This window comes from Dermacentor silvarum, chromosome 8, assembly GCF_013339745.2.
Source record: "Dermacentor silvarum isolate Dsil-2018 chromosome 8, BIME_Dsil_1.4, whole genome shotgun sequence".
NCBI classification, from domain to species: Eukaryota; Metazoa; Arthropoda; class Arachnida; order Ixodida; family Ixodidae; genus Dermacentor; species Dermacentor silvarum.
The window spans coordinates 160,609,812-160,681,900 of NC_051161.1; the positions used below are offsets into that span (position 1 = coordinate 160,609,812).

General features: G+C 50.1%; 1 protein-coding gene across 1 annotated transcript; it reads right to left on the reverse strand.

Annotated features, from left to right (window-relative positions):
• Nucleotides 1-13,748: 13,748 nt before the first annotated feature.
• On the reverse strand, nt 13,749-43,353 carry LOC125947757 (uncharacterized). The gene is made up of 3 exons (XM_049673032.1): nt 43,129-43,353; nt 40,876-40,954; nt 13,749-13,855 (listed from the first exon to the last, which is right to left on the reverse strand). The coding sequence occupies exons 1-3, from the start codon at nt 43,351-43,353 to the stop codon at nt 13,749-13,751; spliced, it is 411 nt and encodes a 136-aa protein (XP_049528989.1).
• Between the last annotated feature and the right edge of the window lie 28,736 nt (nt 43,354-72,089).

Sequence of the window (72,089 nt, forward strand, 5' to 3'; positions counted from 1 at the left end):
TGAGGCATTGCGTATAAAGGGCCGCAAGCTTTTCAAGCATGATATCTCCTCCATCCTTGAATAAATCGACTGTTATTCCATCTTCTCCAGCAGCTTCCCTGGTCATGTCTTTCAAGGCCCTTGTAACTTCATTGCTATTTAAAGAAGGGGCTTCTGTATCCTGTTCATCACTACTTCGAATGAAAGTTGCTTGGCTGCTCTGGGTACTGTACAGGTCAGTATAGAATTCGTCCGCTGCTTTTACTATGTCATTGAAATTGCTGATGATATTACCCTGCTTATCTTTCAGTGCATACATTTTGCCTTGACCTATGCTAGTTTTCTTCTCACTGATTTCATGCTGCGTCCATATTTTACGGCTTCCTCAATCTTTTCCACGTTATAATTTCGGATATCCATTACTTTCTTCTTGTTGATCAGTTTCGACAGTTCAGCGAATTCTATCTGATCTCTCGAGTTTGAGATTTTCATGTTTTGCCGTTTCTTTATTACGTCCTTTGTTACTTGTGAGAGCTTACCTACTGGTTGCCTTGGTACCTTACCTCCCACTACGATTGCTGCTTCTGAGATCATTCTAGTTACGGTTTCATTCATTACCTCTATGTTGTCTTCGTGTTCCTGTTCTAAAGCTGCATATTTGTTTGCGAGCACCAGCCTGAATTGGTTGCTTTTACCCTTACTGGCTCTAGGTTGGCCTGCTTCTTCATGACTAACTTTATTCCTTCTCTCTTCCAATTTAGAGAAATCCCAGACCTCACTAAGCTATGGTCACTGCACTTTATTCTACCTAACACTTCTACATCCTGCACTATGCTGGGATCGGCAGAGAGTATGAAATCTATTTGATGATGATGAAATAAACTTTAATTTTCGAGACGGTGTTCCCGAGCGTTTGAGCTGTGGATCACTCTAGGTGGGAGGGTCCCTCATTCCAGCAATCCTCTGGCCGTGATAGCATCCCGGGCTCTGGCGACAAGACGTCGTTGTTCGTCCAGGGCCGGGGTGGAGATCTTGGCCTCCCACGTCTCGGCGAGGAGGTTCACGACTTCGGACGTTGTATGTTGGTAACGGCATCTTCGGGGCGCCACGGGCCCTCGAGTAACAAATGAGCCAGAGTGTCTGGCACGGCGCAGATCGGGCAGTTGTAGGTGTGTAGTGTCGGGTGGATGCGATGCATGAGGATCCCATGGGTGTGCGTATTGCTCTGCAGTCTTCGGAATGCGGTACTTTCCTTTCGTCAGTTTTGGATGAGGTGGCGGGTACACCCTGCGTCCCAGTCGGTAGTGTTGGAGGATGGCGTTATACGTGGGGGGTATTGTCTCCGCTTCCGCTGCGTCACCAGGTGGTCGGGGGTCTCGCGAGGCGGCGAGAGAGGCCCGGTTGACGTGATCGCGGGCCGCGGCGTGTGCCGCTTCGTTTCCCTCGAGCCCCTCGTGCCCTGGTACCCACGTGACGCAGGTGTAAGGGAGCGAAGTGCTTCTTTTCTGCAGAATTTTGACTGCTTCCACCGATATTCGGCCTCTCGTGTAATTGCGTACTGCGGATTGGGAGTCCGTGAAGACTGCGACCGCGTTCGTGCTCGTGGTGGTGGCGAGGGCGATCGCCGCTTCTTCCGCTGTCTCCGAGTTCCGCACCCTGACTGTGGCGGATGCCAGTTCTTTGCCTCTCGAGTCAACCACACTCATGGCGTAAGCGGTTCTTCCCGGGTATTTGATTCTTCCGTGTTGGTTTAGACCTTCTCGGTCCTTTTCCCGAGTCACGATCCGTCAACAAGTGGGTCGCCATTGCTATCGATTATGCGACCAGGTATGCAATCACTCGAGCGCTCCCCACCAGCTCTGCTACTGACGTTGCCGATTTTTGCTCCACGATGTTATTCTACACCATGGCGCCCCTAGCCAATTGCTCACAGATCGAGGCCGCGCATTTTTATCCTTAGTAATCGACGATCTTTTGCGCTCCTCCTCAACGCAGCGCAAGTTAACCACTGCCTACCATCCCCAAACAAATGGCCTCACCGAGCGACTAATCGCACCCTCACGGACTTCTCTCAATGTATGTTTCATCTGACCCACCGTGACAGGGACCTGGCGCTGCTTACGTGACCTTTGCCTACAATTCATCGCGTCACGATAAGCCGCCGGTTATTCACCCTTTTAATGCTCTTTGGCCGTGAACCCGACGTTACCAATGGACACCCTACTTCCGGCTACTGCCGCACCGCCTAGCGAATTGCACGTGATTGCCATCGCTCGTGCCGATCACGCGCTTCAGATCGCCCGCTCTAGGCAGTTGGCCTCGCAAGCGACCCAGAAGCGCTTCTATGACAGCCGGCATCACGACGTTCGCTTCTCACCCCGTCCATTCCGTCGTGTTGGCTTTGTCCGAGAAGTTGTTATCTCGATACACGGTCCTTACCGAATCGTCCACCAGTCACGGACATCACCTACGAGATTGTTCCCGTCTCTCCGACTTTACGCCTGCGATCGCTCCCAGTGACATAGTTCACGTCAGCAGATTGAAAGCCTACCGCCCTCCTTCTAACGACGATGTGCGAAGTGCGCCGAGACGGCGCTTCCACCGCCGGTGGTAATGCTAAGAGAGAGAAATTCAGCCTGAGGTATAAGACGAAGAAGACGGTCTCTCTCTTGTCCTGGTGGCTGTCCACCATCTTGGCTACTGTGTCCTCTCACATACTGTAAATACAGTGTAAATCGCCCCGCCTTGTGTCGTTTTACGTAAGAATATATATTGTGAGCATCATTTTCACCCGTCATCTTTTTCATCTGTATATCTGTATCATACGCCAGCGTCACCCAGCTTTCAGCGCGCGGCCCGGCTGCATAAAGCGTCGAGGTATAACAGCTGCCTCGCAAGTGGTGGAGGTTGCTCTCGATGCCTTCAGTGCATGTGGAATGCATTCTACGACTTCGAGTGACCCTGGAGCTTCGTTCAGGTCGCCACTTGCTCCGCCTTTTCCGCCGCCATGGCCCCAAAGAGCCACCAGGCCTCCTGCGCCACCATGTCTGCCCAACCGCCGCTCCCTCATGGACCGTCAGCACTCAGACGCGCGAACCCTGGCATTTTTGTTGGCCTCCGTGGTGACGAGGTTGAAGATTGGTCTGCTAATTACGACCGATGAATGAGTTAACCCCTGGGATGATTTTCACAAGCTCGAAACGTCGCCTTAAACCTCACTGACGTTGTCAAGACCTGGTTTCTTACCATGAGAGCACCTTGACCGACTCGCCGCGTTCAAAAACCACATTCGGCAGATTTGGCGCTCAAAACGTCCCGCTCTGAGGTCACCAAGAAACAGCTAGATGGATGCTTGCAACTTCCCGGCGAAACATACACTTCTTATATTGAAGAATCTTCGCGCTTTGCCGCCGTGCTGACGCCACCACGAGAGAATCTGATCGCGTTTGTCACATCCTCAAGGGCATTGGACATGTCGCACTCAACGCACAGGCGATCAAGAATCCCATGACCGTTGTGATGTCATCGTGACGTTGCCAACAACCTCGACGCACGTCTGTCATCCCTTTGCAGCCGACGCCTGTGGACGTCCTTCCTTGGATACGGACCTGCGATCTATGCTGATTCGGGCTCTCCTACGAAGAGCTCCCAGCGCATGCCTTCTTAGTCCTCCCATTACTCAACCTCAACCTTCAGTTCCTGGCTTATGATGACATCATCAAAGAGGAACTCTCCTCTATGGCCTGCGCTGTGAGCACCTCCAACACCGTCGACCTCGTATGCTCAGGTTGCGGCCATGCAACCAGCCTTCATTCAGACAGCGCCTCCTACCCCTGGTACTACTCATGGCCACATGACGTCTCCAGCACCCCGTGTAGCTGCCCCTGCAGTTTACCCTGCCTGGCGTTATACCCGCGGTATTGCGGGTATATTGCGGTATTCGCGAGAAAATATATCGGTTTTGTCGAAAACGCCAGCAGGACGAACGCCGTGGCTACGATGTTTATAAAAGAGACGCGTCGCTGCCCTCCGAGCCAATACCAGCGCCGGCCTGCACCATGCTCTTTTTCTTCCTCGCTCCCAATCCCGAAGCGCCTCGCAACTGCCGTCCAGGTCCCGCCGCTCTCTTTCCCCTCTCCGACGCTAGACATCACCCCTGCAACAGGCCACCCGCACCCCTGAATACCCATCGGAAAACTAGATGTGCAGTTTTTGTAGAGAAAGCTGCATGGCTCGCACAGACTACATTTCCTCCAGAGTGCCTGGCTAATACTTTAATAGTGTTTGTAGAAGATGTGCCATTTAAAGCACTGATTGATACCGGAGCTGTTATTTCTATTATTCACGCTGATTTGTGATCTCGCCTGCCCCTTTCAACGGATTTGTTCTACGTGGTGCAAATAATGTGATTCAACCAACAGCTCAGTGCACCGTTCGAGTTTCCATTGACAGGATACGCCGCAAAATTCTGTTCGCAGTCCTGACTTCCTGTGATCACATGCGTATTATAGGGTGAGACGTTCTCTCTTGCGCATCTGCTTTCATCTCGTGCCGAGAACGCGTCCATTTGACAGAGACTCACAATTCAGGTGACGTACGTGTACCAATCGCGCCTTCGTTTACGAACTGCTGACAATTGTGTGGTGCCCACTTGGCCACGAGAAACTTCTTGTAGTTCACTCTGACATCACCGATGGTGACGTCATAGTTGTGCCGTCAGCTCGTTGCGTATCCAAAGTGATTGCACTAGTACCCAGCCTTGTTCGTTTCACGAACGGCATGGCTACTTTGGCTTTACTGAACGTAACTAATGAGTTCAGTGTGTACTTGAGTGTTTAGTTTGAGGTGTTTGTTTGCGTGTTATTAAAATCTGCTGTGTTGCCATGCGTCTTCCCTCTCCATCTCTATTAACACCCGCACGCCTCCGAGATCAGTGACACACACAATGGTGAACATCACAATTGGCGAGCCTGTGCCAGGATACGTCCCCGGATTCTATCCAGCCCTGTCACTGATACTCGGGAGTTGCCAAGATGGATTGGGAGGCGATATTGGTACTATTCGTGAGCAGAAGCTCAACAAAGAGCAGGGCCTCAAATTAATCGAGGATGAAAAGAAACGCGTAGAAGCCGTTCGATTAGCAGAACTTGCTGCAGCTAAGAAAGCATATGAGGAAAGAAAGCAGCCTAGAGAAAGAGATAAAAATGCTACAAGAGAAAGCTCAGGCATCGAAAATGAAAGAGCGTGAGGCTGAGTTTAAGACTGAGAGTAGCCCGCTAGTGTAGCAGATCTGCCGGACATCAGAAAGATGTCAGAAGACGTTGGCAGAATAGATAGCGCCTATGACGGCGTAGAGGAGAAGATCACCACTGAGGAGCCTTTGACGCATAGTGGCCAAGATAAGAGGATGGCTGATATTATATAAAATGTTGTTGGGCTAGTTGGTACATTCTTCATACAACGATAGGACGCAACACATCAAGGAAAAAAATACAGGTGAAAGGAAAGAGCGTCACTCGCAACTAACTTTATTCCGAGAAAGCATCGCAATATATAGCTGAGCTAACACATGCACGGCAAGGTTCCACGTATCACCCCACCCAGATGAGTCAATAAGAATCATGTGCTTGTTTAAAAAGCAGCTAAAAAATTCAAACTCGGCGCCGTGCAACACCACTGACGTATCGCTAATGCAGATATCTTTTTTTCTTTTATGCCTCGAGCATTTCTCGTGCCAGCACCTCGTTGCTTCTACCCAGAATGCTGATCTCCTTAAATTTACATTTACATGCTTTGCAGTGCGCAGGTAAATGTGTCGAAAGGTTATTCTTAATGGAAAGTGCGTGCTCTCGCTCGGTCGTTAACACATCGACCGTTTGGCCGATGTAAACCCTGCACAGCTGAGCGGAATTTCGTAAACCACACCCACCGCACAGGTGACGTCGGGATTTACATGCCTCTTGCCACATATAAGCGGTTTGGGTGCTTTGGAAATCCGCGGGCACAGGCCTGACAGCTTCCTTGGTGCAGAGAGGGCCACTGGGACATTGTACCTATTCGCTACCTTCTTAAGGTTGTGCGCAACCTTATGCACGTAGGGTACAACTATTGGCCTTGTTTCCATCGGTTGTCGTTCCTTCTTTTTTCTTTTAATTTTTGAACGAGTGTTTCAGCTACAGCACCAACGACGGAGCGAGGATACCCAGCTGAGTAGAGCCGGTTGACCTGACTGTCAAAGCTCTCCGCCATCCTGTGAGGGCACGATTTCGCCAGCGCACCTTCCAAGCACATAGAAGCAATGCCTCTCTAATTACTTTTGAGTGGGCCGCATCATAGGGCATCAACTCTTTGCATGATCGGGGACGGTAGGCCCAGCAAATGTGTTCCTCTGATAGCGTGAGGCTCAGATCTAAAAATTGTATTTGTTGTTAGTAGGGAGCTCATGCGTGAAGGCCAGCCCTTCGTATGTTGTCTGAATTCCATCAAGATTTCGTCCACCAAGTTAGTGGTAGTCATACATAGTTTAGTATTTAAAACTACTAAAAAGTCGTCGACATATCTAAAAACCCTATGCACCTTTGCATTGTCAAGGCCCTGAGCTAGCATTCCGTCAAAAGGGGCTAAGAACATGTTGCACAGCACTGGGGCTACGCACGATCCAATACATATCCCGTTCCGTTGAATGTAAACCTGCTCTTCGTTCGTCACAAATGTCGAACACAGATAAAATTCTAGTAAGGTCAGGAAATTATCAACGGAAATTCCTGCAGTCCTCTCAAAGGCAAGAACGCCATTCTCTTCAATACAGGTTCTCACAACGGTAAATAATTCTGTATGCGGCACCGAATAAAATAAATCTACTATATCAACTGAGAACGCACAGCCACCCTGTTGGAAACCTTGCAAGAACTGCGTAACGTCATCCGAATTTCTTGCGATAATTGGATCTTCCACCACAAGCGATTTTAGTTGTTTTAAAAGAAACCGGCTTACAAGTTGTTGCCACGAATCTCGTTCACTAACAATACAGCGGAAAGGCTTCTCTGGCTAGTGTGTTTTTACGCTAAAAAACACCGATAGCATGCCTAGTTTCGGAGCATTAACAGCTTTAGTCAATCTTAAAAGTTCAAGATCCTTACACAGCACCGTGGCCTTGGCTTTTACCTTGTTCTCCTGAATCTTCACTGGCCTGAAGTTCATTCCTATGCAAGTGCAGCTTGTTTACTGTAGGCTCCAGAAGACTAACAACAAATCCTCCCTCCTTATCGGCTTGCAGGAGCTGGAGATTGTTTTGCTTAAAATAGGAAACCACTTCTCTAGTTGGATCCTACAACACACATGTTCACGCGGTACACTTTTTGCAAGGCACTCCACTCCTTCCAAAAGGCATTTCATTGTCTTCACCTTTCACCGCGTTAGACACACGCCAATTCAGTGCCAGCAGTCCGTGAACTTGAAGTCCCGGGGGCATGAAAACTTTGGTCCTTTCTTCAGCGTGTTGGCTATCCTTTCAGGCAGGTGCAAAAATTAAAAGGAAAAAAGAAGGAACGACAACCGATGGAAACAAGGCCAATAGATGTACCCTACGTGCATAAGGTTGCGCACAACTTAAGAAGGTAGCGAATAGGTACAATGTCCCAGTGGCCCTCTGCACCAAGGAAGCTGTCAGGCCTGTGCCCGCGGATTTCCAAAGCACCCAAACCGCTTATATGTGGCAAGAGGCATGTAAATCCCGACGTCACCTGTGCGGTGGGTGTGTTTACGAAATTCCGCTCAGCTGTGGCAGGGTTTACATCGGCCAAACGGGTCGATGTGTTAACGACCGAGCGAGAGAGCACGCACTTTCCACTAAGAACGACCTTTCGACACATTACCTGCGCACTGCAAAGCATGTAAATGTAAATTTAAGGAGATCAGCATTCTGGGTAGAAGAAACGAGGTGCTGGCACGAGAAATGCTCGAGGCATAAAAAGAAAAAAAGATATCTCCATTAGCGATACGTCAGTGGTGTTGCGCGGCGCCGAGTTTGAATTTTTTAGTGCTTTTAAACAAGCACATGATTCTTATTGACTCATCTGGGTGGGGTGATACGTGGAACCTTGCCGCGCATGTGTTAGCTCAGCATATATTGCGATGCTTTCTCGGAATAAAGTTAGTTGCGAGTGACGCTCTTTCCTTTCACCTGTATTTTTTTCCTTGATGTGTTGCGTCCTATCGTTGTATGAAGGATAGCTGATATACAGATTCCGGTTTACGCAAACGAGAAACAGAAGGTAGTAGAAGAGAAAGTAGCCCAACCTCGGGGCTACTTTTTCAACAGTGCTTTCAAAGGCACTGTTGTCACGTGCGTCCCTCGAAACTCAGCCCGTCTCTGTGCTTACCTCGACTACTGCTGTTCCAGAACCACCCGCAGCTATAGATGCGGTTCCTGCTTCTGTTCTCACTAGTGCAATCAGCACGATCTAACGCCACAGCAGACGCAGGAGTTACTGGCGTTGTTATCCACGCATAAAGACTCTTTCGACGTGCATTCTGCTCTTCTGGGACAGATCGCATACACACAGATGAAACTTCTATCGTGCGTCATCGACCATATCGCGTCTCTTCCGCCGAACGCCAGATCATTGACACCCACGTTGCTGACATGTTGAAACGAAGCATAATCCGCCCCTCCTCAAGCCCTTAATTGGTTGTCACCTGCTGTTTTGGTGCGTAAGAAAGACGGGTCGGTGCGATTTTACGTCGACTACCTATATATATATATATATATATATATATATATATATATATATATATATATAGAGAGAGAGAGAGAGAGAGAGAGAGAAGGAAGGGAACCGAGGGGGCCCGATATTTAGTAATCATATCATAAGAAGCCAACAAGCGCAGACACCAAGGGCAACATAGGGGGCATTGCTTGTGCTGACTAAATGAATTAAAGATATGATAAAAAATGAATGGAAATGAAAGTGATGAAAAAACAACTTGCCGCAGGTGGGAACGCCTTACGCGTTCGCATTTCGCGCACAATTGTTACCCTGTTTTTCATTCACTTTTATTTCCATTTAGTTTTAATCATTTCTCATTCATTTAGTTAGTTAGTACCAGTAATTTCCCTAATGTTGTCCTTGTGTGTGTGTGTTGGCCTATTATGATATGATATATATATATATATATATATATATATATACGCGTAAAAAATATATGCGTGTGTGTCATAGAAACACTTGAAATGTGTGTCATAACAATTAGTGCAGTCACCTATGTGTTTAAACTAACCTTCAGCTACCTGAGCGTCCTCGAGACAAAAGCTTGTGGCACATTTCTGGGCCACGATTTTAGAGTGATGCTTATAGCTCGATTCTATGCCCACCCTTCTAATCCACCGTTCACGGCCGGCTGTTCCCATTGATAACACGGGTAAAGCGTCGCTGTAACTATTGACTAACCGTGAAAAGCGCCACAATTAGCATCGGAAAAGACATCGCTACGAAATCGCGGCCATGATATCAGCGCAAATTACGTGCGCTGAACGAAAATCTAGTCTTTCTTTCCTTATCGGCATGGCCTGTACTTTTCAGTGATATACTATGCAGCCATTGCTGACTTGAGAATGCTTGTGATACGTTTTCATAATAGCGCTTCGTGAATGGTAGCCTAAAGGTATTAGCCATCTGCACCAAAAGGAGCTGTGAAAGACAGGCATGCAGTGTTGCACAATGGCTTGTCTTACATAATCGTAGTCCTTGATGGGTTTGTGAAGCTAAACGAAAAGGGAAAAAAAGATATGGAAAAGGAAGAAGATGATTCCGAAAAGAATAAAAAAGTAATTAAAGAAATTTGGACTACCATGTTGCGCCTTTTACATTTCGCCCCCATCGAAATGCTGCCGCATCGGCCTGGATTTGATCCCGCGACCTCGTGCTTAGTGGCGCCACGCCAAAGCCACTGAACAACCACGGCGTGTACCGAAAGGAATTGTAAAATATTGCTTTAAAAAGGCCCCGAACCACTTTCTATCGAAGTGAAGAAAGGCATTTGAAGTGAAAATAGGCTATTTCAGAAATACTTTGCCGCAAAAAGTACTTCAATGCGTTCAGCAGAAGCGGAGTCATTGGCAATCAAACACAGCTTTCGCGGTGCTTCCACTCCTTCTTCAATGCCTTGCTACGGCTACGGCGGAGTGCGACGTGGCCACAACGCTCCGCCTTCTAAATGTTACCGTGGCGCGCAGTTCAAATTTCATTTGGATGTTCACGTAGACGCCACGACTACCTATTTTAGTGCCTACAACGCGTGAAACGTTAAACCCAGAGCCCACGTACGCTTGCGGACGCGTGCAAGCTCGCGTCTACGAGCTTGCGCGCGTCCGCAAGCTATGAGCTTGCGCGCATCCACAAATACGCGCGACAGCGCGCGCTCACTGGCCTCACTCGTTGACGCCTTGCCAGACACCACTTCGTACTTCGTTGTTGACAGTGCTTCAAAATGCTTCGATATCTATAAACGTAATTGTTATATTTTTGGAGCTGAAATCAGAAAAAAAGTGAAGAAAAGGCACTTTATTGCATGGTATAAGTCTGCTTAACTGAGAGTTGAATGTACCGCGCAGTCGCTGCGTATCCAGGCGCGTAGACGCAAGGCAGCCCAGGCGCACGATAACTGAACTAAGATAGAGTGAGGTCACTCTAACTGAGAGGAGCTGATCACCGAGATCACGCCGCGTTTCGACGCGTACGAGCCGTGCCGCACCGTCTGCGCATGCGCGGGCGCGCGTTTGCAAGCGTACGTGTGGTCTAGCCAAACGCGGTTGTCCTCAGCGAGCCGCAGTGCGCTTAGCCAGTGCAGTCGTCGGCAACCCGCGGCGGCCGCGGTATCTACGCCGTATCCGTATCCAGGGGCCGTAAACGGTCCACTTCGGTGATACTATCGTCAACGGCACGCGCTGATTGGTTGTCTCTGAAAATTTTGATGAGCTGATTGGCTGGTTGAGCACGACGTCATCCAATTTGCTCAACCAGGCATCAGCGCGCACCTGTCGGCGATATTGTCGCCGAGGCGATACTATCGCCAAAGTGGATCGTTTCAGAATACGGCCCCAATAGAAGGCGCGTATGGGAATCCGCTTTATTACGGAATAAATCGTCCAGGAAGGATTGAAGGCTTCTGTTGAAAAGAGAGCGTTTGAGAGAAAGGTGACTTCGCGCTCCGCTTGCGAGCTCCACGCACCGCGTACGACAGCAATCTTGGTTGATTTGTTACAGCGGCGTAGCTATACCCGCGGACTATGTTTTTCACAGCCCGAGGGGTTTCAGAGCCACTTCAAGTGTAACGCAGTTTTCATGATTGCTACTTTTCTTTTACCTGCAGGGACGCTTTACATAATCTGTTACGCAAAATTAATTAATTATTGCAAAAATATGTATACCACACACATAAACGATACACGCTCTTCTAAGCTCTCCCGTAGCCTTTGTACCTCTACCACGTGACCGGCTTCCCACGCTTCCCACACAAACACCCTTTTACACTTTGACACACTCCTAATGCTAACGCATTAATACAGCAGGCGTTCGTATACGTACAAGTTATTCAGGGCTACTGCTTTCCTTGCTATTAGTGAAAACGAATGATCCCCAGAACAATGCATGCTGAACCATTGAGTTTTCTGCAATAATCACTAGAGGGAAATTTGCCGCTGCGATCGTTCAAGCACCATGGAATGATGGTTAGTGCGCGGATTTGCCCAGTAGTCATGCTTGTGGCTTCAGGCGTTCTTGTGGCTTCGTTTATTACTCTTTGTCTGCCTTCATTGGCCTAAATGTCTGAGCAGTCCATGGTTTCTTAATTGCGGAAGGCAATGAGATTCTGCGAACACGCATAATCGCTGCTAATTACAGTGGTTCCCTTTGTCATCGCATCCGTGGTGTAATGGTTTCGATATCGGGTTTCTGTGCTTGAAGTCCTGCGCTTCAATCGTGGCGGCGGACAATTTCAATAATGCCTAGCTAATTATTTATAACGCAGTACTTTCTTCAAAATGATCACTTTTTCGCTTCTTTGATCACTTCTTTTTCAAAAGTCACGAGGCCATTTAAAGCGCGAATGACGAAGTTTAGTACAAATCCATGCACGTACTACCCCAGCATTCCCGTGCTACCCTGCTCGGTACACACGGTGCCAAAGTTCCCTCTTGTGAAACTCTACGAGATAAACGGACACAATGCAAAGCAAATGGCTCAGGAAAGAGCTAGAACTTGTTTGTTACAAGGGGAGCGCTATACGTTTTAAGGCTACAGAGCTGGGTGGGCGAGGACTAAAGGCAGGCATAACGCACGCGGTATTCCCGGCTCGGGAATAGGCCTTCTTCACGCCAGGGCCGCTTAGAGCACTGCACGGGCTCGGGCTTACCCGAAAGCCCGGGCCCGGCCAGGCCCGTGGGCCAGGCCGGGTAGAGCAGTTTTTGTAGCGTTAGCTACACTGGCCTAGCCAAGCCCGTTTCGCGCGGCACATCAAGAGCCGTGCTGCGCATGCGCAAGGATCAGTGATGTCACACGGCTTGCGCACCGGAGCCACCGGAGCCGGCACCTCTCGCGCACTCCGCCGCCGCCGCGCGACTCACCGCCGCCGGTGCGCATTCCAGAGGAGTGACGTCGTAGCCGTGGTAGACGCACTGGCGCCGGCGCGCGCTCGCTGTGCAGTCGCCGTCTGACACTGCGCTGGAGATGCTGCGCTTCTGACTGGCGTTTTCCAGTGTGGTATAGTCATGGAGAAGGAGAGCGCAAATGCTGCTCAACAGCGCAGAAGAACGGAGAAGCTTGACTCATAAGAATAATCTTATCTTCAGAATAATCTTAAGAATAAGCTAAGAATAATCAGCTGAACCTTTGCTACGCTAACGCTACGTATATCCTGGCATAGCCGAGCTAAGCCACTGAAACTTTTTTCACGGGCTCGGGCCGTGCTCGGGCACGGCATGTGCTTTTGACCCGGGCCCGGGCCGGGCTCAGGTTATTTGACGCGGGCCCGGGCCGGGCTCGGGCTTTCGGTGGTGCGCATGTAACGTGCAGCGAGCTATTCTCGGGCGTCTCAACTCTGAAAAACATGTATTTTTCGGTCTCGGGTCGGGTACGGGCCGTTTCGAGCCGGGCTCGGGCCGGGCCCGGGCCTAAGGTAAAGGGGTGGCGGGTCGGGCCGGGCGGGTAACGTAGATTATTTCCGGGCCCGGGCCGGGCCGGGTCTCACCATAAAAGTTTTGATCGGGCTCGGGCGGGCCGCCCAATGTAAAAACGAGCCCGGGCCGGGCCCGGGCCGCAAAAATCGGCCCGTGCAGTGCTCTAGGGCCGCGTGACCAGAATACGCAACTCAGGAGCTTTGCTTGCCGCCAGTAGCAGCGGCGAGAACATTGCAAATTGCGGCGCGCAGTCCGGGGCAGCACTGAGTTACCGCCAGTACTAGGCGAAAAAAATTTTTTTTTCGCTCGCCACGCATTTGTGCTCATGCGCGCGTGCAAGTACACATTCGGCAGCAAACACAACACTTTTGCTAGCGTATAACGTATAGCGTAGCGCTTACGGATGCCTTAGCTCCCCCAGCTCTTTCCTCACGTAGTACACCGAAAAGGGTCTTTTAAGGGTTAATAAATGGTAATGATCTTGCTCTCCGCAGTTGCATCACTTCGGTATGCTTTAATGATCAGCACGAATATATGGCTGCTAGGACGGTGGCCTAAGCCTAATTGGGATTGTAAACACTTCAAGTAGGACAACTCATGTAACTGAGATACTCACGCAGTATAGCCCCACCATTAGAATGACGTCACTCAGTGCGTTCGAGCCGTGGGCGAAGCCCAGGATCGCTTTCATCGTCCATTGCTCTAGAAGGAGTGGCAATATTTTTGTATGCTAATTAATAGTCTCACAGTGTCAGGTGAGGACCGACATTCGCTGTATACGAGCGCACCGACGTGCGTGGTTTGATTCGACGTTGCAAAACACTTTCGCAGCAATTCTAGTTCTAGGGTCAATTATCGCAGTTATCAAATGTACAGCAACAGCCAGTGAGCATTGTTCCATTTAAGTTATTAAAGTTGACATGATACCTGCGATAGGGCTAAAACAAATAAAGGTCATGCAAAGAAAAAAAAACTTTGTTTCACTATTGTGAGGTGAAAAACGAAGTGCGGACGTTGCGAAAAAAATTGGCGTGACGACATCAATTCTCTGGTTCTTTTCTGTATATTAAAACGCGACGAAACTGGATGAACACCGATGGAAGTTTTGTTTCTTTAGAACGTACAGTTGTTCAACTGCAGAATGCATTAAACAAACCTGAAAGATTGCTTCAAGTGAGAAGTTAGTGGTAAGTGTAGATAAAATTAAATACATTTCAATAAAGACCACTAAGAAAGCGTGCGCCATTCAGCTTGCATTTCGAGGACACGGTGTTATGGCGGAGACAGTATAAATAAGATTCTTGGGCGTGTTTGAAGACAAAGAAAATGTAAATAATTAAGTAAGCAGACTCAGCTCTGAACTAAGTAACGCAATTTGCTTACAATTAAAATGGCTAGATTTAATTGTGCAAGGTAAATGAGTTATTGGCCACATCTTTCGTTCATCCTATTGCACATTATTTCGGACATATTAACCTGAAAGCTGTAAAGGAGTACGTTTATCTAGGTCAATTACTCACAGCGGACCCTGATCATAAGAAGGAAATTTACAGAAGAATAAAATTGAGTTGGAGTGCATACGGCAGGCATTTCCAAATCCTGACTTGGAGCTTACCACTGTCGTTGAAAAGAAAAGTGTACAATCATTGCATTTACCGGTGCTAACATATGGGGTAGAAACTTGAAAGTTAACAAAGCAGCTCGAGAATAAGTTTAGGATCGGACAAAATTAAAGCGATAGAACGGAAAATGTTAGGCCTAACTTTAAGAGACAGTAAGAGAGCGGTGTGGATCAGAGAACAAACTGGTATAGCCGATATTCTAATGGACATTAAGAGGAAGAAATGGAGCTGAGCAGGCCATGTGCGTAGGATGGATAACCGGTGGACCATTATAGAGTTACAGAATGGGTACCAAAAGAAGGGAAACGCAGTCGAAGACGGCAGAAAACTAGGTGGTGTGAAGTGAGAAAATTTGAAGGCGCAAGTTGGAATCAGCTAGCGCAAGACAGGGGCAAGGGACAATTGGAGATCGCAGGGAGAGGCCTTCGTCCCACAGTGGACATAAAATAGGCTGATGATGATGATGAACCTGAATTTGCTGCAAAAAGGTATTAAAAATATATTGTGGCGACTAAACACAAGAAGAAGACCGAAAGCGGATGCGTTTCACGTCGGCTCCGTAAACTTCGAATGATTGCCGGTGGTTTTTCGACTATAACGAGGAAATTCACATCTCAGGAGAGGCAGGAAGATCCAAGCATCACCTGGACACCTAATCAACCAGGTGGGCCATTTCCAGCAATCATTGCAAACAGTTTGCCACGCCGACTGGGAAGCCTAAGCCTAGCGATAGCATCCCCGTCGCGATGTATCACCAGCTACGATGGCTGACGTGCTCAGCCTAACGCCTCTAAACATGCCAAACATGGACGTTGTACGTGTATAAGGCGAAGATATTCAACCAGAAGAGTTGGACCAAGGCCATTGGTTCGAAATTAAAAGAAATCATCGAAGACTCACTGTTGACGTGGACCGGCCACGTAGTGAAAAACACCACTTCAGCGAGCTAACGAAACCTCATGGAACAAGAAAAGGGGCAATCGGCAGATCCGACAATTAATCGTCGCAAGCCACATGCCACATTTACCAGTGGAAGACTACAGGATCATTATTAGACCAAGAGGGGGACTCAACGTGATTGAACACGGTACAGACCGCATCTACCACAGCGTACGACGTGCTGCGAATGTTGAACGTACAGCGGATGAAGAAGATCATCTTTGCCTCAACCAGAAGCAGAACATTATAGTCCTCAGCACACCATCAAAAGAAAGAGCCAAAAAGTATGTCGCGATAACCAGTCTGAGCATTGCGAGCAAGGAATATGAAGCCTGTGTTATCGCGCAGCACCGGAGAACACCTCGAAAGGAGTCATCCGATGTATCTCTGCCAATGAAAGCCCGGAAGACATCGTTAGGAAGCTGGTCACTCCACGTAACCCCAGCGTCCTCTACGCCAAGCGTATGGGCAATACAATCAACGTAATCGTCATTTTTGATGGATATTACGTCCCTAGCTATGTGAACTACGGAGCTGCGCTTGTTCGATGCGCACTTTACAAGAAACAATTTGACATCTGCTACGAATTCGGAAGACTTGGACACCGAGCGGACGTATGCCCCAATCCTACTGACAAAATTTGCCGGAGTTGCGGCACCAATAATCCAAAGCAAGACCACGAATGCAAAGCAGAATGCCAACTATGTGGAAATGAGCACCCGACCGCGGATAAACGATGCAGTGTCGATGCCGATCACTTCTCCGCAAGACCCTCACTATCGCAAAAGGCAGAACCTTAGTGATCGGAGGGGATTTCAACGCACAACACACGGCATGGGGATACAGATTTGAAAACCCCAAAGGTAGACACCTAGGGCTAGACGCACAACAAGAGGGCCTTACCCTCCTCACAGACCCGTCGACTCCTACGAGGAGAGGGTCTAGTGTTAGTGTGGATACTACGCCAGATCTCACCTTTACAAAGAACATTAAGGATGCGAATTGGCTTAACACCCAACAGGATCTCGGCAGCGATCACAATATCCTCGAAATCACTGTTAAAGCAGGGCCTAGCAAATCCAAGGGCAAACAACTGAAAATTGTAGACTGGAACAAACTCAGACAAATTCGCGAGAAAAAGGATAATGCTATCACCGACATCGCGGACTGGAGCACGCAGCTGAAGCAGGATGTTAACTCAGCCACACAAGTAATCCCCCAGGACGCGCAAATGGAACAGGTAGACAGTAAACTGCTAAATATGTGGGAAGCTAAAGAAGGTCTCCTGAGGAGATGGAAAACTCAGAGACACAACAGGACGCTCCGGCGCAGGCTAGCCCGACTTAACAGAGATATAGAAGCATACGCACAACCGCTCTGTAACCAACAATGGGAAGCAACATGCACCAATATGGATAATCAGTTAGGATTATCCAGAACGTGGAACTTCCTCAGGCACCTTTTGAATCCTGAGGAAAGTAAAGCCACGTGCAGACAAAACAAACAAAATCTTGCATGCCTATGACAAAACTGAAGAAGCTTTTATCGATAAGATAGCCACAAGGTATTTATCTCGGGCTAAGCCAACAACTCACCCAGATTACACAGGCACCAAAAACAGACAATTAGACGAAGAGATTAGCGAAGCGGAATTGAGAGCAGCTATACAAAAGCTAAATACTACATCCGCGCCAGGACTAGACGGAATAACTAACAAGATCCGAAATCTCGATGATGCCTCTCTAGAACAACTTACCAAGTATATAAACGCATGCTGGCTATCCGGTACAATACCACAGCAATGGAAAACGGCCCAGATTATTCTAATACCTAAACCAGGCAAGAGGCTGCAGTTGGAGAACCTGAGACCCATTTCACTCCCGTCCTGTGTGAGCAAACTCACGGAGCACGTTGTCCTAGCGAGACTGACCAACTATCTCGAGGACAACGACGTTTTCCCGCCTACAATGTTGGGCTTCCGGAGAAATTTGTCTACACAGGATGCAATGCTCCAACTTAAGCATCAAATTATAGATAACATCAGTCGGAACACCAAAGCTATCTTAGGATTGGACCTAAAGAAGGCGTTTGACAGTGTTAGCCACGAAACAATATTAAACAGAATAAATGAGCTAGGCCTAGGCCAGCGAGTATACAATTATATACAAGACTTCCTTACTAACAGAAAAGCACACATTAAGATAAGAGACCTTAACTCCAAAGAACTACAGATTGGAAGCGCAGGTACGCCCCAAGGTTCAGTAATATCACCGATGCTGTTTAGCCTGGCTTTAATTGGATTACCAACAAAATTACAGGAAATCGATGGCCTCAATCATACCATTTACGCTGACGACATTACCCTCTGGGTGAGCGATGGCAACGATGGACAGGTTGAAAACACATTACAACGTGCAATAGAAGCAGTTGAACAATACCTAGCAGCAACCGGACTGGCGTGTTCGGCTGAGAAATCTCAGCTCCTCATTTATATACCATCGCGACGTGGCCGAAAACCACGCGACTACGAGGAACGAAACAATCCGCAAATTCGCCTAACTACCGCGGATGGTACGCCCATACCCAAGGTTGACAAGATCAGAGTATTGGGGCTCATCATTGAAAGTAACGGCTACAATGGAGAGACCATACGTAAATTAGACAATATAACATCTCAAATCATGCGACTACTGAAGCGAATAGCCAACAAACACAGCGGAATGAAAGAAGGAAATCTGCTTAGGCTAGTCCAAGCGTTTGTAATAAGCAGAATAGTATACGTCGCATCGTACCTACGATGGTACTCGTCAGAAAGATGCAAATTAGACTGCTTAATCACAAAAATCAACAAGCAAACAATCGGACTCTCCATCACCGATGGAGAGTCCGATGCAACGATAAACTACTGCAGCTAGCTAGGTCTTCACAATACACTGGATGAGCTAATCGAGGCACAACGCATAGCACAATATGAACGCCTGTCCAAAACTAAAACAGGTAGGCAAATATTGGATCGCCTGGGTATAGGGTATCATACCCAACATGCTGTCAAAGTAGATATGCCCAGACACATCAGAGGCATTATAACCGTCCCTCCAATACCCAAGAATATGCATCCCACCCACCATCATGTAGGCGGGAAAGCAGAGCACGCGTTATACAAAAGAAATTCGGTAACAGTAAGGACACCATATTTGTAGACGCAGCTAGATACAGACACAAGCGCGCCTACACAGCAGTGGGGATAAATTACGAGGGAAAATGCACGACGAGCGCTACAGTCAACACGCCACACGTAGAAACCGCAGAGGAAATAACTATCGCGTTAGCCATAGCACAAACACAAGCAGATATAATCATCAGTGATTCCCAGACGGCAATACGAAACTTCGCCAATGGTCGAATGTCCCCAGTGGCACCGACTCCTAAAATTAGTAACAACCACGACAGAAAGGTCCATCTCATCTGGACACCCGCTCACACACTACCAGACGGTAGCAATGAGGTGGCGCACCGCATGGCTCGAGAGCTTACGGACCGAGCTTCGGTTAGTCCCGCTTCAGCGATTACCGACCAGTGGGAGTGGGAAGATCGAATGACCAAATTTCATGAAATTACACAACACCATAGATTGCAGAGGCACACATTCCCGCCGCCTCATCCAAAATTAAACAAAAAACAGTCGGTCGAATGGCGGCAGTTACAAACCAGATCCTATCCGAGTCCAGCTATCATGCACATAATACACCCCAGATTTATACACGACTAACAAGTGCAGACATTGCGACTCTATAGCCACCCTAGAGCATGTCCTATGGGAATGTGCGGGTATAACACACGATAACAGTGATGCAGCCTCAAACAGCGACAGCCTCCGCGCGCGCTGGGAGTCTGCGTTGCTCAGCTCGGACCTGCAGCACCAACTCTGGGCCGTCCAGCGAGCCGAGCAAGCCGCCGAGGGCCAACAACTTGGCCGAAGCCTAGGCGGGGTCTAGGCCCACCCCCAAATCGCAGGGCACTCAAAGTTATTTGAATGAATGAATGACTAAACACGTTTACCGAGTTTGTAGTCGCTTATCAAACAGCCGCTCCAATTATTCAAATAGTGTGAAAACTCCCAATAGAGTTAGTGATCCAATTCACAAAATTAACTTGTGGGTGAATTGCATTGTGATTCTGCATATTGATACTTCATTTACAACAATTGTGCGCGTACGAGTTGTAGTCATACCGACTGTGCTTGTATTGCTTTCTATTTCATATATTTACACGCGTTCTTGTTATGGATCGATGGAAGTTATATTGAATAATAAATTCCTTTCTTGACAAAAGGAGGACCAATGGTTACAAAAGTGGTTTGAATGAATAAGTCGGGGAAGATCGGCACACATGTGAGAACGACTGGAAAAAAAATGAGCGCAGCTCGCACTGGAGGCGCAATGCTGAAGAGACAGCGGAGCTGATGGGCACCTAGCTAGTCCTGGCTTTTGGGCTAGGCTAAACACTATCAAGTCATCCCCATCATTTTCCGACATTGATTATTGATGGAATATCAATTGCCAATTGATTGGCTATCGATGACTGACTAAGATTAAGTAGTCCCAACCACGCATAGCTGAACTTAGCCAGGCTCAGCTTCGCTAGTTCACAGGCGGATGTGCCATTGCACTTGGACCCTTTCTGCACTGCCGCCAGGATCGGCCCACATTTTGTTGACGACAGACAGATTACCCTCGGCATAATGGCAGTTTCTTCCTGCATCTCCTGTGAAAAGCGTTAGTAAGTGGCATAAACAGCTCCGCTGTTATAATAGGTTGGAGTACGTTTGCTTCTTGGTGGCCAAGCGTTTCATTTTTCGTAGTTTTATAATATATTGCTGTAATTAAAAATCTCTGCTGGCAAGAGTTTATTAACAGCTGTTAATAAACTCTTCGATAAACTCTCCAAGCTCTTCGTTGGATCCCTTTTCGTAGCGTATATTTGGCGGATTCTTTAGACAGAATCTATGCGAAAAAAAGTGGGCAGCTTGCACTAGTGGTGCAAGGCTGGAGTAAATAGCGGAGCTGGTGATCGACCTAGCTTCTGCCAGGTTTTACTAGGTTTGGCAGAGTTTTGCTAGGAAATGCTAAGCGTTCCTAGCACGGTATTCCGAATCGGCTCGCCGCCGACGCGCAGATTCTCGCTTGGCCGCGCGGCGCGCTTCGAGATAAGCGGCGTCTTCTTCGGGTGTCCGGATCTTCTGTGGTCTTCCCATGTCAAGGGTGCATGTACCCGCCACAGAGTCAACGAGAGTTCTGCCGCCGTCGCGGCGATTCCGAGCTTTCTCCCCGGTGACGTCACGGCCAAGCTGGGCCTTCACATTTGTCGGGGCGTGGCTAGTCGAAACCTACCGAGCTGCTGCCGACGCCGCCCGCGTTTCTCCGGCGCGAACGCGGGAAACGCGGGCGGCGTCGGCAGCAGCTCTGCGCGTTGCGTCGTTGGTGCTGCTACAATTTCTTTCTCTCTATCTAGCTCTCATTGTCTCTTTCCCCCTCCCGAGCATTGCGGGCGCTGCACGCATGCTCTCCTTCCCTCTCCTTAACGTCCCACGTCAAGGCAACATGTGCACGGCAGGAGAGGAGGCGAGGCACACGCCGCTCTGCGAGGTGGTTGCTAGGCAACGCAGTGACGTCAAAGCTCGGCAAGGTTTTGCGGCAGCAGGCGGCACTTTTTACGGTTTGCCAGAACAGCTTCGCTGTTAAAAAGTAATAGAACAAACAATTAGCAAACCTGATTAACAACGAGCATTACCTACGTCTATAGGGCGAACTGCTTAGGAAACATAACGTGTGCAAACATTACACCGCTCTATAGCAGCGGCCATATAGGCAACCAACTCTATTGCAGCGGGGCGATAGGAAAACAATAAGTGGCAGTACAGGATGGGGACTGGCAAGCGGACGTGAAAAAAGCGCGCGATCTTTTCACTATTCACTAGCAAAACAAAAAGTTGAAAGGTGATGCAACCTTTCAACTTCGTTAAAGTTTGATGACAATGTTTTGCTGAGCGAGTTGGAGGTGAGAGTGGGGCGAATTCAGTGCGCACTGCGCTCTATATCGCGTAGGTGCGCAGGAAGAGCATCGAACTACTTAAATGTTTCCACTGCACGTACCCTACGGGATCCGCCCACATTTTTAGCGTGCACACATCCACAGTAACGACCCACATTTTAGAGCGCAGCTCTTAGGCGCCCTTTCCTGCAGCAAGCGTCGGCGTTGTCCCTCTGCGTAACCGAGCGAACGAGCACAGGGAAAGATGAAAGCGAACGCAGGTCGTAAGGTCAGAAGAAAGCGTAGTGCCGCGCAATACTTGCGACGACCACTACGAGATGGCGCCAGAGAAGCGCACCGTCGTCTTTTTACCGATGGCATGCGGCGAGCGCATACAAAGATACCATATATGGAAACAAAGCGCTAAAAAAATTATGGGGTTTTCGTGCCAAAACCACGATCTGATTATGAGGCATACCGTATGGGGGACTCCGAAATTTGGACCACCTGGGGTTCTTTAAATGCACCTAAATCTAAGTACACGGGTGTTTTCGCATGGAAACAAAGTGCTGCGTGAGCGGAGAGCAGTCTGCGGCGGCTGCTGTGAATCGCGCCCCGCGACACCCACACGCTGCCTGTCGTGATCCCCGAGTAGCCAAGCAGTCGCGTCATACTCCGCTCCGTTTGCAACGTGTCGCACGAGACAGATTGTCCGCGGCAGCCATATATCCCAAAATGAAAACACGTATAGAGTTGAACTCAAATTCGCACTAGGAGTATGGTTATCGTGGGTGAATTTTTTTTACACTGCGCTACCGGCGGGATCGACCCCCATTTTTAGACAGCACTATTATTGGGATCGGCCCACGAAAGAGGCTAGAAACACACATACCCGATACCGAAAAGTGGGTTAGGAAAGCATTGGCATCAGAAAAAAAGAAAGAAAACCTGATTTTTAAACACGATCAAGGCTAGAATATGGGACAAGTTACGAAGGAGCACACGGGCACCTTGTTTTTTGTTGTCCTGCCTCCTAGAGCTGCCTGTGATGAAGCGACTACAGGCTGCCAGTGAATTCTTGAAAGCAGGCTCGCACATATCGCCAGCTGTGCGTGTGTCAAAAAACCGGCCGCATATTGAGAAGTGGGGTGACATGACAAACGCGAGGAAAATAAAAACAAACACAAATAAAATTGTTGGGGACTTGCACGAAAAAGCCCGACTCTTAAGCTAGCCCTACATTCTCGCACGTATATACGGCAATCACGGAACTGCACGAAAAAAAAAAAGAAGAATTACGCACCTGAGGCGTCGCTCCGCCCACTCACACCGTATACCAAGCAACTTCCAACATATCCATCGTTTCCATGGCAGCGGGTTCTTTTAAAAGAGCTAGGAGTTGGAATCACAATTCGTAAAATACGCCAGCCTCGGCAGAGGCCCCGATTTAAAAGGGAAAGTTTAAATGAGCTCTGATGACTTGTCACTTCGTATGAACGTAGCTTTCATTGGCGGAGGCCCCACTTCCAAATGGATTCACAAAAGGGAGGCAGGTCCTCGAATGTGGCCAGGCCAGCACTCGGCTCCTGACATCGACGCATACTCGCTCATGAGTACGCTCGTACTCATTTCAAAAGCGTGAACGTGAGTGAGTGATGAAATGTGAGCGTAAACGTGATAATGAATGGGTTACGCCTTACGTGAGCATGAACGTGAGTGAGAGTAGACGTGGTTATGAACGCGAGTGAGAGGAGGTGAGTCGTGAGTATTAATGTGACTGAATACCTATGGCTTCCGACGTCACAATCCTTTAGGCCAGAGGGTAATCTCTTCTGAGTCTTCTCAATACTTATTAGACGGTTTTAGTTTAGCGTTAGCCTAATAGCGGGGTTAAGGGAAATAGCGTTACCGTTCCGCAAACGAACTTTGCAAAAAGAGAGTTTTAGTATAGCGTGTTAGCGTAGTTTACGTGCGGGACGCTATTCCATTACGCTTTGAATTTCGCATGCAAAGGGCACCTAAGATATATGTGTGTGCATTCGGAAAGTGCGAGAGGCAGCGCAATGGAAGCCAGGAGCGCGTTGTATTTTTACTTGCCATGTCCGCCGATCTGCAGAGCGAAACAGACAAGCAGTACAAGCTGTCTACCATAGCCTCCGAAATGTTCCTATCTCAGAGGCCATATGCCGTCGCCACGCCTATCTCCCACTTTACCGAGAGGTGGCGCTTTCATTAATGAAACACAGAGCACTGTGGGGCCACAATAAGTATGAGGTGGTGCGTGGAATCTGGAAAGGAGTAATGATGCCAGCGCTAACATTCGCAAATGCCATTATATGCTTAAAATCGGATATATTGGCGGGTTTGGAAGTTAACCAAAGATCAGTAGGCCGGTTGGCTTTGGGAGCACACGGTAATACGACAAATGAGGCAGTGCATCGAGACATGGGTTGGGCCTCTTTTGAAGTCCGAGAAGCACAAAGCAAAATTAGTTTTGAAGAAAGGCTCAGGAACATGGATGAAAATAATGGGCGGCTAAAGTGCACAAGTATCTCTACATGAAAAGCGTGGACACAGAATGGAGGAAGAGGTCAAGGAAGTTGGCAACCAAGTACAGGATAATCGAAACTGTAAATAGACAACCAGGGGTCATCACAAAAAACTGAGAGAAATAGAGACCGTGAATTGGATGCAAAGAATGGAAACGAAAAGGACAATGGAGATTTACAAGAATCAGAAGAAAGAATTAAAAGGGAAAATCTGTACGATAATACAAAGGGCAGTGCCTTGCTATTTGAGGCTCGAGCCGGTTGCCTAAGGATGAAAACATATCGGAACAAATATTCGGAACTAGATGAGACATGTGTATGCTGCAGTAAAGATCCAGAGACCACTCAGCACATCCTAATGGAATGCGACGGGATCCACCCAGCGAGAACCGTAGGTAACGTGCAACTCCCGAAGCGCTGGGGTTTAAAGTGGAAGGAAACAAACAGATCAGCCGTAGAGATCAGCAAGAGACTAGAGTACAGGTGGAAAAAAAGCAGGGAAAAGATGGATACGACCTGATCTCTTAAAATCATAGGCAGCGGTACAAGCTAAATTTTTGAAAAAAGATAATGAGAGGTATACAAAAATGCTAGATAAAGAACATGTGTAGTATGCCGGATTAAATCAAGCAGGCTAGGTGACTATTTGTCGCCACCCCGTTTCAAAGGGGATGCCAATATATCATCATCATCATCATCATCATCATCATCATCATCATCATCATCATCATCAAATTTCTCTCGTTAGGCTTAGGCGCGTTCGAAACGAGAAGCGATCTCGAAAATTCCTTAATATTAGCCATAACACGTGCACTCTCGTCGACGCGGCATCAGACTAAGCAAAAGCCGTTTACGCAGTCATTTGCTACGAACGAAGTGAATTCTACAAAAACAACGCCAAATTCAGTTCGAAGCGGGCGACCGGGACCGCCGCCATGTTTTACGTGAACTACGCACGGTAAACGGTGTGGGTCGTTTAGCGTTCTGCGCATGCGTATTTCGATCACGCTATTCCGGTAAGCCCGCTATTCCGGTAACCACGCTAAACTAAAACTGTCTATTAACAGCGAAGCTGTTTAAGCCAGCCAGTTTCACGAAAAGTTGTTTTAAGCCAGTTTCACAAAAAGCCAGCCGAGCCGTAGCCAAAGCACCAGTGACGCCGCAGCTGCCTGCCGCTGCGTTGCTTAGCAACCATCTCGCGGAGCTTCACTGGCTATGGTCGGGAGAGAGAAAGAGAATATGAAAGCGAGAGAAAGAAAGAGATAGAAACTAAAGCCCCTTGATAATTTGAAAGTACTGACCACGGAGTAAGATAAGACAGAAGCGCCGACTCTGCTCGTCTGGAAGGGACACATTCTGAAACGCCGGCTCCTGCTTCACGGCGTGTTCGCCAGACGGCGCTACGAATGATGAAAAACTAAAGCCCCTTTATGAAAACTCTGCAGCGGAGAGGCGGGCACGACAAACCGAAGGAGCAAAGGGACGGGGACTCACTCGCGGCACCTGCTTGTCAGCTGCTCCGCGCACGCCCTCGCCTGTGCGCTGTACGCGCATAGCTCTTGCGGTTCACGGAGTGACGTTAGCAGGAAACAAGTCATGTATCACTTTGTTTATTTATTTTATACAGGCCAAATGCAGGGCATTTGTCAGGTAGCCTACATGGAACTTTACAAGGCACAGGAACAGAAAATAACGAAGACGGAAAGAAAAACTATAGCAAATGGTAAGGCGATATAATGGCAGTTCGGTTGGTCTCGAGAAATGACAGACGACAGCGAAAAGAAGCCTTTAATGCAAAGCTGACGATTATCACTTTTTTTATCTGAGCACGCGTCAAGTGCTAAGATGCTTCGCTTGCTTCTTCGTTTCTTGCGGTGCTTTTCGTGTCGCCCGGTTCTCTTGCGAGAACATTCTCATTAAACATAATTGGGAATTCCTTCCAGTGTTTCTTGCTTATTATTTCACAAGAGAAGCTCTAATTATGTGTCTGCATAACTGGGGAATCATGTCGAAGGCAAGGCTGAGAGTTTACAGGGTAGTCAGCCGGTATTTACACTGGCTAAGCTCCTTGTCTTTCTTTCCCTTTCTCTCTCTCTACATCACGGCATGTCTCTGGACAAGGAAAGGTACCTGCACTGTGTGTAGTTGTATGGTATGGTATGGTAAAACTTTATTATTGTCCCTCGGAACGCGCGTCAGCACGTAGCGGGCCACTCCCACGTCGGCACAGAAAGGCCGAGCCTCTCTGCTAAGTCGCGGGCCCGATGGACAGCCCATAGCTGTGCTTCGAGATCGGGGCTGCTAAGGGCAGCCTCCCATTTGGTCGACGTGACATCGTCGCCGTCGTGTAACGCGGGGCACCGCCAGAGCATATGTTCCAAGTCAGCTAGGTCTGAGCATAGCTCGCAAGCATTGGTCGATGCTTGCGACCAATGGTCGATGCTTGTGACCAGCATTGTGCACTGGCGTGCACCAGTCTCACAAGATTGTCCTCTCCAAGACCCTGCTGCCGGTTGGCAACTCTCCGTATGAGTATGATGGCATTGTCTGTTTTTTGGCTAGTTTAGACACCGTCAGGTTATTGGAGCCGTTTGATTCGATCGTCATACCTAGGACCCGGAGGGAGTCCACCCTGGGGATGACACCGTCCTCACTTGTCCGTAGAGTGATGTCAACGTCCTCTACAGGCTTCCAACCCTTCGGTTTGGGCCTCCTTCGCCTGGGCGTGTAAATGAGCAGTTCTGATTTCCGAGGGGAACACCGAAGGCCGGTCGGCTTAAGATATTCCTCCGTTATCTCGATGGCTTCCTGCAACGCAGCCTCCACCCGTCCATCACTGCCTCCGGTACACCAAATGGTGACGTCGTCTGCATATATTGTGTGGTTGATACCCTCGACTTTGGAGAGTCTCCTCGACAGACCGATCATGGCTAGGTTAAACAGGGTCGGGATATGACAGACCCCTGTGGCGTCCCTCTGAAACCCAGCCTAACCGAGTCCGAAACGAGGTCTCCCGCCCTGAGAGTGGCTTCTCTGTCCGCAAGGAATGATCGTGTGTAGTCGTGGAAGCGCTTGCCCAACCCGAGGCTAGATATCTGGCTCAAGACAAAGGAATGCAAGGCGCTGTCAAAGGCCTTCTCCAGGTCTAATCCAAGTATGGCTCTCGTGTCCCTCGTGTTACGGTCAATGACTTGATATTTGATCAGCTTCATGGCACCCTGCGTTGACAGTCCTGCCCTGAAGCCTATCATATTGTGTGGGTAAATATCCCAGACGTCCAAGTATCGCGAGACCCTGTTTAAGATAGCATGTTCGGCGACCTTGCCAACGCACGAAGTGAGTGAAATCGGTCGGAGGTTATCGAGACTAGGGCTTGCCCGGTTTGGGGATGAGAATGGTGGCAGCCCTCCTCCACATCTCCGGTACTTTTCCGTCGTTCCACATCTTGTTGATAACGTCCGTCAGGTATTCCACCGACTTGTCGTCCAAGTTCCTCAGTGCCTTGTTTGTAACTTTATCCGGAACCGGGGCCGACCTGCCGTTTAAATCGTGCAGCGCCCGCCAGATCTCCTCGACACCAAACTCCGCATCCAGCTCCGGGTTCGCGACACCCCCTTATTCTGGGATGGGGGACGCCGGACCGGAGGCTACCGGCAAGTACTTCTCGATCAACCTTTCCATAACCTCCTCGTCCGAGGATTCTTGCCTGGCCCCGTGCAGCGCTCTTCCCAGCGTGCTCCGCTGGTTCGACTTGGTGTTGGTCTCGTCCAGCAGATGCTTTAGGAGGTTCCAGGACCCCCCGCTCCGCATCTGTAGTTGTAGGCAAATTTAAATTGAGCTCCTCCCGTCCTTCCCCATTGGCGTCTTCTGGTTCCTCCTGGAATTCAGCATCATTGAGCTACGCCAGGCTTCCCTAAACAAATTGAAGGAACGGCTCCGCTTCGAAGTCGAGGCACTTTCTTTACATCTAGTAGGACATCACCTTTGTCTTTGCTGAAGTAACTATCAAGAATAAGCTGCTTCTCGAGGTGTCGCGAACATATTTTATCCATTGCTTTAAGCGCTCGCTTACTTACAGGAATTTTTTGACGAAACAGGTGCAGTAGTTGAAGATCATATGGCGAAGCCAAGAGCGAAAACTTCTCGCGTCCTTTGCCATAACCAGATTTACAGCCGGGAACACAACACTGTCCTGTTGCTCAGTCTCTTCACGCACAAGTATCAAGATTCTTGTTCCGTCAGGCATGAATAAACATACTGCAGACATGGTAAACAAAACGAGGAAGACGAACATTTCGCACCTTCGCTTCCGCGCAGACGTAGAGGAGTGAAAAACAAGTACTTCTGTTGTGTCTTTTTGTACAGCACCATTTATCGTCTGTTTCCTCTAAAGACATCTCAAAATGTTTCGTATGCGTGCATAAAAGCGCTACCACGTGTTTGCGCTTTTATTATTTGTGCGCATATATTTTTTGTTTGATTGCTGTCAAATTGAGACGGCCGAGGGTCCACGTTTGTAGCAGTCGACACGCTCTGCGGGTGCCGCGCTGCCCGTTCTGCGCCGCCGTCGCCGCCGGTCTCCGCCACTCAGCGCATGCGCACATGGAAGCAAGCTGTTGAGTGTTTTTCACGCGCCTCGACAGATGGCGCTACGCGATGTATAATTTGTAGGGTGCCTCGATGCCAGCGCCGCCGTTCAGGGTGGTGCCATCCTTTGACCGCACCCGCGCCGCCGCTTTCTCGCTGCGACGCCATCTTGAGTCACAGCGAGCGGTTGCGAGTGCTTGGTGCCGGTGGTTAGTTCGAGACACAGTGCGCGCGGATGCTACGCTGACGCTTCTACTTGCTGGACAGTGTTCAGCCGCATGAATGACAAGCTTGTCAAGTGCATCGAGTCGACATGACGGGCTGTTGTGTTCCCAAGTGCACCGGATCGACGCGTAAAGGGCTTCGTTGTTTACGCTTCCCCCGGGACCCAGAGTAAAGCAAGAGATGGGAAGCCCAAGTAAAGCGGTATCACTGGAAGGCAACGGATAGCTCCTACATTTGCGAGGTAAGTGTCAAGAAAGATTAGTCTATCGCATCGTGTTTTTCTTAAATAAGAAAGTATTCTCTGATCCTCGCTCACGTACCTACGTTCGCTCACGAACTAAGCACTGCACCGATGCTGAGTAGCCTATGGTTTGCGAGCACGCGTCGCATAGGCTTCCGTTGCCGTTTTGATCAGCGCAGTCTATGCGAGTAGTACCCTTATTTTAAGAACTGACGAAAATGCTTCGCCGCGAAATAGTCTTACATTAGCTACAAATCGTCATGTAAACCACCTATTTTACTTTTTCACGGGAAGCACACATCGTGCGTATCTTGTTTCTTTTTTTGTTTTTTTTTCCTCAGTTTCTTTTTTCGCTACTGGTTATTTGGGACTAAAAAACGCAGTCCTTCTTTTGGGGAGAGCGGCTGTTGTGTACGTGGCAAGCGAAGCATTGTGATTTTCTCTGATTTCTCAGCGGATATCTTGCTGATCTCAGGTTGTTACGTTATATAGCTGATTTTTTAGACGAATATATTTGTAGTGTGGTGCTCGTAAGCCGATGGTCATTCGTGCTCATTCTCGATCGTAGTGGGTACTGTGACGGTCTTTAAATGCCTGTGCACGGTATGCCCAGGTGTAGTAGAGTTAAGGGGCATCATGGGACCAAAATGTTTCGGCGTTTCTCTGGTGTCTGTTGTAGCCTGTGCATTTCTTCGAAACGTGTGAAGCGAGGTAATACCGCATTACTTCTGCGAAAATTTATTTTTAAGCACTGTAATGGGTTCTCTGTATTTACAAATCAACTTTTCATATTAATAATCACTTTTGTTGTTTTACTTGTACTTAGAAACACTTTGAAAAGGACCAGTACGAGGGAAATCGACAGGATGGGCGCCGTCTGTTAAAGTCAACAGCCCTACATCATGGACTATATTTTCGAAGTGAAAAACATTGCTAATCTGTATTTGACTGTCTTGGTTTCATTTACGGTTTTTGTACGCGATGTGTGTGCAGTGTTTATTTTTTCCATGTAGTCATCAGTGTTCTAATGGTTATTTATAAAATGTTCTGTACTCGCCATCGATGTGTTTGGCTGATGCGACGTATTCGATGGTAGCTGATGTATGTATTCTGGCTGGATATCTGGCTGGATATCTTGATTAATATTACCCGCGGTTGCGTTTTCTTGTTTGCATTCTTGTTTTCGATTTATATTGTGTGTAATAAGGTTGATGTACTCACTTGACCCACCCCCCCCATGTAATGAATAAATAATAAAAAAAAAAAAAAAACTCTCACTATCCCGAATTGTGTGTCGAGCCTACCTTGCGAATTTTTTTTTTATCTCGTCTTTCAACATAACCTTCAGGCGCCACACAGTACATACAATTTTTCATGTACATATCTCTTTCATGATTGATTGTACTAGACATTATAAGTAAATGTATTTTGTGAATCGTTTGGTTTCTTGTGTACTACGCAAGATTGACACAGACAAGTTACGTTACATGTTTCTCTACAGCGCTAACTAAACCTTATTTTCACATCGCAGTTATTTTTACACCAGCTTAATCCTGTCAGCACACAGTTTTGTGGGCAAAAAATGCAAAATTGCACGTAGATATCGTCAAATAATTGCAACGAACGCGAAGAGCACGCGCAAGGCAATGGAAACGAACCGCCGTGCGCGAGTGGCTGGCTACGGTAAAGGAGGCGTGACGTGTAAACCAAAATACAACAGCGAAAAAGAAAAACTTCCACACACAGGGGGTCGCAAACCTTATATACCAAAGATCGAAGCGCAAAAAAAATAGTGCGTATTTCAAACATACACACGGCATGTTAAATGTAAATTGAATTAGGCAACTTGGGGCATGTTCCCGGCGCCATACATCTACGTCTTTGACCTTCGACGAGTTAACGGCTATTGGCTATAAAGATGTGCAGATGCGATACCGATAAAGAATCCTCATCAAGGCAAAGCACTTGGAAGTGCGCCGCGAGTAACACTATTTGTGAACGCAAGCGTAGCTGAGTCTCAGCTCGTGTGACTCAATATGGCGGCGCCAGCGGGGTTGTCTCCACCCTGGACGGCGTGCTGGGCATCGAGGCACCCTATATAATTTGCGTTGCACGGTGTCCTGAGCGAATGCGTTGGCGGAGTCGGCGCTCCTGTTTATCTTCTCCGTGGTAGCGACACTCTCCTCCCCGCCGCGCTTTCCTCCTTGATTCTCCTCGACCACCGGCTGCGCGGGCTGCGCACGGCACGCTATTGCGCCTGGGCTCCCGCGGACGGGCCGAAGAATGCGATGGAGGCGCATTATTTTGGGCCAGTTGCGCGCCCCAGTGGCGTAGAAAATTTTGAAAAATGGTGATAACAGCATGGAGAATGCTGAATGCAACGTTTATGAGGAGGCTGGTTTCATCTTTAAGCCGTATGAACGACACACACTGATGTAAAAGGAGCTTTGAGGCGAGTTCTATAGTTATTTTTTCTTCCACATGACACGCTGCTTTAATTTGTGCATCTGATCTAGCATTGCTTGTGGCAAATCATTCTGTGTTTGGCAGTTTTTTTTTCATGTGCGCGCATGTGGACCGCAGGTATTATATTCAGCGTGCCTTCTTATAATGAATTACTGGCGAGTGCATCGTCCGTCCATGTGTTTGTCTCAATGTCAAAGTAGCTTTTGCGCTGTGGTTTCTGCATTGAATAGGACGGTTGCGGAATTTCAGTGCGATGAAGCGGCAACCACTCATCGCCCACAATACAGAAGCTGAGGAAAGGTATTTACAGATTATTCTTTAAGCGTCGGTGTCAATGAAGCTTAAAAAATACTCGGTATACCCATTGGAGAAGGCATTCTATATTTTTAGGCAAAAGAAACGCCTCTGGAGAAGGTATTTTGATACTTCACACCGACATACCCTTAAATTATGTAGTAGGATAGTTAAAATTGTGATTTTGATTAGCGGCGTGCCCTATTGCCGAAGCATTGTAGATTGCGGGCAAGCATGCGGTGGCGACAGGCTCTGCATAAAAGATCATAGTGTCGTTGGCTGCGCCGTTAAGCACCGAGATCATTATTGCTGAAATGTATTAGAGTCGGGGCAAGGAGCAAGCAACAGCAATCACTTACTACTGTCAGTTCGAGGTTCATGCCGCTGTCGAGGGGGCTTCCTGTGCTTTACGACAGGTCGGTGGGAGAAAATTGTTGGAATGCGTTGGGCTTCAGCTTTTTTCCCAAGTTCTTGTAATATGCGCGGCTCAATTGCTCTTCAGTGAAATGCTTCAGCTAGAACATTTATCGCAGAATTATCACATCAGCAGGATGAATAAAATGTCCTTTATACGGTAAGTGGCTAATACTCTGCAGTGCTAAACGTTATTGCCTACATAGATTCCCTGCATAGCTACATCATAACCATAATTATTATTTATTGCTCAACCTTCGTAATCAAAGCGCATTGATACAATAACATCGGCTCGTGTTACATGAATGCAAAAGTTTACCCACAGAACAAAACCGAAAAATGGTGATTGTAACGCATTCGCTATTAAGCGAAGATTCCTGGCCTCCGCCTAGAAGTCAACAGCAAGGGTGCGCGAATCGCCTCCTGCACATTGCCTGTATCCGTGAGAAAACCAATAATAATCGTCACCCACTCACGCGTGCATGGCGGCCCAGTGTCAAAGCAAATTCAAGAACTTAAAAAGATTACCAGGTGTCTTTAGCTATCGCCTAAGGGACGCGAATGCAGTCTTAGTAAAATCTATTGTAATTCACCTCAATCCACACTAATCCACCTTCACGCACCTTATTCGACCTTAATATACTGTAATCCTCCTTAATAGACCTTAATCCACCTAAATGCACCCTGATACTCCTTAATCCACCTTATTCGACCTTAATCCACTCTAATCCCCTTTATTACACTTTAATCAACCTTAATCCATCTTAATTCTCTTTCATGCACAATAATAGACGTTAATCCACCCTAATACTCCTTATTACATCTTGATCCACCTAATCCAACTTAATCTCCTTAATCGACCCTAGCCCTCCTTATTTAACCTTAATCCACCTTCACCGACCTTAAACCACCTTAATCAATCATTAATCAATCATGAATTTACTTTGCTAATCATTAATAATCTATTATACACAGATGGACATGATTTGGCTCGCTTCTGGCCTTCATTAGGTCACGTTACTCTCTGTAATTCAAAGGCTCACCTTGGAACATATCCAACTAAGGGTCTCGCCTTAAAATGTGGACTAGCTGGCGCTCATCATCTGCAATACCACGGGTCTATTTCCCACTAATTTTTTCAGGCAATGCATTCATTGTATTTAAGTGACTGACACACACATCGAAGCTGTAAATAGCTCCTCTACAAGCTGCTATTCCGATTTTCAGTAAAACAGGCAACCGATCCTAACAATCACGAAAAATGCGATCGAGAGGCTGTATCTTTGGGTATATTTGTTCAGTGGAAAACTTATCTATAATGCTGCATTTCCGATTGAATAACAGTTGACGATGTGCGAGGTGATGGAGTCCCAGCAGAATATTCAGCATTCTTAGGAGAACCCAATTTTTATGCAACGTACAAATTGCCCCAACAAAAACGCTAATGAGCAGGTTGGAAGAATTGAAAAAAAAATGCAGCATTATGGGATGTTTTCATATGAGCAATAAGAAAGGCGCCTTACCTCGCAACAATACTGTTCCTTGTCGGAACAAAGTTCCTTCGGCCAATGTTGTGCAGCCACTGCTTCTTGCGCAAGCCATCACGCTTTCCTTGCGGTATCGTAAAAACTGAATTACCATCATCACGCTTCTTGTTGCAGTTATGTGCGCAGCAGCACGACATAGCGCTAGCAGACAGTGCACGAAACAGCGTGCAATGTTAGCGTGCGACGTTCTCTGTACGCCGAACCAACCGAGCTCAGGCGGAAAATGGCGCGAACGAAAAAGCAAAACGCAAACTCCGCTCGTTTCCAAGAGCAACGGCAGGGAGACCAATCATCGTGCAGGAAAACGGGCGCAAGACCGTCTGCCGCGGAGGGAACTCGCGAGGGGAGAGGGAGGAGGCGAGGAGGTCGCTCGCCGGCGGCGGAATACAAAAGAGTGGCGGTACTTTAGAATTATCAAGGGGCTTTAATAGAAACAAACTGTAGAAGTACAAACGAGGCAACGTGTAGAGGTGCTGCCGACGCCAACCGCGCTTCTGCGTTTCCCCGCATTAGCGCCGAACGCTCGCGGCATAGAGTTTCACAACTATAAAACCTAGAGGAAATGTGGCGCTGCTTGCGCTGTGGTATGCATGGGAATGCCGGTATATTGTGGATTCGGATTGTCATCGTTCTTGGAGAGCCCGAACGCCTTGAAGACGCGCCTGGCTAGCACCGTTCCGTCTGTCACAATGATTCATTTCCTGCTAAAACAGCACGTAAAAAACTTCTTTAGCTTTATTATTACACAAAAACATGTTTTGTTTAATTTTGAGGACATACTATTGGATGCACAATTCTATGAAACGTAAAAAGTATCAGCTGGGCCGCTAAACTTGGAGGGCAACGACAAGATTCTCGCTCGCTTTGGAACAACTTGTCGTCTGTTTCTACTTTTCTTCGCTTGATGCTGCATTGTAGGTGAGTAAACTTTATTGAGAGATGTAATATGGGTGAATGAAAGCCTTTTATGTAGATTTTATTTTAAGAACGCGCTATTTGTGTAGCCATATCCACGTTTTAGACGAAGCCTCGTACAACACCAGCCAACACAAGCCTCGCAGACACATATCCTGTTATTCCTATGAGGGCACGGCAGCCCTTTAAGAAACTCGCATAGACGGTGGCGCCAGTTTACCCTCTAGGTGTTAGTGAGAAACTGTATGGCTAGCGGTGTCCGTGACTGCAGTAGGCGCCTCTGGCAGCGGCTCGGCCTAGCTCCCACCAGCTGCGTGCTACTGCGCATGCGTCATGACGTCATCCCGGCGTCTCCCCTGCTGCGCGCCGCCCGTACACTGAGCATAGCTTTCCGCCCCACTTCCTCTACGTGTGCTCGGACTGCTAGTGCTTCGCGAGGCGTTCCTCGATGCCACGGACCACGAGGAAATGCTTATACACTTCGTATAGGCATGACCAGCTAGGAACCGATCAGCTCCGCTTTGTATTTAGCCTTGCGCCACTAGTGCAAGCTACCCCGATTTTTTGCCCAGCTTCTTAACAGGGGAACGCGCCTTCAAAATTCCGTTTCATTTGTCACCAACAACGCGATGCTCTGACAATGTCTTATCTGTTTTATTTCGAACGTGTTTTGACAGTCTAGTTAATATTCTTACGCGAACGAAGGATTGAGTACTGGAGACTATTTACAAAATATATTTACACAGGATAGCTGCAGCGCTGGCCAGTTCAGCCGACAGCTCGAGAGCCAAACGCAATTCGTCTTCTTCGTCTGGGCGCCCGCGCGCATCGTCCATAAGAAACACGCAATATGCATGTATCATTATCCCCGGCGGCAGAAGCACCGTCCCGGTGCATCTAAATGTCAGAGGGTACAGGAGGGTAATATGGTTTTAGGCGTGCGACATGCACAACGTCAGTGGAAGTCGGGGCAGATGGGGCACTGGTACTGACTGGGGCGATTTCATACGTAACTGGAGTCACGGCACGCAGCACTCGATATGGGCCTGTGTACCGAGACAGGAGTTTTTCAGACAGGCCAACGTGACGAGTCGGTGACCACAGGAGTACCAGAGATCCAGGCGAAAAGTGAACGTCTCTGTGATGTCGATCGTACAAACGCCGCTGGTTCGCTTGGGAGGTCAGGAGGCGAGCGCGGGCAATTTCGCGAGCTTGGGCAGCCCTGGTGATGGCGTCAAGTGCATATTCGCTGGTCTCTGCTGCGGCGGTTGGAAGGGATGTGTCCAGTGGCAATGTGGGTTCTCGGCCAAACAACAGAAAGAACGGGGAATAGCCGGCAGTGTCGTGGCGCGAAGAGTTATATGCAAATGTGACATACGGTAGGACGAGGTCCCAATCAGTATGGTCAGACGAGACATACTTTGCAAGCATGTCTGTCAGGGTTCGATTGAGACGCTCCGTGAGACCATTGGTCTGTGGATGGTAAGACGTAGTCAGCTTGTGCCTGGTTGAGCAGGACTGCAGTATGTCGGCGATGACTTTTGAAAGGAATGTCCGACCACGGTCAGTGAGCAGTTGGTGTGGAGCTCCATGCTGCAGAATCACGTCGCGTAAAAGAAAATCGGCGACATCTGTGGCACAGCTTGTTGGAAGCGCTCTGGTGATGGCGTAGCGCGTGGCGTAATCTGTCGCCACAGCGACCCACTTGTTGCCAGACGTTGATAGAGGGAAAGGGCCAAGTAAGTCCAAGCCAACGCGAAAGAACGGCTCCAAAGGAATGTCGAGCGGTTGAAGGCACCCGGCAGGGAGCGTCGATGGTGTTTTCCGCCGCTGGCATTTATCACACGCCGCAACGTATTTCCGTACGGAGCGGGCGAGGCCTGGCCAAAAGAAGCGTCGGCGAATCCGGTCGTAGGTGCGGGAGACGCCGAGGTGACCTGCCGTTGGAAAGTCATGAAGTTCTTGGAGAACAGCTGACCGGAGGTGCCGAGGAATGACGAGGAGTAGGGCAGGACCGTCGGGGCGGACGTTGTGGCGGTATAATACACCATCCCGGAGAACAAACAAATGAAGGGACGAATCAGAAGGCGAAGATTCCAAACGATCAATGATGGCGCGCAAGGAGGCATCACGGCGTTGCTCGTCGGCGACTTGTGGCAGCCGAGAAACCGAGAAAACGCAAGCGTCGGCATCGGTGTCAGGGTCGGCGGGTGGTTCGTCCACTGGATAGCGTGATAAGCAGTCGGCGTCTTGATGTAGGCGGCCCGACTTGTAGACTACCGCATAGGAAAATTCTTGTAGCCGCAGAGCCCAGCGACCAAGCCGGCCGGTAGGATCCTTGAGCGAGGAAAGCCAGCAGAGCGCGTGGTGGTCCGTGATTACAGAGAAATGCGTGCCATACAAGTACGGGCGGAATTTAGAAACCGCCCAGACGAGGGCCAGGCATTCACGCTCTGTAATCGAATAGTTGCGCTCCGCTGCTGTGAGGAGGCGGCTAGCGTAGGCGATAACACGATCGCGTCCCTGTTGGCGTTGGGCTAAGACGGCTCCGATACCGAGACCACTGGCATCGGTACGGACCTCTGTAGGGCAGGACGGGTCAAAGTGGGCCAGAATAGGCGGCGTGGTGAGAATGTTGGTCAGGTGGGAAAACGCGGCAGTTTGAGCGGGACCCCAGGTAAACGGCACGTCCTTCTTCAGAAGATCCGTAAGTGGTCGGGCAATCGCTGCGAAGTCTTTAATGAACCGTCGGAAGTAGGAGCAGAGTCCTACAAAACTTCGGACGTCTTTGACAGACTGAGGTACAGGAAAAGACGTGACAGCACGAATTTTCTCCGGGTCTGGTTGAATACCGGAAGCGTCGACGAGGTGGCCCAGCACTGTAATCTGCCGACGACCAAAGTGACACTTCGAGGAATTTAGTTGGAGCCCAGCCTCGCGAAAGACTTGAAGAACAGCTGATAAGCGCTCGAGGTGTGTCTCAAACGTAGGTGAAAATACGAGAACGTCGTCGAGGTAGCAAAGGCATGTTGTCCATTTGAACCCTTGAAGCAAAGAGTCCATCATACGCTCGAATGTGGCTGGGGCGTTGCACAGACCGAATGGCATAACTTTGAATTGATAAAGACCATCAGGAGTGACAAATGCGGTCTTCTCTCGGTCCCTTTCATCCACAGAAATTTGCCAGTAACCAGACCGAAGGTCTATTGATGAGAAGTAGGTGGCACCGTGGAGACAATCGAGGGCGTCGTCAATGCGAGGCAAGGGATAGACGTCTTTTTTAGTAATTCGGTTTAGATGACGATAATCTACGCAGAAGCGCCACGTGCCATCTTTCTTTTTAACAAGCACAACGGGCGACGCCCAAGGGCTCGACGAGGGTTCAACAATGCCTTTGGCAAGCATCTTGTGCACTTCATCTTGAATAACCTTACGCTCTGAAAGAGAAACGCGATATGGCCGGCGATGAATAGGACTGGCATCACCGGTATTTATGTGGTGCTTAACATGTGAAGTCTGGCCCAACTGTCGATTGTTGAGGTCGAAGATGTCGTGGTACGAAACCAAAAGGCGACACAGAGCTGCTGCTTGTTCAGGCAATAGGTCCGCAGCAATCATGGGACTAAAGGTTTCGTCACGGCAAATAGCATCCTGTGGACATGGTGAAGACTCGGAGCAGCCGTCGACGGAAAACGCCGTGACGTGGTCATCTCCTATAGCGCGCAGCGTTGCAACCGATATGCCTTGGGGTAGAACTTGCTTTGTTAGTCCAAAATTGACGACGGGAAGGCATGTCCGGTTATCGGCGACGGTTACGACGGAGTGGGGCACAGTGATATCGCGCATCAAAAGGACATCAGGAACAGGAGTAGCGACGTAATCACCATCGGGCAGAGGGAAAGATGATAGCAATTCGACGAAAGTCAAGGTTTTAGGCGGCAGGCGGACGAAGGCGGTCGGACTAAAGTTGTTCGGCAGTTCAGCACGAATATGCGCGAGTAGAGGAAGTTCGAGGCAAAGGGTACCGGTAGAACAGTCGATCAAAGCTGAATGCGCCGTAAGGAAGTCTAGTCCGAAGATTAGGTCATGGGGACAATTGGTCAGCACTGTAAAAAGAACGGGAATGTGGCGGTCGGCGATACTGATCCGGGAAGTACACATTCCAGTGACGGCAACAGCGCTGCCATCGGCGACGCGTACGGCTCGTGTAGTAGCAGGCGTGAGAACCTTTTTCAATCGACGACGGAGGTTATTACTCATGATGGACACCTGGGCTCCAGTATCTATTAACGCCGTCAAAGGGACACCGTCAACGTGGACATCAAGTAAGTTCTGGTTCGTTGGGAGCGTCAATGGGGGATTTTGACACGACGAAGATAATGCAGCGCTACCCCCAGGAGCTGCATGGTCTAGTTTTCCGTCCGGGAAGACCCATAATTGGTCGGCGACGAATAGCGGCGTGGCTGGGGCGACGAGGACCGACGGCGCAGAGGTGACGGTGAGCGAGCGGGACGACTGTCATCGATGGATACGTCAGAGGTAGAAGGCATACGGCGAGGCGAGTAGCGGCGAGGGTCGGCATAAGGGCGCGGAGACGGGGAGAAGTAGCTCGAATACGGCGAGATCCAGGAGGTGCGGCAGTGGCGAGCGACGTGGCCAATGCGGTGACAACGGAAGCAAATGGGCTTGTCATCCGGAGTTCGCCACTCTGTAGGGTTGCGGTATCTGGGAGGGGAATACAGATTGGTGCTAGGCGCAGCTGTCGGCACCAGTCGGGCGTCAGGTCGCGAGACGGAGCAGGCAGCAGGAAAACCGAGGTTGGCAAATTCTTGCCGCACAACTTCCTGAATGAGGGAGAATCGCCGGGGCTGGTTGGTCAAAGGTGGGGTCAACTGGGCGTGGATGGAACGGGGCAGGACTTACAGCCTCGAGCTCGCGGCGAACAATACGTGTGACGGTCTCATTGGACGGGGGTGAAGCGGTAATGGCGACGCAGGAGGACGTCGCAGCCGTGTTAGGGAGCCGGGAGAACTGCGGAATGACGCGGCGTCTTTTGGCGAGCTCAAAGCGGCGGCATTCCTTGATAATGACGTCGATGGTGGACACATTGTTGAATATCAACAAGTTGAACGCATCGTCCGCGATCCCTTTGAGAACGTGGCCTACCTTGTCAACTTCGACCATGTTCGCGTCGATTTTTCGGCAAAGAGCGAGCACGTCCTGTATGTACGAGACATACGATTCAGTAGAAGACTGCACTCGAGTAGCAAGCTCTTTCTTTGCAGCCAGCTGCCGACCGGTCGGATTTCCAAAAAGGTCGCGGAGCTTCTCCTTGAAAGCATCCCAGCTAGAGATCTCCTCCTCGTGTGTCCGGAACCAGACACGAGGTGTTCCGTCCAAGTAGAAGAGGACGTTCGCGAGCATTATGGTAGGGTCCCAGTGGTTGTTGCGGCAAACAAGCTCATACATGCCGAGCCAGTCATCAACGTCGACATTATCTTGACCGGAGAGTATGCCAGGATCGCGGGGAGTGGCAACCGTGACGTACGTTGTGGTTGGAGTCGGAGTAGTAGGAGCAGACGAGGTCTCGTCAGCGGGAGCCATGGTGGAAAGCTGGACGGTGCGGCCGCTGCGGAGCTCCGTGGCGAGGACGGGGAACGGCACGCTCCACCAAAATGTTACGCGAACGAAGGATTGAGTACTGGAGACTATTTACAAAATATATTTACACAGGATAGCTGCAGCGCTGGCCAGTTCAGCCGACAGCTCGAGAGCCAAACGCAATTCGTCTTCTTCGTCTGGGCGCCCGCGCGCATCGTCCATAAGAAACACGCAATATGCATGTATCAATATCGTAACATGGCTCTTCGAAGTAGAGTATTTATTAACTTACGTGATGACGTAGGAAGGCTGAGTATTCTCGATAGCCAGGAGTCCGATGACCTTGCAAACACACAGGCGCTGTTCCAACCCTGTAAGCACGTCCCACCGGTTTATGTCGCAAGGTGCATTTCCCAATAAGAAGGAATCACGATAAGATAATGCGACATCGTGTACTGCGCGACATTTAACGAAAAAAATGTCGCAGTTTCGCCCGAAAGGCGAAGCATCAATTGCGATAGCAAATTAGCAGAGAGCTATTCGGAGTAGGGATAGTAGTTTTATCAGCTGCATAAGCTTGGCCACATTCGCTTTCTAACTGAATTGACAAGCTTGGTGTCAGCGCGCACAAGCAAACATGAATAGATCACACTGAATGACCGCAGACAACGACTGTCAAAACGCTGGCAGCAAGCACAGCCGCCGCAGCGGGCGAAGGTTCGCGCGATCCATCGCTTCAAGGGAAACTCAGCGGCGAATGCACAGCGCATACAAAGGTCTGAGCCGTGTGGAGATAAGAGACGGTGCGGGCGACCGCCACCACAGCCAGTACAAGCATAGTTGTTAGCAGAGTAGAAGCTCCCCCCCCCCTCCCTCCCGCGCTGCCTTCCCGCTTTCTTGCTTTCGCGTGGGAGATTGCGTTGCCAGTTCCCCTTGCGCTCGGTTGCAAGGTACGCATTTGGTGCCGTAGCAGAGCACGGTCCGCCTCCCTCCCTCCCATACCCCGACGGCCTTTCGCGCGACGGTCGCGTTTGCTTTTCGCCGTGCGTTCGCTCTCCGTGATAGCACGCGTCCCCCGCGCGCTTTCACTCGCGCATACGGCGCGCGGCGACGATTTTATCTCCCTCAAGGGCTGCAGAAGATAGCGCCAACCTTTCCCTTTCCCTCAAGAACCACTTATCATCGATTTTATCGCCCTCGGAGTCTATACGGAACCTCACGGCGACGACGCCGACGGCAGAAATCCGGTTGAAGTGTCCATATAATTGCGATCGCAATAAAAAGGTGCGATTTCGCCCGAAAGGCCAATTATTAAACGCGATAGCAAATTATTAGACAACTATAACAAGTAAGGTTAATTGTTTTATCGGCCATATAAACTGCGGACTAACTAAATTAAGAAGCACGGTGTCACGAGCGCACAAGCAAAAAAACACCGTCCAAGCATTCCGTGCCGATGGTTAACCAGCGAAGCGGAAACGTGCGGCCCCGGTGTTTAGCAGTGGGTTAATCCGACGCTGTATTGAAGCGTTTCTCAATTATTGATTACATGATTGTGTTTCTAGTGGAATGCAAGCGCCAATGGCGGGCGGATGCTGGCAACCACGACGCCGAGCTAACTCGAGATATCGAATGCATGCGACAACGGCGATCCGAGGAGGCGACGGTGCGGGCAGAGCAGCGTCAAGGTGGCAATGGCGGGAACGCGTTCGCTAACGACGTCACTAACGGCGCTGCCAATGGCGCGCGCGCTTGGGTGCGACATAGAGAACGGCGTAACTGACGGCTCAGCCAATGGAGACGTTTATCTAAACATGGGACGAACGATTTTTCGTTTCGCCTAGCCATATACAGCTTTTGCTGTAAAACACATCTCACTTGGTGTCCGCACACACGCTGTTCGAACGCTAGCACGATGAAGAACGGCAGAAGCGGCGAGCCAACTTTCCTTCTTGCTGCCTTTCGCTTCAACGCGAACTAGGCGCGCGAGAATAAAGTGCACACGACACCAGCGGATATGTCGGGCCGGCTCTCCTTAGAACGCACCGCTGATTGCCTCCAAGATAGAAGGCGCGCGGCCGCCGTGCCATGCGTTGCCACATAACACTGGGTTGCCTCGCTAACGCTATGAACGAGAGGAACCGAGAGGCCCGATTTTTCTTAGTCACAACCACATGAAGCCAACAGATACTGAAGCCAAGAAGAGCTCGGCGGATATTATTTGTAGCTTTTTCAATTGAAGGGTAGAAACGGTAAGCTAAAGGGAAATGAAAGCGGTCCCAAAAGCAACTTGCCGCCGGCAGGCGATGGTACTACGCTGGTCGCTGTTACCAGGTCCACATTCTTGGGTAAACATTCGTGTTTTTTTTTCGTCGGATTTCATTTCCCTTTAGGTTATCATTCCTACACTTCGAATAAAACCACAAATAATTTCCTCTATGCTTTCATTGGCTGTATTATCTGTTAGCTTCACGTGGTTCTCGCTAACGTTGGAGCACCGAGAGCGTCCATCCCCGAAAGAGAACTTAAGCAGAAGTGAACTCACGAAGCAGGCCGTGGTGACGAAGGCCACCTTGAGAGGAACTCGGAACCTCTCGAGCAGCTCCTGCTGGCGGATCTCGTCGGAGAGCCGCTTTGAGCGGTCGCGCGAGTGCGGCCGCTGTGGCCTGCGCGGGTAGTCGGTGCACGTCGTGCTCGACGCGTCCGGCATAGCTGGTCGGAGCTCGTTGCCCTGCGAGCAGCTTCGTTCGCCGCGGCGCAGGGACAGCATGTCTACTACTTGTCACTTTTCTTCTTCTCTACCTCGTTGATGATGATGATGGTGATGATGCTCTAAGGACACCAACTGGGAGGGATCGGACACCAATCCTGCGGTGCTTTGAGAGCTTGAAATTTCAGATCCAACGCGCATGGGAATCTACGTGAACGGAAAATTTTGTGAAGCGGTGAAATAACTGCTACCCAAATAAATGCGATGCGCACAGTTGTGTTTATTTGCGTCACTGGCAATGTGTAATGTCATGGAATGTGCAAGCTTATGCAGAGCAAACGTCACAACTTTATTTTTCCGCGATGTTTGCGCACTATACTGTTTAAGAGCTATGGCGAAATGCAAATACCAAATCAGGAGAATACACAGTATGGGACGTCCACGCGGATATGCAACTTGAACGAATGAAATAGGTGATGATCACGAGGGAAGAATATTCATGAGAACTGTGTGCACGTACAAGAATGCTACAATATTTGCATACAAGTATACAATACCGAAGTATGTTTAGGCTTCTTCCTGCTCACGTCACAGTGACACATACGTGTTCTAGATTGGCCGAAAATGGGAACATATGTATACCCAATGGACCCAGATTGGGGCCGTGCAAATACATAAAGAATTTGAGAATATCAAAAAAGCGGTCGAATATCATGCCCTATCCAGTAAAAGCTATATTTGCTTTATGAATATATGTGAGAAGATGTTATATCAACAAAGTTTATGTCGTAATTTATTGTCTTATTACGCAGCACCTACGTGACGAAGAAATGCTTTCGCTATAGTTACTCTGAGTTCCTTCTTTTAAAAGACAGGTCTTTGTATACAAAGTTTCACAAATATCATGCATCAAGATTTAAAAATACGGAAATGCTACGTAGCTGGACAGAAACAATGTAATATTGTTTCTTGAGATACGTCGCTTTGAGATACTATTTTTTTGCATTCCGCCTAATTACACTACTCTTAATTGAACAACTTCTGAAATATTATAAGTAGATGAAAAGTGTGAATTAGAAAATTGTAGACCAACATGAAAAACTCCCAATACAGCGTTCGGTTGCTCAATGCGTGCTACGTAAAAGTGTTTTTCTGAGAGTGAAATAAGCCCGTGAATACGCGCAAAATTGCCGCGCGAATGGCCGCTCGAGGCGCTTTGCGTAAAGCAGCCAATAGCAGTAATACCGCCAATTATCCATAAGAATGGACGCACCGCCAAATTTTGGTCTGTTAGCATTCTTAAGGTACTTCACACAGTTCCCGGAGGCCAAGTATCTATCCATGTTTGTATCTGTCGTAACGCGGTTTAATTAAGAAGTCACAACGATGCAAAGACGGACGGACGAAAAAATGTCACAGTTTCGCCCTAAGGGCGAAACTGTGACATTTTTGTGACAAACGCTGTATGTGCGAGTGAAAGGGCGCGAGGGACGGGCGCTTTCACGGGGAGTGAACGCACGGCGGAGAACAAACGCGCGTTCTGTGCCGTGCTCCCTTAAGGGCTGCAGAAGTAGGCTTCTCTTTCCTGACAATCACCATATATGTAGAGCAAACGCGCCTTCTTCTGACGCGCGAAAGGCCGTAGGGGGGAGGGGGAGGGAAGGGAGGCGATGTTTAGCTGCGGCACCAAGTGCCTATTTATATCAGAGGCTCTGGCAACGGTCACCAACGCCGCACGCATTTTGTGCGAACGCGGGCAAAACGCCGACGGCGTCGACAACAGTTCTGCGTGTTGCCGGTGCTGCTGCATGTCCAAGTTTATACAGCTGATAAAGCTACTATCATTACTGCGTATAGCTCTCTACAAATTTGCTATCGCAATTGATGCTTCGCCTTTCAGGTGAAACTGCGACAACTTTTAACACGAAAGTGTTTTATGCCGGGGTCCACCAAGACTTCACTGACGTATTTCCGTCACGGAAATACGTCATAGAACATAATACAAAGAAAGAAACCAGAAGAAAAAGTTCCACAAACATGCAAAATTTGGAAATCGAACCCACGACCTATCGGTCCGCGACGACAGATCGCCGAGCGTTTAACCCATTGCGCCACAAACGCATTTGCAGAGAGCTACACAGACGCGCCTTATATATCTAACACTCCTCCGTGTACCCGCGCTCTTGCTCGGGGCGGTGCCGCCGCCTACGAGCAGAAAAGAGAAGTACTGCATTATGACACTAAAGCCCGGCCCACATTCAGCGTTTTCACCGGCGTTTCCTGCCGTTGCGTCTCTCGGCGTCGTTGCATTAACGGCGCCGGAGAGGTCACCCATCCACATGAGACGCACGCAAACAGCGCCAGTCCAGCGTCGCACAAGACAGATTTAAACAGTTAAAATTGAAAACAGATTTAGACAGTTAAATCTGTCTGTGACCAGACAGATTTAACCAGAAGCAGTGTGCAATGTCATTCAAGTGAACTATGAGTAATGTTCCCGATTAAGGTTTTTAAGCCCTGTTTATAGTTCTGCGGCACACACACACAAAAACATTCACGGCAGCGCGCTCGAAGGTACGAGCGGCTGCTTTCTCAGACGGCGCCACCTCGCCGACGAGACACTGGCGCCACATGGTGGCACGCAAGCGAAATGGTTGCTGCGGAAGTCGCTTGCAAAAGTTGCCAGCAGCGCGGCCGCGGCCACGCGCTGATTGGTCGGCGCCACGTCGGCGTTCATCGAGCCGCTTCCGGCGGCGGCGCCGGCGCCGAGATTTCTGGTGTGCCTTGAGTACAACCTTTCGGCTTGGCGCCTCCCTCAGCGTCGACGCTGAGCGGCGCCGGGTGACGAAACGCCAGGAAACGCCGGGAAAACGCCGAATGTGGTCGGGCCTTAACGCGCACCGACAGTGAACGCTTCGGTGGTCTCAGCACTACGACGCCTCGATGCCAGCATTCGAAGGGACGCTGGCATCAAGAAGCACTACCAACGCCACCTAGGTGGCGTTCACCGTACTCAGCACAGCGGAGCGTGGCCTCCGCAATTAGCTCTGAAAATGTTTCTGAAGTTGATCGCGGAGGCTGCAATTACGACGCGCTGTACGCGCTGATTTGACTCGGTGACGATTCAGTTACGTGCTTTGTCTTGCGCGTTGTATTAGTGTGTCAGTTACGTGCTTCGTCTTTCGCGTTGGGCTAGCGTGTGCAGCGTAGTGCAGCTTCCATATGCACGACGGTTGCTCATGGTCATCGACGTTGGTAGTCGTGATGGAGGAGACGTGCCACCAGGCGTCAGCGTGGGTGCATCAACGCCTAAGGGCGCTTTAGCCACAAAACACCAATAGACATTATATATCAATGTGCAATAAACATTACACTACTTCTGTGAAGACACGTTTCACTTTCGTGTTCTATACCGATTCCTATATAAGAGGGATCAACCACATTTTTTTTCTTTTCACCCCTCCATGTACACTGATACATGAATAAATGATTGATTGAGTTCCCTCCCTTTGTTTGCAGATCACCTGCAGCGAGTCAAGGCTCGCGCGAAAAGGCCTTGACTCGCCTTGACTCTGACTCCCTCCTCAAATGACGCTAGATATCAGAAGAGCGCTAGCGTTGTGGTGTCGCGACGGTGGAGCGAAGGCCTTCAGCGGTCTAAACAAATGCATATATCTCTGTTAGAAAGTGTTTAAAGAGGCGTTTAGCTATGTTCTGGTTTAGCGGATTCATTCAGTTTATTCTTCCAAACTATTGTCTTACTGATTCATGCAGGCGTCACTTCTCTTGCAATTCACCCGTAAAACTGCTAGTAGGAGCAGAAAAGACTGACAGCACCGGCTGCAACAGAGGGAGGCGGCCTGCTAATGGCGCCGACGAAAAATGAAAACACAAGCAAAACGTCATTTCGCGCGCGTTTCTCGGGCGACGGCCCGAGGGGCCAATCATGATGATAAGTGGTTCTTGAGGGAAAGGGAAAGGTTGGCGCTATCTTCTGCAGCCCTTGAGGGAGCACGGCTCAGCGCCAACGGGGAGGGGTAAGTGGGAGCGAAAGAAGGGATAGAGTGGAGTCGCCATGGCTGGGCGAAGCAAAACCGGCAGGCATAGGCGGCACGTATCAGGCCGAGATGGAAGGCCTTGGTGTGCTGCAGAGTCTGCAGGGGTGTTGTGCCAGGCCGGTCAGGCCCGGGGTGGGGTGGGAGGCCGTGAGGCCTTCCCGCTTGTAGAAATGTCCTTAGAGGCGTGCGGAGAGCCCTGACGACTCAAGGAACTCCACGACGCCTCGAAGTGCAGAAAGGTGGTGTCGGCCGGGGAAGAGGAGATCTTCCTCCTTGCCAGAGGGGAGGCCCAGGCGGCGGAACTCCTGCAGGAGTGGGCCCCGCTGCTGGAGGTACGCCGGGCAGGCCAGCAGGAGATGTTCGATCGTCTCCGGCTCCCCGCAGGAGCTGCAGGCCGGGGACGTCGCTCGTCCCAGTCGGTAGCTGCGTGCTGCCGTCCAGCTGCAGCCGATGCGGAGCCGGAGAAGGAGCGAGGTCTCCCTGCGAGCCAGGCCTCGCTGGGGGAGTGGTCGTGGGGGGCATCCCAGTGCCACCCGTTTGTCTGGGTGGTGGGTCGCCAGGTGTCGCCGCAGCCTCAGTTCAGTGAAGTCGCCCTCCGTCACGGCCCGACTGAGGGGCACAGTGGTGTGGTGGGCGTCCTTCGCCAGGGTGTCGGCTGCCTCGTTGCCCGGGATCCCTACGTGGGCGGGGATCCAGTGCAGGGACACCGGGTGGCCTGCGTCCTGCAGCGCTGTCAGCCGGGTAGACAGCAGTGCGACTCCAAGGCTGGCGCTTTCTGGCCTCTGCAGGCCGAGGAGGGCTGCCTTGGAGTCGCAGAGGATGGCCGCTGGTACCCCAGGAAGCTCCTCGGAGAGTAGGTCGACGGCCAGGTGGAGGCCTGCCACCTCCGCTGCAGTCGAGCTGGCGTGTCTGGGCAGTCGACACTGCCTGCTCTTCTGCAGGGCTGGTGCCGTGCAGGCCGCCGTGGCAGAGCCGGTGTCCGGTACCACCGAACCGTCGACGTACACCAGGAGGTGGTCTCCGAGGGTCTCGTCCAGGAGGCAGGCGGCCGTCTGCTGCAGGGCGCAAGCGGGCGAGCGCCTCTTCGAAATCCCGGGCAGCTGCGTGGCGATGGGGACAGGAGGCCTCTGCGGTGGGGGCAGCTGTACCGCATTCGGCGGTGGGTTGCCAACCACCTCCTCGTAGAGGCGGCACAGCTGACCCATCCTTGAGGAAGGCCGGGACTGGAGGCGACGCAGCAGGCCTCTGCCATCAGGAGCATGGTGGAGGCGGTCGACGTGCCTCAGCCCCTGCTGCAGGAAGAGGAGCGACAGGGGCCATGCTCCAGCCTCCGCAAGGGTAGCGGCAATCTGGGAGCTCCGGGGGACGCCTAGGCAGAGTCGGATGGCCGCCCGGTGCTGCAGCTCCAACTTTTCGAGGCGGCGTGGCGGCAGCGCCACCAGCGGGAGGGCGTACCGCAGGCGTGATGTGGCCGCCGCCTCGTAGAGCCGCAGGGCCCACTTCACCGAGCAGCCCTCTCCATGAGCAAGGAGCTGCGACACGGCCTTGCGGACCCTGATGGTCTGGGTCTGCATGGCCCCGACTGCCGGTCGCCAGGTTAGCCGGTGGTCGATGCGCAGCCCAAGGTACGACACAGTCGTACTCCATGGGATGCGCACGCCTTCCAGCTGCAGCCGGGGAGCTGAGCGCCGTGCCGCTGCTCTCGGGTGGACGAGGAGGGCCACCGTCTTCCCCGTCGAAACCGAGAGTCCGATGCTTCCCAGGTAGGCGGCCGTGGTGTCCAGGGCTCTCTGGAGGGCCAGGCACACGTGGCGGCTTGACTGCGGCGGTCCCCGCACCCACAGGGCGATGTCATCCGCGTAGATGGAGCACTCCACCTTGTAGTGAGGGTCGGTCGGCAGTGCAGCAGGCAACCGGGCCAGGGCGAGGTTGAAGAGAAACGGGCTCATCACTGACCCTTGTGGTACGCCTGCTGCGACCGGACGGGGAGTGCTCCTTGCATGGCCCACGCGGACCCTGAGGGTGCGGTCGTTCAGGAACGATGACAGGAACCGCCGCAGGTTGCCGCCAATGCCCAGGAGGTCCAGAGCCTGCTGGACGACCGCATGTGGGAGGCCATCGAACGCCCCCTTGACGTCGATGAGGAGGAGCATGGCGAGGTCTCCGCTGGCCCTGGCGTCCTCCAGGGTGGAGACGACGTCTGCGATGGAGTCCGCAGTGCACCTTCGGCGCCGGAAGCCTGTCTGCTGGTCCGCGAGGAACCCGCAGGCGCGGGCCACCCATTCGAGCCGTGCCAGAGCAATGGCCTCCATCACCTTGCAGGCAGCGGAGGTGAGAGAGACCGGTCGGTATGAGGACAGCTCGTTAGCCGGCTTATTGCTCTTCAAAATGGGGGCCACGATGGCTGTGCGCCAGGCCTCCGGCACCTGTCCTGACCACCAGATGTTGTTGTAGCAGTCGAGCAGGCATCGTTGTTCACTGGTGGCCAGGTTGCGGAGCATCTGGAGTGTCACTCCGTCTGCTCCCGGTGCACTGCGACGCTTGCCCCTCCTCAGGGCCGTCTGCAGCTCGTGGAGAGTCAGTGGGTCCTGGCAGATGGCCGCGATCTGGCTGGTCGCCCACTCCGGATGCAGCTCCAGCAGGCAGGTAGGCGGGTTGGCAGGGGGAAGTCCGACCGGCAGGATGGCCGCAGCGAGGGCAGCCGGGGGGGCGAAGTGGTCCGCTAGCAACTCCGCCAGGGCCGCCTCGCTGATGCCCAGCGAGATAGCCACCGCGAGGACGGGGTGGCGGTTGACCTTCCTGCCGGTCAGGGACTTTAGGAGGCGCCAGGCCAGGGGGCCCTTGGAGCGGTTCTCGATGGTGGCGCAGAGGCTCCCCCAGCTCTGGCTCCTTCTGCGCCTGGCCTGTCGTCTGCAGCGGGCATCCGCTCTCCTGTATTCGGTCCAGTGCTCTGCATTGCCCGTCCGGATTGCTCGGCGCTCCACGCGTCGCCTGGACGCACGGAGGTTGAGCAGGAGCAGATCCGGGGCAGGAGTATCGGGCAGAGCAGAGCACTGGACTGTGGCTGCCTGGGCGCACTCCATGATGGCACTCAGGAGGTCACAGCCATCTTCCAACTCACTGCAGCGCTTCCTGAACAGGGACCAGTCTGTGACGTGGTATGTTCGTGACCTCGGCCTTCTCCCACACCCGGGGGTGATCAAGATGGGGAAGTGATCAGATCCCCAAGTGTCGGGAGTTGTAGCCCAGTCATAGGAGCGCTGCTCGGTGGTAAGGGAGAGGTCGATGGCTGTGCTCACCCCACGGCGGACGTACGTGGGTCCTCCTTTGTTGAGTACCACCAGGCCTGCTCGGCTGATGGCGTTGCAGAGGTCCCTGCCTCGGCGGGTGCACCTGCGGCTGCCCCAGTCGGTGTGGTGGGCGTTGAAGTCACCGCACAGGACTGCATGTCCGCCGAGGCGTGCTGCAAGCCGCACCAGGCCGGAGGGGTCCCACTGTTGTCCAGGACGAACGTAGACGCTCGCCACGGTCGTGTCCTGTCTGTCAAGGCGTACCGTGACAGCACAGCACTCCATGGCGCCGCCTACGACGTCCGAGACTGGGGTCACCGAATGGGCCAATCACCGCTAAGAAAAGCGCCGATTCGCGAAGCGGGAGAGGAGGACGTGCGAGGCTCTTCGACGCTGAAGTCACTGGAACCTGGGAAGTAGCGAAACCGCCGGAGCGCGCGCAGACAACAATGTGCTGTTGTTGCCAGATTTGGTCCAACGCGTCTCTCGGGGGGCAGCAGCTCAGCTATGTAGCTTCGCTTACAGCGGTCTATATTATCGCAAATCGACACATTTCATCTTCCTTTAGATAAAAGATGAGACGTTGCATCTACTATGCGTGCGAAGCAGTACAGCTAATTACGATCAGAAGATCTTTACAGGCGCCAAATTGCATGAAGCGAGACCAGCGACAGGACGGGCGGCCGAGCGGCCGAGGTGCTGCCGACGCCATCCGTGCTTCTTCGTTTTCCCGCATTAGCGCTGAACGTTCGCGGTGTCTAGAGTTACTGTATATGCTCCCTACGGGAGCAGAGTTGCGCATAACTTTTCCGGCGCGCTCGAACCGCTATTCGCCGAGCGCCATCACGTGGCGCAAAATGACGTCAAATGTTCAACTGCGCCGCTGCGAAGCCAACTTTACGGGCGCGACGCGACTTGACGCGTTTCCGTCGGTGCCATCGTCATTGCAATCGGCGGATCGTCGAGCGTGCGGCGTACGTTTCATTCGGCGGCTCTTGGTTGCAGGTATGTACGGTATTCGACGATATTAAGTCAAGGAGCTTGGTGAAGTGATACGAAACACATGGTAATGACACTTGTAATCCAGTATGACGGGGTGCAGCACACCCAACTGCACAAACCGCACGGAAGGCGGCAAAGCTTTTTACGCGGTGCCGTGCGGACGGATAGACGTGCGCCGGCGGCTGATATGGTTACTACGCATGGGCCGAGACCGAACGGCTCCCAAAGGGGCCAGGATATGCGAGGTGAGTTCGCCTTGTTTACTCGTAAAGCAACATTCATCTCGAGGAACACCCTTGTTAACGCTGAGATGCGTACGCCTGGCATGAGAGGTTGTTCACTTGTAAGATTTCTGGCGTATATGTGTCGCGCGACACAGACGCGAGACAAAGAATGAAGAACACGTCGGTGTCGCGCTGCGCATATACGCCAAGAATGTTAACCATGTTAGCCTACTAACTCGCCCAATTCGATGTGTTTCTTGTATGATTGTTCTGACTATGTGGGTCTAAACAGTCTGTTCGAAACAGGAAAGACTAACAGCTTCAATTTCCTTATTGCAGCCTGGTCTTTCTCTCCTCTGTTCCTTTATTTAATTTTTTGGTCGGCGTTCTAATTGTCCATGTAACGTTGGTTGATGTACGTGCTAGTGTTCATTGTTTTGTAGTAAACGAAAACCTCGCTCGCTCCCGCTTATGAGACAACTGTGATAGCTTCAGCGTTTACCGCCCGCAATATCTTGCTTGTTTGATCGGCCTTAGTCGAAATGAGGAATGTAAAATTCTGCCTGTATGTTTAATAAGCGCTGTGTTATAGTAAATTGACCTTAATGACCTGCATTCTCATGTTGGGATGGAGGGTTATGCAGACATACACATGGTTGTCATCTGCAGTGCTAGTTTGTTCTAGGTATATTTACAAGACTCGCGGGCTTCTGCTAGGTATCAGACAAAGCACGGCTGTTGAATATTGCACATTGACTTGATACAGTGTCTTCAACTACTGATTCTTCTGATCTGAGTAGTATGAAGAGATCAAGAAAAATGTGTTGTTATATTAGAGTCTGCAATGTGTGAATAATTGCTTTGCAAGTTTGCCATCTTGTCATTAGTGCAATAAAAAATACCTGTTGTTACGCTTAATAGCTTGTTGCCTTTCCAGTTGCTTTGAATTCTGCCCCTCAAGGCCCCACGAACCAGCACTCTTGCCCTGCTGCCAGCAGCCATTCGTCATCCATTCCCTTGTACGAAATACATTTGACCTAGAAGCTTCTGCATCTTGAATCTTTTTCTACTTGCAGATTTGCTGCTTCGAAGCAGCTGTTTAGTCTGCGGCATGAATGAATCGCAAGAAATAACCTTTGCATATAATGTACCCATGAAAACATTTGAAATGCGTTTAAACCATGTGTCTGCACCGCACATCTCGAAAACGTGCTCCTGTTGTGAACGACGGTTACTAATAAATGACTCTGTTAACGGCCACTGACATAACTGAAGGCATGATAGTTGTCTTGGCGATGATCCTTAATCGGCTGGTTTCGGCAGCCAGTATGCGCTCACATAATTGGACACCTTACGTGTGTGAATTTTTTTTTTTTTTTGAAACACCCTTCAAAACATTTCTTGCCTTCCGGCCTCGGCGAGAAAACGTCATATGCATGCTGAAAAACATTGCAGCGCATTTTGGTGCAAGGTTTGCGCGTTTTCACGCGAACTTTTGGGCCGTACGTTCGTGCGTATGATTGTATATGTGCGTGTATACGGGTATATACAGGGTGTTCCAAATTTACCTTTACGGAATTTTTAGAAATCGCCTGCGGCAGGTAGCATAATTGTTATCATTGAGATTGTTATTCGATGAGGCGGACATTAGTAGCACGAGAAATCGAAACACGTATTCAGCTAATGAACAAAAATTGACTAATGAACTTATTTTATTATGCTTTACCACACACATTGCAATTTACGAATTGTAGTCGGTGAGTTAGCAAGACGCATCCACTTGAAATGAATTTCCGAGGTGACACCAGTTTCGAGATATTTCCCATGTGGGACGAATTACAGTTACTTTTATGCTTCAATGTATAAAACAGAATTTTGGTAAGAGGTAAGTGGAACAACAGTGCATTTTTCCGGCGAGTTTGATGGCGCATATCTCCAAACTAGTGTCATTCTGGAAATTCCTTTCAAGTGGATGCGTCTTGCTAACTGAATGGCTACAATTCGTAAATTGCAATATGTGTTTCCATTTCCTGTGCTACTAATGTCGCCTCATCGAATAATCCAGATCAATGATAACAATTACGCTGCCTGCCACAGGCGATTTCTTAAAATCCCGTAAAGCTTAGTTTTGAACACCTTGTATGTACATACAAACTAAAGATTTCCGGCTACGCCAATGGTTCGAGCATAGCCTGCATTGAAAAGTGCCATCTTGCTCAGCGCTTGCGAACAATTTCCGCATGTAGCCCGCGACCAGCAGAGAAAAAAGAGCAAATGAAACACCGCGCGGCATTTGCCTCCTGCGCGCACGAGGAGTGGCTTCACTGCATAGCTGGAACATAATGGCGGACCTATGCGCAACTCTGCTCCCGTAGGGAGCATATACAGTAACTCTAGCAGTGTCCGTGACTGCAGCAGGCGCATCTGGTGGGGGCTCGGTCGAGCTCCCACCAGCTGCGCGCTACTGCGTATGCATGCGCCGTGACGTCATCCCGGCGTGTCGTCCGCTGCACGCCGCCCGTACACTGTGCATAGCTTTCGCCCCACTTCCCCTACGTGTGCTCGGACTGCAAGTACTTCGCGAGGCGTTCCCCGATGCCACTGACGACGAGGAAATCCTTATGCACATCGTATAAATTAGCCTCACGTGGCATTACTTCGTATAACTTAGCATCACTTCGTATAGACATGACCAGCTAGGAACCGATCAGCTCCGCTGTGTCTTAAGCCTTGCGTCACTATAGTGCAAGCTGCCCCAATTTTTATTGCGATGGCAATTATATGGACACTCCAAGCAGATTTCTGCCGTTGGCGTCGCCGTCGCCGTGAGGTTCCGTATAAAGTCCAACAGTTATTAAATCGTCTCCGCGCGCCGTATGCTATATGTGCGAGTGAAAGCGCGCGAAGGACGCGCGCTTTCACTGGGAGCGAACACACGTCGGAGAGCAAACGCGCGCGGCTTCTTCCATCGCGCGAAAGGCCGTGGGAGGACGGGAGGGAGGGAGGGGAGGCGACGTTTAGCTGCGGCACCAAATGCGTATTTATATAAAGACGTTGCGTGGCGAGAAATTGGTAAAGACTTCCGACGTTGCTCGACGAGTGTCCCGTACTGATCTCGTCGAAAACCTAGAGCCGCCGCCAGAGCTAGGCACCAGCAACAGTGACCAACGCCGCGCGCGTTCGGCGCAAACACGGGCAAGACGCCGACGGCGTTCACAACAGTTCTGCGCGTTGCTGTCGCTGCTACATGACCAAGTTTATACAGCTGATAAAACTACTATCCGTACTCCGTATAGCTCTCTACTAATTTGCTATCGCAATTTATGCTTCCCCTTTGGGGTGAAACTGCGACATTTTTTTAGGCTGACTAGGTATCACGCGCTGCCACGCATCGTTTATAAGCGTCGATGTAATCGCTTTCTAACGTGGCTACTGATTTACCCGCGCTCCGTGCCCGCGCTCGAAACGACACAGAGTTATCTAGGTCACGTTCGCGTTGTTTTAAGCACTAATAAACAACTCACGAGAAAATGTATATTTTAATATTTGACATTGACAGGTCGATATATATTTATTGCAGTGGTTTTCTCACTACATTACGTTGTCTTTGACACAGCCGCACGCATTTCGACGCTCTTCGAGCCCATTTTGCTCGGTTCTGCATATTTCTGAGCATCTCCTCGCTTCATTTGTGCAAGACACACCACACTCTTCAAAGCAAACGCGTGAAGAAGCTTCTCGAAGACATTATGACATTTGGGTAGTTCGATGATACCGCAAAGCTTCTTAGCTTTGCGATATCATCAAATTCACCTAGTGGAAGTGAATTTGTCGCGCTTTATGCGATGCATCCAGATAGGACGACGGTTGCTGTCGCTCTTTCCGCTTTGCTGCTATCGCGAAAAGGGCTTTCCCGGACTCCCGGCAGTTGCTGCACCCAAAAGCGCAGCACCCGGGCATTTCCTTTCATTTTATTTTAAGTATACGAAAGTTACACATGCCTTAAATTACACAATGCAATATCCGACCTCGTCGATGGCTCATACGCGCGGCATGTGCGAGCGACGCCTTTGTCTGCTTGCCCGCTCCGGCTACAGTGTACTAGAATTCTATTCTAGTACGCTGTATTTCGGCGGGGCGTGGACCATCTATGGCGGAAAGTGATCATCTGACGGCAACTGGCCAATCGGTGGCACGGCGGCGAAGAGAAAAGGGCTGCGGTACTTTCCAGGTTCCAGTGACTTTATTCGGCGCGGCGGCAGAGTTCAGAGAAAGTCGGTACTTTCAAATTATCAAGTGACTTTAGGGGGCACGGCTTCTATTCTGCCATCAACTGCGTACTTGTACTTTGCGCGGCTGCGGCCTATCGCGCGCACCGTATCTTAAAAGCGATCTCCACACGGCTCTTACTTTTGTACGCGCTGTGCTTTAGCCGCTGTTTCCCTTGAAGCGATAGATGCACGAACCTTCGGTGGCTGCTGTAACCGCGCTTGCTCACGCCGGCGAAAGTGGTTGTCTGCTGTCATCGAGTGTTACTATTGATGTTTGCTTGTGCGCGCTGACACCATGCTTGTTAATTCAGTTAGTAAGCTAATGTCTCCAAGTTTATGCAGCCGATAAAACTGCTATCCTTACTTCGCATAGCTCTCTAGTAATTTGCTATCGCAATTGATGCTTCGCTTTTCGCGCGAAACTGCGACTTTTTATCAGTTCATTTACCCCTTTCACTCATCGAGGGATTTCACTGTGGTTTTTCTCGGCCATTCACAGTCGACGACCGTTCGCAAAATCTCGCCCATCATATGGCGCCGTGCCGCCGAGCTCCGCCTCCAATGTTGCTTGATGGCCCCCACATACCAGGCAATGGGTGGCAGCTTGGGAACCAACCATCGAAGCTGTTCCCACGGAAAAGCCTGACGTTGGCACCTTGGCAGAATTAGTGACCTCTCCGTGACGGTCAGCTTGTCAACCAGGAGACTGGCCTACGCGGGAGCTACCGTTTCCAGGGAGGGCGGCGGCTGTTGTCGTCTCGAAAGGGGGCTCCTGGTTTTTGGGTCACAATCGGCGCCGGGCCTCGTCGTAGTTCGGGCGGGCGCTGGTGCTTCACGGAAACGCACTGAGAGCGACGTTAGCGTTTTAGCGACGCACAAGGCCAATGAACTGTTGTAGCGTGGCGACTAATTGCTCGTCCATTAGTCTCAGGTGACGGCGACGCTCCCCGACCTTGAGAAACGACAAACGTGAACAGCACTACAGAGCTACATGTCTGCCGGTGAGGCATCCTTTGTCACGAAGGACTGACCGCCAGGCACAACAGTGTACGTCGCGATGTTGGCAATCATAGAGGCGTCTCTGACGCTCCTGTGAGGCCTCTGAACGGGTACGGGCGAGCTACCGCACATGATCGGCACTTGTGGTCGCGTCGCGGGCGTATTCAATGGCAGAATGTGCGGGCGAGGGCGGCAAGGTGTCCAAGGACAACGCGGGTTCTCGGCTATATAAGAGATATAATGATGAATAGCCGGCGGTGTCGTGACGCGATGAATTACATGCGAACGTCACATATGATAAATGAAGATCCCAGACGTGGTGGTCGGCCGCAACATACTTCGAAAGCATGTCGCTGATGGTCTAGTTGAGGCGCTCCGTGAGGCCGTTGGTCTGTGGGTGGTATGACGAGCTGAATGTGTGCTTTGTCGAGCAGGGGTGGAGGTTGTCCTCAACTACAGCTGAGAGAAAGCTACGGCCAGGGTAGGGAAATGAAAGCGGGCGAAAATATAACTTGTCGCCGGTGGGCGCTGATTTTTCCAAGGTTACGCACACCATGCGAGAAACCTCGAGGCATGACGAGTACCATGATGAGTACCAATGGTGTTGCCAATAGCACCGCCACCTATTTTTCATTCAAAAGTCAAGCAGATTACAACTGCGACCCTTCTAACGTCGGTTATCTCCTCGAATGTGCCACGCACAATATATCAGAGAAACAGAAACCCCTTTTAGGCTGTGCTTTAATAATCTTGAATCACAAGTAAAATCTACACCGCAGTTATCCTCTCCAAACAGGTAAACATGCTCAGCCACTCATTTGAAAAATTGCAGGCCACTATTTCCAAATCAGGATTATCCACGCACTACGAAAGAGGAGGTTGAGAGTCATTTCTAATTCACAAGTACAACACATTTTCTAGGAGAATTAATGATGCTGTAAGTATAGGCTTACGTGTATACTGAAGTAGCAAAAAACTTGTTTCCGAAAGTGCCTCTTTTTATCGCACAATACCCTTGCTACAAATAAAAATGTGTATTTTATACGTTTACAAAGTGTTATGTACCATTTGTTCTTGTGCCAGTCAGCGGACACGTAGAAAACCCTCTCTGCAACGAATCGCAGCCCCATACCGTGTTTACCTAGTAGCATATATATTTATATACCACATCGTTTATAAGACATTTTTCGTGTTCTTCGGTTTACGTTTATGTAATTTGTCTGTGTGTTCATTTTATCTTTATTATTTTTAATTGTTTCAACCCCATATCACCTGTGTGTAAAATTCTCGCCTTTTCTATCGACCTGTGGGTGCGCTGAAAACCGGCTCTGCAACGCATGCCGGCGCCATGCCATGTTTATCAAGTTGCGTGTTTATTTTCCACATCATTTATTGGACACAAAACACTTCATGCAGCACGCATAATTTTTGTAAAGTACAACGAAACCTACTCGAGCCTCTACCTCACGCCGTTAGGCCAATTGGTCTAGAGTTGTTTTTCCTTATATCTGTGCTCATGGCAGCCCCTTCATCGGCCAATGCAAGGCTGGTGGCGGCCACGACGCCGTTGCCTTCCTTTGCAGCAGCGGTGTCCTATCGCCTCGGCAGCGAGCACCCACAGAGCCAAGCTGTTCCCGACGGCATAAACAGCGGCATAATCGCTGAACGGAACGTCGAACGCCACGAGGCCTCTCTTGCTGTTGGGCAGCGGGCGGCCACCCAAGGCATGCATCACGAGGCCAGACTCGTCCAGTGTCAGAAGTAGCCGTCGGTGCTGGTGCCTGCGGGGAGAAAATACGCAAATGATCGCACGCAACAGTCAGTCGCGCTAGAGACTTTCCATAAGGCTGGTGAGAGTATTGTTGCGATGTAAATTAAATGGACGCTCAGGCGTTTTCGCGCCACGGACCCGTGCTGCCACGGTTTCACTATTTGGCTGCTGCAATGACGACGCCAAGTGGACGCACGCAGGCTCTCCAGCGAAGCCTTTCACTGCTTGCGTGAGCGTTCTTGCTGAGGTGTGCACAGTGCACCAAACCGTGGTGCATTCATTGTTTTCCTTCGTCCGTCGTCGACGTGCGCAAATCCACTTGCGCCACGACGCTGCGAGGGCGCTCTCTGCTGCGGCCACCGCGTCAACGTGTCCGCCCACCTAAGGCCTAAGGTACAGCGTACTAGAATGGGGTTCTTGTACACTGTACCTAAGGTTCAGCAGCGTGCAAAGGGCTCCACGCTTTCTATCGCATAAAATGCGGCGTCCTTCGGGTGAAATTACCATTCCTTATTCGATCGTGCACGTCAAACCGTGTAGGCGAAGAACGTCCGAGAGAGGTAAACAATTTCAAATTGGTACAGTTTAATTATCCGCGAAGTAGTCAAGAGAGCCCCAAAAATTGCAGGAGAGTGGAGAACAGCCTATGCGTACGGTGATTGGGCAGCTGTGATTTAGTGCTTCTCGGACTCTGCGCGAGAATCAACCACGTCAGAGATATGTTGAGGCAGTATTCTCTGTCAATCACTTTTAGCAATACTTTCGCTTTTGCGTGCCGTATCAAACTCAAACGCCACACCTAAATTAATAGATGCGCTTCCTGTCACCGTTCTTGACGAATAACTGCGCCATGAAACTTCTCTGAAAATGATAGACTTGGAATACGGATCGTGAAATCGGCTTCGTTAGGCAGCCAAATTCAGATTATTGCGAATCCACCGCTGTACGGCAGATGTGGTTAGGGATTAGGTATGATCACTGCTGGGCCGTTCACTTTAACGCTACGTCATGATCACGACCAAAACAATCTGAAGCGTTGATAACACGTCCCAGAAATACAAAATATGCATGTAAGTTGAAGACAGCACAGCGACCTACTAAGCAATAACAGCTGCTCTAAATTAGACATTGGAGCCAAATAATCCAGTATGGTATGGTACGAAGAACTTTATTTGGGTCCTGAGGAATCAGTCTGGGACTGATGCGGGCCGCTCCCACGTCGGGACAGAGAGGCCGAGCCCCTCTGCCGCCACACGGGCCCTCTGGACAGCCCCGAGTTGGTCCGCCAGCACTTCACTGTGCAGCATGCGCTGCCACCACCGTTCACCTTGAGAACCATCACCGGCCAACGCCGAGCAGCGCCAGAGCATGTGTTCTAAATCGATCAAACCCCCACACTTAATGCAATAGACTGAAACCCCACAGTCCGGATTAATTTTATTCATGACTACCGGGTTAGGGTACGTCCGTGTCTGCAAAAGCCGCAATGTAACCGCCTGTGGCCTATTTAATTTAGAATGTGGCAGGGGGAATGCCCTGCGTTCTAAGTAATAGTGCTTGGTGATCTCGTTGTAGGTTAACATCTGGTCCCTGAACTCAGGAGCGGGAGATACAGCCCCATCAGGGAGGGCACGGCACACTAATCCTCGTGCCTCCCTGTGCGCCACCTCGTTGAGGTTACGCGGGGCTCTCTCTACTGACCCCATGTGCGCCGGAAACCAAGTAACTGTATGCGGAGTGATATCCCTACCCTGCAGCAGTCTGTAAGCCGGTTCCGCAACAAGTCCCCTCGAGAAGGCTTTAATCGCAGATCGCGAGTCACTGAACACCGAAACTCTTCCTGAATCAAGTAGTGCTAAAGCAATAGCCACCTGCTCAGCAACCCCCGGATCCTTTGCATAAATGGAAGCGGCATTTCGAACGCTCCCTTTTCCATCTACCACCACCACCGAATAACCGTCTTTCCCATTAATCCATGCCGCGTCAACGAACGCAGACTCCTCCTCCTGATCCTTTGCTTCTCGCAACAAAGCCCTAGCTCTTGCCATCCGCCTCCCTACATTGTGCACAGGGTGCACATTCCGCGGAAACGGACGAACCATGATATTGGTCCGAAGGTTAACGTTCAACTCGTGTAGCCGTGCCTCATCGCGCGACACAGCCACCGATTCTCCGATTGACTCTAAGATATGCCTACCCGCTGGTGTACCAAGCAACCGCTCTCTCTGTGCCGTACGCTGAGCCTCGGCAATTTCATCTAAAGTATTATGCAAACCCAGTCGCAACAACATATCGTTTGACGTACTCACAGGCAGACCCAGCGCCGCTTTAACGGCTTTTCTAATTAAAGCTTCCAACTTATCTTTCTCCCCCCTATTCCAATTTAGCATAGCTGCCACATAGGAGAAATGACACAGAATAAATGCGTGAACTAGCCGCATCGCGCCCTCTTCGCCTAAACCCCTATGCCTATTAGAGATCCTTCGGATAAGTCTTATGGCCGCCTCCGTCTTCTTGGTAATACGTTGAATGGTTCTGTTATTCGATCCATTCGCTTCAACTACCAAACCCAGAACCCTGATAGCCTCAACTTTCGGTATCAACGACCCATCCCTAGTGTGGATTCTAATGCAAGTCTCAACTTCTGGTACCCAATCCTTCGGCCTACGACCCAGCTTCTTAGATTTGAAGATCAACAACTCCGACTTTATAGTGGAGCACTTGAGCCCCATAAGACCTAAATACTCTTCCGTAAGTGTTACCACCTCCTGCAACCTAGCCTCAAGCTCTCCGTCACTACCACCGACACTCCATATAGTAACGTCATCCGCGTAGATAGTATAGCCAATACCCTGGACAGTGTCCAGTATATTAGCCAACTTTGACATCGCAAGATTGAATAACATAGGCGATAGTACGGATCCCTGTGGCGTACCACGGCAACCCAATTTATAGACTTCCGACTTGATCTCCCCTAACCTAAGACATGTCCTTCTACCCGTAAGGAAAGCCTTGACAAAATGGAAAAGCCGCTGCCCCAGATTCAAATCCGATAGCACCCGTAGAATGAAAGAATGTCGGATATTATCGAAAGCTTTTTCTACATCAAGTCCAAGTAGTACCTTAGTATCCCTTGTCCGCCGATCAAGTAGCTGATGCTTAATCCTGATCATAGCATCCTGAGTCGAGAGGCCGGGCCGAAATCCTATCATCGAGTGCGGAAAGACCCCATTGCCCTCAACATAGCGCGTTAGCCTATTTAAAATGACATGCTCAGCGACTTTCCCCAAACACGATGTCAGGGAAATGGGTCTGAGATTTTCAAGCCCTATAACTTTCCCCGGTTTGGGTATCAGAACAGTAGTTGCAAGCTTCCACTCTTCCGGGAAAGAGCCTTCCTTCCATCGGCTGTTTATCTCCCGAGTTAGGAACTCAATGGACCCCTCATCTAAATTCCGTAACATTTTATTCGTGATTCCATCCGGCCCTGATGCCGATCGACCATTGAGATCCTGCAGCGCCACCCTTATATCACTTTCAGTAAATTCCTCATCCATATCGCTATTCTCATCCCCACGATATTCCAAAACTACGTCAGGTGTATCGTGCGAGGTCTCCAATGGAAGGTATCTGTCAGCTAGTACCTTCAGCAACTCTTCCTCCGTGGAGTCCCGACACGCCTGATGAACCAGCTTACCTATCACCGTCCTCTGATTAGATTTAGTGTTTGTCTCATCTAGTAAATGTCTGAGCAAACTCCAGCCATCTCCCCTTTTAATGCGACCATCAATAGAATTACATACTTCATCCCATTGCTGCTTGCACAGTACCCGACAATGGTCTTCAATTTCTCGATTAATCATTTCTATGCGCTTTCTGAGCCTTCTATTCAACCTCTGACCCTTCCATCTCACTAACATTGACTGCTTGGCTTCCAACAAATGCGCTAGGCGACTATCCATTCGGTCTGTGTCAATATCGGTCTTCACCTCCTTAGTGGTCGCCTCAACGTCACTTTTAAGCTGACTAGTCCACTGTTCCAAGGTCAACTCACTCCTCTTATCTTCGATTCGCTCCATTCTTCGTTTCCTAAATGCATCCCAGTCAACTACCCTGAATGTGCGCTCCTTTTTATTAGCCACTACCAAAGTAATCATAAGAATGTAATGATCGCTACCAAAATCTATGTTAGAATTAGACCAGGACGAATCCACCACCCCCCGAACAAAAGTGAGGTCCGGCGTCGAATCTCTACATGTCGACGTGCCGCATCTAGTGGGATACGCAGGGTCTGTAATCAGAGATAAATTCAAGTCTAGTGCCTGCTGCCATAGTCTCTCTCCTTTAGTAGTGCTATAAGCATACTTCCACACATGATAGGGTGCATTAAAGTCTCCTCCAATAAGCAATGGCGCATCCTTAGCCAGATTGGCTGCCTTGGTCAAGAGAGATTTGAAACTCTGCTTCGTGTCCCGGGGGCTACTGTACAGGTTAAGCAGGTAAACGCTCCTCTGACATGCCCCTTGCCGACCTAAAATTACCTCCACCATAATATATTCAATCCTGCAGTCCGCCATGTGAAGATCATGCCTAACATACGCCAACCTCCTATTAATGAGAGTTACGAGTCCTCTGCCCTGCTCATTACCCTTAACCTCTGCTTTGAAACCCGTTAAGGTCACGCTAGACGTCAGAGTTTCCTGTAACATGATAACCTGAGGTTTCACGCCATGGCTTCTAACAAACTGCTGCAGGGACGCCTTCTTATGATTGAACCCCCTACAATTCCACTGCCAAATACTAAATTGACTATTTAACAGAGCCATCTTGGCTATGTAAGGTCGGTTCACTTAATTTGAGCTTGATTGCACTCGACGACTTACCCTGCTGGGCCAGCGTCCGAGAGCACTCCCGCTCCATAACAGGGACCACCGTCTCGTTTAGGTATACTTCAATTTTGCATAATCTTTGATCCGTGATATTTTCCCTCTCTTCTATCCGCTCCAGTCTACTAATGACCTGATTTACACTTTCTTGCAATGTCACCATCATTTCTTTAAGCTCGGAACGGACCTTGCCTTGAGGCTGCACCATCGAGGAGAGGGCCCTCTTTTTCGGAGCCGGCGTTTCCTCATCATCCATGTTCCCTTCTGCAGCTTCCACAGACGTCGGTACCTCAACCCGGTCATCATGTTTGCTAGCCTGTCCTATGCTACCGCTGTTACCGGACGGTAAGCCCCTCCTAAGTTCAGCTATCTCTTTTACAAGCCCGTCAACGGCTGCTTTTAAGCTACGATTCTCTCTCTCCAATTGCGCAATCCTATCCTTATCCCTATTACCACACACATGCTCCTGAGACTGCTCACGCGCTCGGCCGGTGCTGATGCTGCCCTTAGCCTTGTCAGCCCAGGTGGTCTGGCCTCCGGCTGCGCCGCCACCTCCACCAGCTGCAGGAAAGCGCACCCGCGCCTCCCTAGACACGGAGCGACTCCCGGTGGCTGGAGTCCCAGACGAGGGCCGCTGCTTCGACCTTGAACGGCTCCGAGAGCGCGAGCGCCTCCTGGGGCTTCCTTGGGGGGCGCTCGCCAGCTGCGATGCCTCGGCTGCCGCCGTCGCTAGCTCCGCCCTGGCTCTTTCTTGTCGTCGAACACGCACCACGTAGGGAAGCTGGTACCGTTGTCTGCATTGTTTATCCGCCGTCAGGTGTCGGCCGCCACAAAGCTTGCAACAAGGCACACAGTTATGATCCTCTTCGGGGTTCCGAGCCCCACATCCTCGGCACTGAAGACAATCGGGCGCAGGACAGACATCCGCCCGATGTCCAAGCTTGCCACACACATAGCATACATCCACCTGCTTTCGATACAGGTAACACCGGACCAGGGTTGGCCCATATCTGACAAAATTGGGCACTCTTAACCCGTCGAAAACAATGATAACAGATCCTGTATTCTTGATTCTTTTGACCGCCATAGCCAGCGGATTGCGATCGTTAACAATGTTCCGCTCAAGTGCCGCAGGGCCATCCATAATGTCCACATTGCGAATGACTCCTTTACACGTAGTGTGTGGGGCCGTCTCGTACGCACTCACTTCAAAATCCTTGTCCGCCACTCTGATTGACCTGAGCCTCACATATCGTTCAGCGTTGCTCCTTTCTGGCGTACTAGCCACCAAGATATTTTGCATAAAGTTAGGGCAGATAACATCTTCCTTGATCTGCTCAGTACTGAGGCCGGCTGCCTTTACGATAGCCCTGCCCACCGTTGGAGGGCTAACTTTCTCCAAATTCAATCCACCCCGTGGGCGAATGACTATTTTGATGTGCTCTTCAGGCATCGGTGGCATGCGCGATGCCTTCACAATGCGGTTCTTGATTACCAAGCCTTTGCGCCATTCACCTGCGCCCCTTCGTTCAGGCATCTCGCTTCGTGCACCGCCATCACCCAATCCAGGCTTCGTGGTAGCTCTAGATTTTCGGCTGGACACTGTCCGCCATCCCAGGTCTTCAGTAAAGTCCTCCTCCAGGAGCGTTTCCCCTTCGACTTGCGTTGCTGCCATGCCGGACGCGCGCGTCCCGCCGCGCTAGGTCTACCAGACGCTAGCTCTCGGCCAGCGTGGCGTGAGCACAAAAGTTCCAATAAAGTCCAAAAAATGGGTGGCCCACCTTGAAATCAGGTATCCGCCGAATCCTCTCGTCTTCACAGATCCGATGATATCAAATCTGCGCCACAATATAAACAAGTACCCGCGGAAACATTCGGAAAAGACGGAGCCGATGCCAGTGCGTCCGCTCACTTCGACGCTCCAGGGCCTCCTCCAAAATAATCCAGTGGTCATCACAGTTTTCGCAGCTAGAGATTGATGCAGCAAACCGGGACGTTGCCACCGAGCAATCCTGAAGCTTGAGGTAAGAAACATAGCGCCAATGACGGTCGTTTTGATAGACATGTTTGTGTAAACTGTAGGGCTGTGCTAATATTAGAAATGTCGAATACGCATCGAATAGTTCTTCCTATCCTGCTCGATTCGATAATTGTTATTAAAGGGTGCCGAATACTTGTCCCACTCTAATACTACAGAAACAATAGCATGGCAACAATTAAAACAGACACGGACGACGAAAACTTATAAAAGTAAGATGTTTCGGCTCCCGCACGGGCGCTTTGTTCACATAAAGTTGAAGGCGGAAATGGTCTGGTTATGTTTGATTTAAGATGTGACGTAAGCAACGTGCGTACACGTGGGGAAAGTTGCCATCGTTGCGATTAAGTGTGCGCTTGGTGGTCTGGATTATCAGGGATTCAAGCAAAAGCTGACAAGTCCAGTTCTTTTCTCTTTATCTTCAAATGCTCTGGCCGAACACGCAGAAGCGACTCGTCATGAAATAGACTGGGACAACGCAAAAATAATGGAAAAAGAGAGGAACTGGGGTGCGATTTTGTTGCAATTCTATTTTGCCTATGACTTTTGGACGTCATCACCCTGCTGCCATTGGTCGAAAATGACCGGGCCGCGCCCATGTTGTCTGTCAATCCACGACGTCAGGAACCCGCCAAAACACGCTATGTCAAAATGACGTTGACGTACTCATTAGGCGGAGCAAAGGTCACAGTTTTTTTAGCACCGCCGGAGGTAGGGTCGTTTCAGAACGCATAAAAAATGGCTGCCCCCTGCGGTGGCTCTTCGCCGTCGCCGACGTGGACACGGAGAGCCAGACGACACGTTTGACATGCCGGATGACCACTTTCGACGGCGTTTTCCCCTCTCGAACGAAACGGTGTGGTTGTTGTGCGAGGAACTGGCAGGGGAACTAGAAGCGGAACGAGCGACGAGACTGTGGGTGGAGAGAAGGTGTTGTGCGCGCTGCACTTTGCCACCGGGAGCAAGCGTCCGCAGGGAGCGAGGAGACGATCGGGACGAGATGATCGGGTGTCGCAGTCGACTGGGAGCGAGTGCGTGTGATGCGTGGCCGAGGCTGTCGTAAACATAGGGGTCCGCAACAAGTGTGACCATTTTCCGAAGACGACCGAAGAAAGGGCAGCCGTGAAGGAGGGTTCCCTTCGGCGCGACTCTATTCCCGGCGTGATCGGATGCACGGACGGTAGCCTCATTGCCATTATCGCACCCAAGGGTGAGCGCAATGCTGCGTTCATGTGTCGGAAGGGCTACTACGCCGAAAACTGCATGTTCGTAAGTATGTGTCATGTTCTCTGGTGCTGCTCATTGTTTTGACAGTTGTGTTGCACTTTTCAACGCTGACTTTATCCGTTCACATTTTCCGCAGATCTGCGACGCGGACATGATAATCCTGACCGTGTATCTCATGCGACCGGTGTCGGATCACGACTCATTCGTCTGGCGGACGACATGACTGCGCCGGCGGTTCCAGGCAGGGCGCATCGCGAATCCCGGTGTATACCTCATCGGTAAGACAGATCAATTTTTGTCGCAATCACGCTTCATTAGCGAATAGAACGCCATGTCCGCCTCAACACAAACTTATAGCTAAATAACATGCACACGAGTAAGTGCCTGCGTAAGTAGAAAAAATCAAACCAATTAGTGCTAGCACTGACAAATTTAAAAGTGTTAAGTTACAAGCATGCTACCAAGTACCTGCCAGGAGCAGAAGAAAGCAACACGTATTAGTGCTACTACTGTATTATTGGTAGCACCAGTAAGTGTTGATTTCTTCAGCTTCAGGGGCACCGAGTAGTACGCTTGTAATTTGGTTAACAGTTTGTGTCGGGGCGGACATGCCCAACTCGTGCTCTTACTTGGAACTCGCGACAGTGTAAGGTCTGCAACGTCTGAAGCCTACATACCTTTTTTGAATGATGCTGTAACTTTCCTCAGTTGTAAACTTGCCTCTCGTCAGAGCAGTACTCAATGCACCATTTCCATTTTCATGCAGGTGACAGCGGCTACCCCTTGGATCTGTGGCTCCTGACCCCGGTTCCCGGCCATCCTCCTATGCCAACAGCCGAGGGGAAGTACAGCACAGCACATGCCGCCATGCGTTCCGTAGTGGAGAGGCGTAATGGGCTCTTGATGAGCCGTTTCCGCTGTCTGCAGCGGTACCGCAACCTCCTCTACGAGCCGGAACGTGCGGCCAACATTGTCGCGTCATGTGCTGTGTTGCACAACCACCTTCGGCTGTCTAAGGGCAACGTAGAAGACGATGATGAAAGTGATGGCGACAGCAGTAGCAGCAGTAGTAGTGAGCTCGACACTAACGACGACCTCATACCAAACGGTCTGCCACAAAACAGGGGGTCTCGATTGAATTATCTGAGAGGGCGGGCTGTCCGAGACAGTGTAATCGTCATGTTCGACACAACCCGTGCGCAGCACATGTATTACTTGAGGAGTGTGTGGCTGCATTTGCGACGTCAACAGCATTGTGAGCATCGCTAGGTGCATACACGCTGTTGTAGTGTCAGCAAGATGTGGTGGTCTAACAGATACGAAATAATTGCATTGTACATTTAATGCTGTGAAATTGCTGGCAAAACATTTTCCATACTCAGTTGTAGTTGTCTGCGTAATGCAAAGCATTCACGATTTGTAGAGAAATGTAAAAGTTGTGTAGTCGAGGGTTATGTAGACCTTTCGTTTATAACAAGTAAAACAGAATATTTAGTGGTAACATAAGATTGAAAGCAAACTAAAACTAAGTGGCTATTAAAAGTGCAATATGATTTGCTTGCTGCTGCTGTCATGTAGATGCCTTGTGTGCCATGGATGTAGCGTGCAGTTTTGTTTTGTAGCCTTTTTTTTTACTGGTATCCCTGACATTTCTCCGCTCCCCTTATGGACATTAGTATTCGTCACCTCGCTTTCTACTCGGGCAGTGAAGCTCACAAAAGCCAAAATGCACAGTGCACATCACACCTTCCGCTCCATCGAACGTGCTGTTACACGTACACCTTCTAGGTCCTCCACCATTTTCTCTCGCAACAACCGCAAAGTTTTCTCCTGTGACCAAAATGCTGTCAACTGGTCATCCAACATATCAAACGGTATGGTTCCCGTGAAGTGTGTTGAAGCATGAGCAGTTGATAGATTTCAGCAAACTGTCCGCACTTGTAAATAGTAGAGTCAATAAGTGAAATGTTACACCGTAATATTTTTACAGTACAAGCTAGCACTGCAAATCTAGCAGTGACATGTAAATAAAAGCATTAAACAAACCTGCAGCTTTTTTATTCTTCAACCTACAGCCATTTTTTAAAGTAAAACGTGTTTATGCACACATCACATGCAATAGCAACTACATTAACGAACCGTGAAAATCATCAGACTGCAGTAGTAAAGACATGCAGCATATATCACATCCCCTTGCACTTGCATCTAAAATACCACAAGTAACGGCACGCATTGTTTCAGAAAAATGCTGTGCAAATGATAGTTATACAGAAATAGCACCCACTTTAAACTGTCCCAGAAAAGAATGTACAGGTGCACAAATCATCGCGCACCAACAGAACCTTATTTATCACAGCCAGATATGTAGGTACATCACCACATATGAAAGGAACATGCTGTCATGGAGTTACTTACAGAAAAAAAAACAATGTCGTACTTTGATATTCACAAATATACAAATGAAATGAAGGAGCATAGGCAAGGAATTTTCATGACATTTGTGTGTGTGTGTGTGTGTTCATAGGTTGCTTTCAATGTTATATTAAGGTCCGAATTTCCCCGCCTCTTAAGAAGTGATCGCCACTATTTGATGAGACAGGATGAAATTGTACAACAATTGTGTAGTGGCAGGTGGTAGTGTCCGACTTCGGAGTTCCAGGGTTGCAGACCCAGCACTTTGGAAGGGGGTTTATTAACGTTGGACGTTAGGCAGAAGGGTTGCGCAACGGGCACAAAGACAGTCTCAGCCGGCGTCAACAGCTCGCGATCTGCGCTCACACCTCTAGTCAAGACAGTGTCCCACTGCCGCATGCGTTGCTTCATCCCCACTACAAAAGTCGCTACTCATATTTACCGTTGTAGCAGCTTCTTTCTTGGAGCGGAACAATCAGTGCAGGGGCGCCTGACCAAGGTAGCGTTACCGTCACTGCGATCACTTTGACGAAGCTATTGCTCTGTCGTGGCGGTGCCCCACTCAAAGGTCCTCGGTGCCTTGACAGTTCTCGATCCACTATGTTCCAGATTTTTTCCTCCGGTGTTATGAATAATTCTTGTTGGCTCTTCCTAAAAAAAAAAAGAAAGGATCACACGTCATTCAATACATGCAAAACCACACAACAATGCAAGCACTACACGAGAATATTTACTCACCTCTTTTTTTCTATCTCACGTTTCCCGGAAGCCACGTCTGAATTTCTTCTCACAAGAAAGTACACCGTCGTGGGCCGAAATCACTTGCATGACGTTACGGACTAGCGTAAACGCTCGGTGATGCGACAGTTAGCTTACACTGCCTGGAATAGTCTTCCTCTTCTTCTTTCTGAGGTTTTACGTGCCAAAACCAGTTCTGATTATAAGGCACGCCGTAGAGGAGGGCTCCGGATAATTTTGACCACCTGGAGTTGCGGGCGGGAAATGCGGCCGCCACGGCCGCCACGGCCGGGATTCGATAGGCTAGGCACTGTAGTCAGCTGCTCGGCTCCAATAGAGGCCGCCATTTTGCGTGCGCTCAGCGGCATGGATTGACTGTACATTCGACAAATATGTGGTTACGGCTTCAAAAATAGGAACACTTGCGTTTGCTTTTCTTTATGCTACGGCCGCTTTCACGTTGTAAGGTTATCAAACAAATTTGCTCTACGAAGAATGGACGTGCGCTTTTATTAAATGTCTTTTCACAAAACAAATTTGCTATACAGCTCCAGAAAAAGAGAACACGAAAGAGACATCCGCCCAACGGAGGGAGCTGTTGATTCGACTATTCAAAAAACGTTGTGCATACGTATACACCATTACCAAAAGCGGTGACGTCGCACGAAAAGGCATTGTGACATTGAAAGTCATTTGTACAAAATCGCAGCACTGGACTTGTCGGCTTTTGCTTGAATCTCTGATAATCCAGACCACCGAGCGCACACTTAATCGCAACGATGTCAAGTTTCCCCACGAGTACGCACGTTGCTTACGTCACATCTTAAATCAAACATAGCCGGACCATTTCCGCCTGCAACTTTATTGTGAACAAGGCCCCCATGCGGGAGCCGAAACGTCTTATTTTTACAAACTTTCGTGGTCAGTGCCCGTTTTAATTGTTGTCGTGTATGTTCCCGACTAGACGGGCTTACGTCCAATTCTTGATTTCAGAAACAACAGATCTTGCAGTCTGCAAGATAAAATGCTGATGCGAGCGGAGACTCTTCTAAGTGATTCTGTGGCAGGAGAACCACGTTGCAAACGAACCGGTTCCTGGGTGAACGCACAGTGGTCACCGCTTAAGCACCATAGTTGCCAGCCGTTCAGAACGCGTGTCTCGCCTTGAGCAGCCTACAAACTTGTTTTCTCGATATCGCAAAACAACTAATAATTTGGCAGTCTAAGCATGTTTTGATTCCTTCTAAATGCTGGGCAGTGCTGTACGTAGAGCACTGCAAGGGCTCGGGCTTACCCGAAAGCCCGGCCCGGCCCGTGGGCAGGGTCGGGCCGGGTAGGGCACTTTTTTTCACGGGCTCGGGCCGGGCTCGGGCACGGCATGGACTTTTTGACCGGGGCCCGGGCCGCGCTCGAATATTTTGATGCGGGCCCGGGCCGGGCTCGGACTTTCTGGTGGTGTGCATGTAACGTGCAGCGAGTTATCCTCTCGCGTCTCGACTCTGAAAAACCTGTTGCCCCGGCGCTGCTGGAAGCTAGCAGTGCGACTCCCTGTGTACTAGAGCACTGCACGGGCTCTGGCTTACCCGAAAGCCCGGGCCCGGCCCGGCCCGCGGGCCGGGCCGGGCCGGGCAGAGGAGTTTTTTCACGGGCTCGGGCACAGCGTGTGCTTTTTGACCCGGGCCCAGGCCGGGCTCGGGTTTTTTGACGCGGGCCCGGGCCGGGCTCGGGCTTTCTGCGAGTTGTTCTCGGGCTTCTCAACTCTGAAAAACATGAATTTTTGTTCTCGGGCCGGGTTCGGGCCGGGTTCGTGCCGGGTTCGAGTCGGGCTCGGGCTTAAGGTAAAGGGGTGGCGGGCCGGGCCGGGCGGGTAACGTAGATTA

Coding starts and splice junctions, on each gene's coding strand:
- LOC125947757 (XM_049673032.1), bottom strand. CDS start 43,353: ATGCTGTCCCTGCGCCGCGGCGAACGAAGCTGCTCGCAGGGCAACGAG. Junction 40,955..43,128: donor TCGTCACCACGGCCTGCTTC/GTGAGTTCACTT, acceptor ACGTGCTTACAG/GGTTGGAACAGCGCCTGTGT. Junction 13,856..40,875: donor CAGCCTTCCTACGTCATCAC/GTAAGTTAATAA, acceptor CACTCCTTCTAG/AGCAATGGACGATGAAAGCG.